The sequence below is a fragment of the Salminus brasiliensis genome, chromosome 14 (assembly GCF_030463535.1).
Source record: "Salminus brasiliensis chromosome 14, fSalBra1.hap2, whole genome shotgun sequence".
Classification (NCBI taxonomy): domain Eukaryota; kingdom Metazoa; phylum Chordata; class Actinopteri; order Characiformes; family Bryconidae; genus Salminus; species Salminus brasiliensis.
In genome coordinates, this window is record NC_132891.1 from 28168186 (window position 1) to 28240274 (window position 72089).

At 38.2% G+C, this 72089-nt stretch overlaps 2 protein-coding genes across 2 annotated transcripts; both read right to left on the bottom strand.

Annotated features, from left to right (window-relative positions):
• Positions 1-977: 977 nt before the first annotated feature.
• Positions 978-49890, bottom strand: atp9a (ATPase phospholipid transporting 9A). Its single transcript, XM_072696168.1, has 28 exons — positions 49714-49890; positions 48101-48245; positions 47363-47476; positions 46918-47026; positions 43694-43752; positions 41493-41544; positions 40024-40118; positions 39271-39351; positions 39093-39168; positions 38853-38929; positions 38337-38497; positions 37459-37601; positions 33850-33962; positions 32858-33067; positions 27879-28040; positions 26841-26933; positions 26596-26679; positions 21150-21320; positions 20617-20715; positions 16413-16502; positions 15229-15373; positions 14910-14974; positions 12227-12382; positions 11551-11615; positions 10544-10652; positions 10395-10452; positions 9062-9265; positions 978-3466 (listed from the first exon to the last, which is right to left on the bottom strand). Exons 1-28 carry the CDS (start codon positions 49788-49790, stop codon positions 3330-3332), a joined length of 3150 nt encoding a protein of 1049 aa, XP_072552269.1. The 5' UTR covers positions 49791-49890; the 3' UTR covers positions 978-3329.
• A 2087-nt stretch (positions 49891-51977) lies between these two features.
• sall4 (spalt-like transcription factor 4) lies at positions 51978-57526 on the bottom strand. The gene is made up of 4 exons (XM_072697081.1): positions 57460-57526; positions 52884-55379; positions 52499-52803; positions 51978-52403 (listed from the first exon to the last, which is right to left on the bottom strand). Exons 1-4 carry the CDS (start codon positions 57524-57526, stop codon positions 51978-51980), a joined length of 3294 nt encoding a protein of 1097 aa, XP_072553182.1.
• Between the last annotated feature and the right edge of the window lie 14563 nt (positions 57527-72089).

Sequence of the window (72089 nt, forward strand, 5' to 3'; positions counted from 1 at the left end):
AAAAGCTTCTCAATACTTTTTAACATTCTTTATTGTTTTCTTATTTAGGCCAGTCTTTTATACTGCATTTTACAGCTTATTATAAATAATGTGCAATAATATATATATATTTTTTACATTTTTCTATATTCAGTTAAATCAGTTCAGTGAAGAATGAAATGAATGAAAAACAGAATCAAACTACGAATTCAAACATTTTCAGTAGACAAGAGCTACATTTTCCTATTTCCAAACAATATTTTTGCTAGTGTGTCCCATGTGCAGACTGGAATGGCAAGGCAGATTACTTTCTGGGCTGGAGTTCGAAGTGATTTCTAGGTAGGTACGAGAAGCCAAAACCCCCTTGCAGAAGTTTGTTTTAATGCAACGATGAAGTGAGGATGAGGGTTTATATAGGGCTGAGTGGGAGGAGTTTGGGGCCAAAAATGTTATATGTCCACTTAAGAACAATCTCTACCTTTAAACTTGTGTAATTAGACTTTAAGTCCAATATTTCAGCTTTTTGAACTGACCATACCTTCTGAAGTCACAGAACTCACTGCTCATAAATTAACTTGCACTTAAATGTCAGTGGGTCCGGAGCCCACCTGGACCAGTGACCAGTCATTACAGGGAATCACTCACTCACACACACACACACACTATACTCTATTCACTTATACCTATGGGCAATTTAGACCTGACAATGGCAATGGCAATTTTGACCAATAAGCTTCTGAGACTCCCTCTCCTGGTGGAACACACACACACACACACACACACACACAAAATGCTGCACAAAATACAATAAAGAATTTTTTTTTTCTATTTGGCTAATATGAAAACTAAGCCTTGCTTTAACTAAATAAGATAAAACATCTTAAAACATCTGTTCAGTTTTTATTCTGAACTAAAAAATAGTGCATTTTAGACCCAGCCTGTTCCTCAGTCTCAGGAGCTGTAAAGTGAAGCACAAGACACCACAAGATGAAACCATGTTAGCAAAATTTTATGTTTATTTTAACACCACTGAGACTCATTGACAGGTTGTCCCTTTTTGTTCTGCAATTATTAGAGTGCAAATTCAAACACAAATATGAAAAGTTAATAAATAAACACCTTTTTTTGTTATTTACAGCAAGTTCAGCAAGTCACAATTTCTCAACAAATAAAAAGTAGTCCCGCTATTTATAAAACAACAATAACAGCAACAACAGAAAAGGTCACATGAAATATATGGCATTCCATCATAGTCTATGTCCACATTATTACGTCTGGAAAAAGTCATCATTTCAAACTCTAGTTCGTGCAAGAAAATTCTGAGCGACCCCAAAGGGATATTACTGATAATGGATTTCGTGGGTGCCTTATCTAATGCCCCACACCTACAAAATGTGTTGTTTGTTTTGAGTCATTGTTCATTTAGTGACTAATAACTATAACAGACACAGGCCTATTAGCCTTCATGGTTCCAGTCATGCAGTTTACTTTTTTTCAGAGAAATATTTGTGGAAACGTGATTCTGAAAAAGTCCTGATTTATTAGGTTTCCACTGCTATCTTAAATTTTCTGAGCTGTTTTCTTTCCCCTCCACTTTATTATATTGCACTTAAAGACAGATCTGATGCTAGTGGTTTACAAAGGTTTACGAAGGTCTTATGAGATGAAGAGATGTTCACCCCTGACCGTATTGATGAAGTTGGTAGATCAAACACAATGAGAAAACTGACAGTGAAAAAATGAGTCTATATGGCACCCTGTTAATGTACTCCTTCCACTACACATGACGAACTGTTACTCACTACTGTTACATATGAAGAAATCCACACACACAAACACAGTTAAGAAATGGTAAGTGCACACTTCAGATCACTTTCGATTATATACAAACCTGAAATCACTGTGCAAGGCTGAATACCAATTCAATGTAAGAAACCGTCAGGACGGTTGAGACGTGAAGCTATTTGGCCCTCCAGAAAAGTGAGTAGGTGTCTTCGGTTCTCTTTAAAGGCATAACTACTTAGTGTAGGAGTAGGTGTTTGTCAGGGGGGAAGTGGTCAAACTCCACATGTTCAAATGTCAGAACTCGCAGTGCAAGAAAGAGCCAGAAAGTGAGACAGAGAAAGAGAGCAAGAGAAACCTATGGCTATCATGACTACCATCCAAGGTCACCACAAGAGTGGACAGAGGACAGAGGAAAATGATCCAAAATGACATTTTGTTTGTGGCACTACACTCACCCTGCTCTTTAGACAGCTCCCTGCTACTCAGCAACCTGAATCACGCCCTGACCAAGACAACACTGTCTGAGGCTACCAACCTGCTAATAAAAGGAACTGAACTATACCAAGATCTGGAGGTTTAGTGTTTAGTGCACATTCAAAGCTCTGCCCACACACACACACACACACACACACACACACACACACACACACACACACACACACACACACACACACACACACATACACATCCGCCACCTTTTGGGTAAGAGCCTTACTGGTACATCCCTTTAAACCACACTGAAACATCAGTATAAGCAATACTTTTCAATTAATGAGATGTTTGAGAGAATGAGATGTTTTAGAAAGCTATCCATGTTCCTTAGAATAGAAATGAAAGGCATTATAAGTCCATACACACATATCTCCTCTTTTCCTTTTAGCTCTTTCTTTGCTTCTTGTTTGTCAAACAGCATAAACAGAAATGAAAAAACTACAGTACTTGCATTCAGAACTCACCAGGCCAGAAGAACTGTAAACTAAGGGGTGAACATTTCTTTCAGACATTTCCCCAAATGTTTTCCACGCTCTGTAGCTCATGGACCGACATGTGAGAAGCCCTAGTAACCAAAGTGTTTAGTTCTCCTCACCAGAAGTGACTCATTCAAGCAATTCACCATAAAAAAAAAATGATTCAGCTGAGACGGCCCTCTAGAAGTCCAGGTCTGCTACATAGCATCCCTGTGACTGCAAATAGGACAAATTAGCAGATTCATTCTTTATGTTTGAGATGCAAATAGAATGGTTTCCTGGTTTTCCCTGTTTTGAAAAGCTACACCCACACATAGTGAAACAAATGATGTATCCTGCCTTTGCAAGCAAATTTTGGGATCATCAGCCACACTGCATTACAATGCGCAGAACCAGGGCAGCTGATTTGAAAGCCACGCCGCTAACTTTTCTTTTCGGGTGCACAAACATCTCCGTAGCGGACCTATAAGGGGTTAGAGCTTTGTTAGAGGTGAAAGACGCAAGGGTCCAAGAGGAGCTGAAGCTGGCCTAGCAGAGTGATGGACCAGTGCAGTTGGCTTGTGGGGCTGAGCCAGGCCTTAGGCTGTCGAGGTGCCTTTAGGAGGTCAGCTTGGAGTAGCTTGGAGGAGAGAAGCGCCGGCGCAGGTACTTCAGGATGTACAGGGGGAGACAGCTGACTAGAGTGATGACCGTCACCTTCCACACGAATGAGAGAGTGGTGATGAAGTAGACATCTGTAGACAGGACAAGAGAAGATGTGTGGATAGTATGAGTGATGCATTACATAAAGCCCATTTTACAAATGTGGAAAAAAAACACCTGTGGAGAAACTGAACGGTAATGCAACAAGAAGTTAAAAATCTGATTCACTTACAGATTGTTACTTAATTAAAAGTAATAAAGTAATGTAAAGTGTAAAGTAATGGAAACAGTGGCAACCTGATTAGGTCCAGTGAAAGATGACCAGGCATGACCATTAAAAATCTCTTTTTTCGCAAAGTAAAAAAAAAACTGAGGAAGACTTGTTAATTGTTTAATGAGACTTGCATGGCATTAATCCCTCAGTAAAAATATGCTGGTAATGGTACTGTTTTTTAAAGCAACGTTATGCCAGCACTGGCATTTCTTGCTCCTGGGCTCCCCTTACAGTCAGGGAGTGTAACACACACTTCTAAAGGACACATTTTACACATGCATTTCTGGACAGCTGGGAAATACAGAACTGTCACTGAAAGTGATAGAAGCATGTGAACTGACATGTTTCCTAATATTACAGGATTTTACACAAATATGATGCAGGGGTGTTGTTCTGCCTGCTTCACCAAAGTTAAATAATGCAAAGTGTGTTCTCTCTAGTACAGCACATACACTACTAGACTTGCACAGTGAGAGGGAAACTTTGCTTCAAACTATTATTAAAACTGCATTATGGCATATGATTGAAAATTAGGACATGTATATAATAATTAGTGTTTATTACTGATATTTTAGATAAAGGTTGCAGATTCAGGGACTCAAGGACATGTCATCCCGTTGCTTGCACGCAATCATGCAGGGTTTGTGGACAGTAGCAGATGGTAGCACATCTCTCCTTTTAGTTAGGCTGACCTGCCGGAGTCATCAGTCACACTCTCTGTTCTCCATAAATCCATTCAACTAATTTTATCTCTTTACCTTCTCTGAGTTAATGACTACTCACTTATCCGGCCTGACAGATATGGAACACTGACCGCAAGGCTCCCCTGCTGCTCACGTCACACTAGCTGCTTACCCCCCAGCTACTCCTATCTGCCTACTAACTACGTTGAAGTATACATGAACTCGACTATTTCGACTATTATTATTATTGTTATTATTACCACCATAAATCAGCATAATTACTTTCAATATTATTCCCATCACTACTATAAATATAATATAGTTATATCATAATTATATCAGTACGATGATATTTTATCAATTAAAGGTAGTTTTGACCACAGGAGGATAGGTCCCCCCTTGTGAGTCTTGGTACCTTGGTCCTACGATTTCTCCAGCTGTGATGGAGTTTTTCCTTCCTACTTTCACCTTTGGCTTGGAGTCTTTTTTTTTAATGTTTTATGCATTGTTGGTCTCTTGTCCTATTAATGGATTCCAGTAAAGCTGCTTTGTGTGTAAAGTTGTAAAAAGTGCTATACAAATAAATTTGACTTCCAATGATCTAGAAAATCATACTGGAATCAGATTTTAGGTTAGATTGGCCAGACCTAATACCAAGGCAAAACATTGTCCGTGAACATAGCAAACTCTGTAAAATTTCATGCTTTGTAAAAATCACATCAGCCAGATGTTGTATAACAACATATCAATCTGGCTTGTGTCTGGAGACTGTGTCTAGACGTCTGCCCATGGCTGAAATTTCCTCACAGCCATCTCAATGAACATTTAAATTCTATTCTTGTGTGTTTTAAATTCCTGCTGAGTAAGCGGCCACTTTCTTTTTCTGAAACAGTTGCTTCCCACAGACACAGTGAAACAGTCTAAAATAGCATACGAGTAGTAAGCTCCTTTACCACAATCAGGCCAGGCGGCTGAGTGGTCTCAATCACAAAACATTCACAAAATGTCACACACACACACACACACACAAACATACTAAACCTGAAATGACAGTCAGGGTTAATGAGGTAAAAATCTACTTTGTGTGACAGATGGAAACTCACGTCACGCTGAAAAGAAGTCAAGCCTCCCTGCATGACCCACCACTCTTTATTTAATGTGGTCAGGTGCCACACACAGCCGGTGCTGGCCAGCACTCTGAGCGTTACCCAGATCTAATGCCTCATAGACACAGCTCAATGGCCACTCTTGTTCCTGTGCAGTGAATGAATGCCCAGACTGGACACAGTTACCGCCGCCATCATGAATCCATCATCTCCCCCTAGTTGTCTACACAGAAATTCAACAGCACATTCTTGACTACAAATGTCCAGACATAGCTTAAGCCTCGCTGGACTAAACTTAACTAGACTTTACTGTTGCTAGTTGATTGATTCTCTGTTATTACATCAAAACATACACTATATGAACAAAGTGTTGGGAAACACCTCTTAATCATTCAGGTGTTTCATTTAGTTCCATTGCCATTTGTGTATAAAATCCAGGACCTAGCCATGCAGTCGGTCTTTCAAACATTAGCAAAAGAATGTGGCATTCTTTTAAGAATGTACTAAATTCCAGCGTGGTACTATACTATGATGCCACTGTGGAAACAAGTCAGTTAAAATTTTCAACTGTCCTCCTACCCTCCAACATATTCCACAATCAGTTGTGAATGGTATTTTTGAAAAGTGAAAGCGTTAAGGAACTAAAGCAACTCGGCCACGAAGTGGCAAAACCATGTAAAGTTGCAGAGCAGGGTCGCCATATGCTGAGGCACATAGTGCATAAAAGTTGCCCACCTCCACTGGCATTAACATCAACACAATAACTGTGTGCCAGGAGCATGGCATGGATTTACATGATCGTGCACCTGCATGTGAGCATTGCGTCACCAAGCACAATGTCATGCGTTGGATGGAGTGATGTAAAAGACACCGCCACTGGACTCTGGAGAAATGAAAACATGTTCTGTGGAGTTACGCTTCCCTATCTTGCAGGGACAATTCTGTTCTGACTTGCATTATGCCAAATGTAAGTGTGTGATACTATGGGATAATGAGGAGGCAGGAGGGATAATTTGTGAGTCAGGCCCTCTCATCCAACATCAGTGTCTGACTTCACAAACGCTCCTGTGAATGAATGGGCACTGCCACAGACACATTGCAAAATCCTGTAAAAAGCTCTCCCAAAAGAGTGGAAGCTCCAAGCACGGAGCTGTGAAGCAGTGGAACTGTGTTCTCTGGAATGATGGTGCTTCATCCAGTACTTTTGGGATGAGCTGAGGAGTTGGGGATGAGGTGGGGTGGTAATCATCCAACATCCTGACCTCACAAACACTCATGCTGCTGAACGCAATCAAATCGTCATGGTAATGTGCCAAAATCTAGTAGAAAGCCTTTGTAATATCCCTTTCAGAAGAAACAATAAATTAGGAGGTGTCCCAGTACTGTTGTTTATATAGTATATTTCTTATTGCTTGATGCTTGTCTGAGCTTTTTAATAACATAATTGAGCACACATTTCTCACACTGTTAAGCTTTGGTTTCTGCTGTTTGTTGATGCATCATTTTCATTAAAATCAAGAGGTCATCAACCAATTATTTAGCTCTCACGAGTAGGCTATTTTATCACATAAAATAACATACAAGCTTCATCAGTGAGACAGAGCTTTCAGTCATAAATCCTATAGGCAGGTAGTGCGACAAACATTCAGACCTTGGCCAGAGTGCCTATCTAGCAGGAAATGACAGAAAGCCTGTGGCATTTCCCTTCCCGTGTGGTGTCCACTGCTCTGGCCACAGCATGCCTGGGTGGTGTGGGATACCGCTCTGCCTACACACTCCCTGACACCACCCCAGTGTGTCAGGCCACATTCCAGGATGAGCCGACAGGCAGGGGCTGAGAGCATGGGTACAGGGGCCTGGCAAGCTGATGCGCTGACATGGGGAAACAGTAAAGTGTTTGGGAAAGCCACTACTGATGAAGGGATCGCTGGGGAAAAGAGGAATGATGTGAAGGAATTTAAATGCATTCTTTCACCTGGATACCTTTAAAACAGTGACGTCAAAATGGTTTAATGGGAAGGTGGTGCTGTGATATGAGGTGTAATATGTGGCCTTGACTGCTGCCCTGGCATGCAGCTGGAAAAAAATACACCAAAATGGAAGGGGAAAAAAAAAAATACACAACTGGATTATGCAACAAGATTGACCGTAGGACTAGCTTTTTATGCTCTCTGAAAGTGGTAAATTGTTTAACATAGAGAATAAAATATTCTAAACTTACGAATACCAATTACCAAGCACGTTTTTGTGCAGGTTTTCATTCATTTTGCATTTTGCTTATTTGCCATTGCATATATTAAATATATTAAATTAAAAGAAAAAACAATGACAAAATATATATTTTTTAAATTTAATATCTAACAAGTGATAAATTAAACTCCAAGTGCTGTATCTCTCTGCAGATGTACCCCCTTTTGACATTTCAGTAGAACAGTGCCTGAAACAGTCATTTGTTCATTCTCTGACACTTTAAAATGCTTCCACACAGCCAACATGTTTGCAGCCTCACTAAGTGCGTCACTTCACATTGGGTACGATTTAATAGTGTTATCAAAAACCTAATCATTCAGTATGAATTATTCTGTCTTTTTACTTGCCAAACACAGAAAGTGTTTTTGTTTTTTGTTGTTGTTTTTTTTTTTTTTTTTTTTTTTGGCCAAATCATTTTGGCTGCTGCATATTTGGCGCATCCTTACTATTTGTATGTTCATGTCCAATAATTAGCTGGTTAGTCAAAATCTAAATCAAAAAACCTATTAAGATTTAAGTGATTTGTATTTATGATGTCAACTACTTTGAATTTCTGAATTAGGTATTGACACTTACTACTTAACTGCTAATCTTTACCATTTACCATGATTTAGATTTTGACTAACCAGCTAATTGTTGGGACATGAACATACACGTAGTAGGGATGCGCCAAATATGCAGCAGACAAAATTATTTGGCCAAAAAAACTTTCTGTGTTTGGCAAGTAAAAAGATAATTCATAATGAATGATCAGGTTTTTGATAACACTATTAAATCGTACCCAGTGTTGAGTGAGGCACTTAGTAAGGCTGCAAACATGTCGGCCGTGTGGAAGCATTTTAAAGCATCAGAGAATGAACAAATGACTGTTTCAGGCACTGTTCTACTGAAATGTCAAAAGGGGGTACATCTGCAGAGAGTTACAGAACTTGAAGTTTAATTTATCAGTTGTTAGATATTAAATAAAAATTGTTTTTTTCTTTGAATTTAATATATTTAATATATGCAATGGCAAAAAAAGCGAAATGCAAAATGAATTAAACCTGCACAAAAACATGCTTGGTATTTGGTATTCGTAAGTTTCAAGTATTTTATTCTCTATGTTAAATGTTCTATGTTTGGTTTTGGCCAAGAATATTAATATTACTGTATACACACTATACACTTCGTTTAAATTAAGCACATTTTAAAACATAAATGTAAGAAAAACATTCATAACCATGCTTTATTGTGTTCTTACCAGAACCTACACACTACTAAGGGGACAAAGAATATTTCCTTCTATAAAAAAGTGAAAAACTTATTTTCTAATCCTTGCTTTCAGTGAAATTAGGGTGGCACATCATATGACCTGTAAAAGTGTGCAGCTCTCACCTATGAACTCGTGTAAGAAGACAAGAGAGGCGATGTAGCAGGCGAGGCTGAGCAGCTCGGCCACAATCATGAGCCAGTGCCACGTCTGGATGGTCAGTGCCACCATCAGCAGCTCAGTCAGGATCAGCGAGGTGAATGAGATCGCCACAATGTGCACAAACTCTGACTCGAACAGCAGCAAAGCTCCATACATGATGATGCTGCCTGCAGAACAAAACACACAAAACAACAGTTCTAGCACTGAGAAACACTGATAAAAGTGCAGTGAATAATGAAGTAAACCCCAAATCCAGCAGTGAGTATCATCCTAGCAAGTTTACATTAGAAAGGGCATTACACAAGAAAATCTTTCCAACAAGGCTAAAACAGCTTTATGTTGTATTTAATTTAATTTAATTTTATTTTTACACTACTCAAATACAATCCTGTTTTTACAGAACTGGGAAAAAACGATTTTAGAAAAAGATTCAAAAACACCTTGCTGCAATATGGTGTTCAGTTTCCCATTGGTTACGGAAAAGAAGCCCGGGTGTTGGAGACACAGCAGATTTTTTGCTGTTTCAGGAAGAGGAAGAGCATGATTTTCCATGTTTTTACCCCCCCATCTTCCTCCCCAAAACTGTTATTGTGACCTTGAGATCACACATAAAAACACCAAACACCTTCAGTGAATTGTAAAATGTAACTAATACCAAGGAAGTTTAACTTAACAGCAAACAAATCAAAACACCTTACAAAGCAAGGAGAGCAAGAATAACTTGCTTTGGAGTAAAAATAGGTCAGAGATCAATTAAAGACGAGGGGAATTCCTTGGTAAATGAAGACTTGCCTGAGAGCAAAACTCATAGGCAAAGCCCTGTTAAAGCTAGAATAAACAAAACAAACACCAAACAAGCATTAAGAAAGGAGAACAGTGAGACGGGGGAGGAGAGGTTTTGGGTGTAGCTTTAGATTTGCCCAGCTACGCCTCGAAAGGGCACAAGAGGCAATAGTGGAAAACCACCTTAGGTTATTCAACATTTGCAACCTCAGACACAAATAAACTTTTCAAGCAAAGCAGGGAGAAAAACACGTGCGTGGGTTTTGTTTGGGTGAAACAACATTCCCCATGTGAGCGTGTCCGCTCCGTAACATTGTCTCTCGGCCTGGAGATTCTCTGTTTTTTTAGCAAGCCTCCACATTGCCTTTGGAAACAAAGTCACGCTTCATTCGGAGGTAGACGTAAATGGTGCACTCAATTTGAGCACTCAATTGCGTGTCAAGTGAAGGTTGCTAGTCTTACTACAGGTAAAACATGGCACCATGTAATAAAATAAACTTAAACTCAGCTTACCTTGGTAGATACTTATCAAGACCCATATTAGAAATGTTTTGAAGGAAAGTGGTCGGCCCTGTAAACAATAAAAGTTGGTTTCAGTGGGTATAGGATAAAAGGAAGCCTTTTCTTTTGTTCATTTGACCAGGAATACACAAGCCAAATACCTTTAGAAGGTCTTTGTAGAGTTCAGGATAGAGCATAGCCACCTCAGATTTGACATCCTTATCCAAAACCAAGGAGAAGACAGGGAACATGGTGTAGATCGTAGAGTAGCTACAAAATATTGGGTGATGGATTAGGATTCATTAGGAGTCAAATATTTACCATCAAATTCAAAGCCAATATATATATAAAGAGATGGATCTATTAAGTGATCTAACAAATTGTCTGTCTGTCATATGAAATGAACCAAAATCATTTTACATTTAAAGTGGTTATTTATGTAAAGAGCAACTGTTATTTTAAAACAATGTAAAACAAAATACAAAAAAAGAAACGAAAAAATTGTTGTGAAATTTTGATGGTGACAATAATAATTTAGGTGTTTAGATGTTTTCAAATTTGAAATTGGAAAAAACAACAAAAAAGCAAAAAAAGCTATAAGTTTAAATATTTAAATTTAAACATATATATTTAAATATATATATTTTTTAATGCAACAATTTTTCATTTGACTAAAACTGTATGTAACAGTTATGGAAATGTATTTTTTGTTCAATCACAGCAGAATGCACTTTCACCAGTGGTCTCAAACCTTGGGACTTTGCAGTCTCAGTTAGAAAACCTGTTTATCTCTGCTGTCATAAACTATGGCAACATTCTAAGTTCCAAAATGAGGTTTAAGCTCGATGCTTGACTCACGACTATAAAACTGTAAGTCAGATTTCTTTTTTTTGTCATATACTGCCTTAGAAACACTGAAATACACAAAACACTGTCCTACGCAATGAATACCTCAGCTCTAGTGCCTCATAATTTCTAGTTTTACAAAGGGGCCTTTGGTGCTCATGGACTTCTGTATAGTCAGCACTGCTCAAACTGCGACTTTCTTCACTGTAACAATACTGCAGCTCAAATCAAATGTCAGCGCTGTATGTTGCACATAATTCACATGCCATTGAGATTTCAGTGAGTGCAGATGAGTCACCGGCTGTGTGAGAAACCTACTTACCCGATGATGAGAAATCCCTGATAGAGAGGGACTGATGCAAAGTAGAAAACGGAGGAGAATACAGCCTAGAGAGAAGCCAAGCAGAAATTCATTAACATGCATCACAGTTAGAGTCATTTTGTAGCTACAAAAACCTTGCAAATCTAAAAGGCAAACTTCAGTATCCAATCCAATGTCTTGATTTATCGGAAAAAAAACTCTATAAAACTCTAAAATATATTCTGATACATTTTCTAAATCTGCAAATTAGTGCCGTAACACATCAACAAGGTTGAAAATTTGCAGTTTCAAAATAAATCCAGTGATTTACTATTGACAGAAGTGATCTAAGATAGAAGGTATAGAGCAAACCTACTTGTGCTACGATGTATGGTATGGAGCAGGTTTACTGAAAAGAACAATTTATCTATTTTGGAAGGACATTCATATTGATATTACTGATTCTCATTTACATGTCCTCAGGGTACAGCATGATCTCTGCCAACCCTTGGCTGTCTACAGAGTTTTTTCCTGTGTTTAACAAAGTTCAATGTAGTTTTCCTAACTGTCAGAGGCTGGAAACTGAAAGCAGTCTTCTTGAAAACAGGGACCTCTACAAAAGTGCTTTTTGCTGCTACCCTGAATGAGTCACAGACTGTCTAGGTAATGTATTTGCACAAGCAGACACACACACTACCTGCATGGTACTGATACAGAGGCTCCTGTGAATGACAAACTGGCTGAGGGCGGCGGACCTCTTGTAGCTGTTCCTGCCGTGCACCATGAGCAGTCTGCCCAAGTGCTTGAACTGAGTCACCGAGAAATCAGCGGCCAGTGAGGCCTGCTTGCCCTCCTGACAAAATAAACACACAATAACATTTAGGTCAGCTTTTCAGGGTATAAAACATATTTAGAAAATATACTGCTGGCAAAAAGATTTTTTAAGTTATTAAGCATTTTTAAGGATGTTCATTTTCTAAAAATGACAGGATATTTTTTGGTAATTTACGTAAACATTAATAAGGGTTTCCATTGGTTTGCAGCCAGATACTGTTGTATGTATTACACATAAAATTCCTTTGCAGTGTCTAGCGTTTTTGTTTTACCCCCAATTTAGCTGAGCCAATAAACCCACTTACTCACTAGCACTCTCCTAACACTTGCAATGTTCCCGACACTAAGAAAGTGACAACAAGCACATGCATGCCTCCTCTGATACATGTGAAATCAGCCTCTTTTTGAACTGCCGTCAATGTAGCATCACTGATACATCAACCACAATGTATTTAGCGAATCAACCTAAGAATAATTTTTTATAATAACTTTTTCAGCACGCTGGAACTTTGCTTTGTTACCACATGCTTCAAGTACTCAAACATCACCCCAGTCCAAAATTAACACTACAGGTTTATATTGGGCTAGTTGCCCTGACCACAATCACAAAGATCTTTGAACGCCTTGTCTTTTAACATAGTTAATATGGTCTTGACACTATGCAACTGTCAAGATGGCAGTTCAGACACCTACCCTAAAGTTTTGTTTGTGGACTTCAGCTTGGTTTAACACCAGTTGACCAACCTTCCTGCTGGTCAAACTGTATGAGATTTCAGTGCCAGATCCTATCTGCTTTAGGATCATGGTAATGGTAATGCACTGCATTTGCACCCCTCAACTTAACATCCATGGCTCTGGGGTTTCTATTGTGGAGTCTATTGTGGAGTCACCATATGCTGAGGAACTGGGAGTGAAACCCTGCCTCCAAAAAGAATACAGCAGAGAATGTTCTTCCTGAGGAAGCAAAAAAGGCTCCTCAAAACTGGACAGTTTAAGACTAAGAAAACTTAGCCTGGTCTGATGAATCTCAAATTCTGCTAAGGCACACAGAATGGCAGGATCATTATTTGGCACCAACATCACGAATCCATGGACCCAACCTGTCTAGTGGTATATTAGTGTGGGAAATGTTTTTTGCACACTTTGGACATAATCTATCAATTATTGTTTGATCGCAATTTACTCATCTTCTAAAGAAATCTTCCAGCATGATAATTGAGTTTAATACTCATCAACAGTTGATGTATTTATCTAGTTTGTTAATTAGGTTACATGGCATACATATATTGGCAAAACAAAGTGATTCTTGATGTGGTGGATAAGATCACTAGGAGCACATTAAATTAAGATCATGTCTGTACACAATAGCTGCAGCTATTTATTTAAGTTACTCTCTCTTTTCTCTCAACCTTTTCAAATGATAATAAACTATATAATACTTACAACTATGATAATACTTACTTAGAAATACTATTATACTAAATCACTTTTAAATTTTAGTCAACATTTTGATAAATTTACATTTTTGTTTCATCATGTTGGTGATAACACCTATACTGTTGTGTGACTGGCTTTTATATTAGACCAAGAACACATTAAAAAAAACATGTTTCTATGATGACAGATGCTGGATGTACTAAGATGTTCCAGTGTAGTGAGGTTATTCAGTATTTAAGCAGTTTATGACCTGCTTCTTTTGTACTTCTACTTAATTTACCCTTTGTTCTGTTACTTGAGTCAATACTTCAGAGGTAGCAAGACTTGTGTTTGGAAGAGTTTTACACTGTCTCCTAAATAAACTAAACTAAATTAAACTAAACAAAAAAAATATATATATATAATTTTCATGTTTTATGTTTATTTTGCAATGCTAGCTTTTTCAAAGCTTCCATTCTGTAGTGCATGCACAAATACAACATACTATAATAAGACTAAAATCTATAAAGTAGCTAAGAATACTTTTGGGGTGATCCAGTGCACTTGTTTGGCTTATGAGAACTACAGACTTGGAGGGAAAAACACAGTCCCACGTTAACCACGCCAATTTAACGCTGGGTTATGCCATCTTAGTCATGAGTGAGTCAATATCAATTAACCAGCTCATAATGTCTCATTTTCAGCTTCTGGAAAGAGTGCTTGGTCCACCACAAGTGGGTCAAAACCTGTCTCTGTACTGTTTGAAGTTGCTTTAGACTCAATATCGTAAAAACTGTTTATAGTCTAAAGCAAATTTCAAACTCCTCCACCAGCTAAACTCATGCACTGATCTTTCAGTAGTACAACACTTCCTACGTAGTGAGACAATGACAGATGAACTCCCCAAGAGATATACACAGATGCACGTCAAAACACATTCATGTACGTGGCCTTTAGTGTTGCCCAGTACTTCCACCAGTAATGTAAGAAAAGTGAGAACTCTCATTACAGATGTGCAAGTGTTTGTAGAGTATACTCTGGGTGACGCAATATCGACAGATGGAGGGATCATTCCGGAAGCGTATGACAGTTTGTGTGTGAGACTGTGATGGGGACACAGTGGCTCTTACTTTGCCCTCCACTCCCACGCCACAGTCGGCTTCCTGGATCATGCTGACATCATTTCCTCCGTCCCCTAAGAGAGAGCATGGTCAGAGGCATTTGTAGCTGCAATCATGATAAATGTCAAGACTGTGTGATCAGTGCTGCTCACACAGACAAATCTTTTTTCTTCTTTTTAAAACTTATGTTATACCAAATATGACCAAATCCTCTACAAGATTACTATGTTTTATTAACAAATTCTTTAAAAGAAATGTCTGCACCCAACATCAGGGCTTACTTTATTATCTAGCTCTTAAAAATCAAGAGGCATGTAAGTATACTCACCCACAGCGCAGGTGAGTTTTCCTGTGCGTTCCTGCAGCAGCCGGACAATCTGAGCTTTTTGAGTGGGGGCGCAGCGGCAGCACACCACAGCCGGACACTGGCAAGCCAGCTCCATAAACTCGTATTCGTAAAACTTTAGACACACCTGCAGGAAAGCATCAATTAGGGATCTTACTGGCACCAAGTTACTGACTGTTTACAGCACATGGACAAAACATAGTTACGCTGTATGCAAAGAAGCTGTATTATTTTCTCATATTAAGTGTCCTATATTCTTTTGGTCCAGCCTATTCTTTTGGTCGGGAACATTACATGTGATGGGGGCGAGTACTAATGAACGGGATGGGAAATTGGCTACCTAAAATTGGGGAGGAAAATTGGGTACCTTTTTTTCCCCGAGCACTAGCAATCCTCCAGACACTTGGAATGTAAGGAAGCTGACACACTTTCCCGGCTCCACCACACCAGCTATCAGACCCTTGTGCCAGCCAACATCACTTTTAGAGTGATGCGGGGAGAAACCGCCGTCTACCCACCAGGAGAAAGCATGGCCAATTGCTCTCTCAGACTCTGGCCACCGATGGCAAAGCTGCATGGCACAGGAATAAAACTTGCAACCCCTGGCCATAGTGGCAGCTATATTCTACCGATCCTTTGATACAATAGAAACAACATTTGCATTTGTTGTTGCATACAGGAGTGTGCAAACATTTGGGCACATAAAAAGTTATTTATCTGGACAGTACATATCCATTTGCTTGGAATAGCTGTAATATCACAGTACCAAAAAAAATGAATAAAAAAAATTTATTGGTGATTTCGTGTGTGCCAGTGTGTTTGCTTACCATTTTTCAAATTGTTGAGTTGTAGTTATTATTTATGACCTAGCTATATCTGGTGAGCTGCTTGTGTACTAAAACAAACAAATGTGAATTGTGGGGTCATCAAAAAAACTATGCTGTTCGAACCAGCTGATTTTCAAAACTACATTTTGAAAACAATAATTCTTCTTATGTTTTACTACAATAATGCTTGTTTTTATTTATTCTAAAGTTTTACATGCACAAATGCACTTTACATATTTATCACATGACCAGTCACAACTGGTTATAAGCGAAAGTAGTTTCACATAATGACTAGCTGTGGCGGGCACATGAATGTGGGGGTTTAGTGGTGAGGCTTACCTCAAGAGAGTCTCCTGATATCACTAAGGCGCAGTCGTGCTTCCGCCTGAAAGCGTTGAGCTCGAGGTGGGCCTCACTTCGTGTGGTCACCTGCAACATAGCGAAGAGTACACTGTCAGTCTTCTATTACACATGCTCACATGCACAAAAAGACACTCACGCACATGCTCACACTTAAGCGTGCACACACATAGCCCCCCACAGACATGCAGATAATAATCTAACCCAAATAAACTAGAGAGCTAAACCACACCAATAACAGGAGAGTACAGCTGCTTACTTCAACTGTCAGCTGTGTTTAAGACCATGGCTTAGGCCAACAGTTCAACTGTCGTGAGCTCGCGTTCGCCTGCTACTCGCGCATGGGAAAAAGTTTCATAAAGGAAGTGCAGTTTTAGGTCTGTCACCTTTGAAGTGAACTGCTTAGGTACATATAAGTAAGTCTGAGGCTAATTTTGCAGTACTGAAAACAAGGTCAATTAAAATCTGTTTAGAAATGTTCACTACAGGCCCTGCTTTCTTCTAAATGGTTTGCATCACTATTACATCACATTAAGCTTTCTTCATACTTGATGTCTGTTATGTGAAAATGGTAAGAACTCAAATCGCACAAGAAATACTTTGCTAGGACCATACAAATAACACAGATACAACAAATACAAATTTTATGCATGTCAGTGTGTTCCCTAAGGAGGTGAGCTTAACCCAGTGTTCTTCGAAGTACCAGTAATTAGGCCCCATCCACACATATTGTGTCACAGCATCATGGAAAGTAAACCCAGTTGGTACTCAGCCATAACCGTGACAAGTTAACACTGTGCATAGAGCTGGGCAACATGACGATATTTTATAGTATTGTGATCAATTTTGTTATCGTGCTACACTGTATGCTTTTCTAAGCATATTGAGAATATTGTTAGTGTTTCAAAAACAATGAACAACTGCACGTTTCATTACCAACAGTGTAATTATACTGACTTAATTAGACGACGTTCAGCAGATGATGTGAAAAATGTCTTTACATATCGTGATATAGTATTTTTCCTATATCATCCAGCCCTAACTGTGCGTAAGTAGGTGACTGCAAATGCTCTGAATCCCCAATTTCCATCAACCCCTGAACCTACTTCCATTGCTGATGTTTTAAAACTGCTACCAATATTTAAAAATATATATATCTCAACTTCATCATTTCATTTATTTAGCTTAGTACAAGCTATAACTTTGATGGACCTTGGGGAGTGGGAGAGCTCTAATGACCTTGATGTGCTGCTTACTGAGGACGAATGACAGCAAATATAATAAATGAATTGGTCCTCCATCTGTGTACGTTTTTCATCACGTATATGGGACAAAAGTCAAAGAAATTTGGGACAAAATTTTTCCAGAAACGGGCCCAATATGTGCCTCCCTAATACATATGTTTTTGTCATGCCCAGCACTATTCAGGTTTTGGACTGAAGTCTTTCTACAGTCATTGTCAGAATAGCTGGTTCACAATGTGTTGCTAATAACCTGTTATAGCTGTGTTTGGTACTATACTATTAGATTATGTCAGTCCCAAAGCATTGCTCTAATTACGTAGCTTTCGTAACATTGTTGCCAAGACACCTTACTCTGTTAAAGTGGAAACTTTCGATAGCCCCTACACATCTTGAGTGAATCAGAGACGACTTCCGATATAGCACTCTGGAGCGAATTCGGTGCAGTAGAAATAGTACTTCTTTCAAATAAACAAATAAAAAAGTTGGCAACTTGTTTTTTTGTCCTCTTTATAGAAAGGCTCTCACTTACATTTTCTTATAAAGCCCCCCCAACTCTGGAACAACCTTCCAGATAATGTTCGAGACTCAATCTTTAAATCTAAGCTGAAAACTTATCTGTTTAGTTTAGCTTTTGGTAATCAATGTTTCCCCTTAGATAAAGGTTGCAGGTCCAGGAGTTCGCGGGCACAGTGAATTGTAGTACACTGAGATGCTGGAGCTGTCTTCTTGCTGCTTACACGTGATTACTCAAGTTTGTGGACGGTGTAGCAGATAGATGCTGTCGTTTTCAGGGTGCTCCTGTGTCTGTGTTACCTTCTGGCTCTCTCCTTTTAATTAGGCTGTTATAGTCAGACCTGCTGGAGTCTGATACTGCTCAACATTCTCTGCCCTCCATAAAATCTTCTCAGTACTTTTTACCTTCTCCAAGTAAAACGGCCACCCAGCCCGACCTGCTGGAAGATTGCCCGCTGAGGTCCACTCTATCTGCGCCAGACCAGCAGCCACCTACCAATCCAACCATCAGACCCCCCTCCCACCACCACCCATAACAGACCAGCGGCACACCCTCCTACCACTGCTACCTGTTTAATGACCATGTTAAAACCTAAATGGACTCATAACTATCTGCCACTATTAATATCACCACTATTAACTATCTTTTTATCTATTGTATCTGGTTTGGGAATTTTTATCAATAATGTTTAAATAGTTCTGACCAAAGGAGGATGGGTCCCCCTTGTGAGTCTTGGTTCCTCCCAAGGTTTCTTCCTCCAGCTCTAAGGGAGTTTTTCCTTGCCACTGTCGCCGTTGGCTTGCTCACTGGGGGTCTTTGATCCTTCATGTTGTTATTTCATCTTTTTGTCTCTGTCTTTTATTAATTACTAATGACTAATTATGTAAAGCTGCTTTGTGACGACAACAGTTGTAAAAAGCGCTATACAAATAAATCTGACTTGACTTGACATTCATCCCAGAATGAACTTGGAATACCATCATTTGTCAGACTGGTATAGTGTAGGGTGCTAGGTGCTAAGCTTTTATGTGCTCTGTGCTTGAAGACATTATCTACCGGCTTTCTCTCTTTAGTCTCTTTCTCATGTATTGAAATGCCCAGTTCCAACGATTGCATCCTGGTTCCGCCTGACCTGGCTCTCCACTACCCTCCTGTCCGCTGTCCTGCACTGGGGCCTTGCATTGATTCATCACCTCACTGCATGACTATGCTTCTGACTGTTTATCTGCTTGGACTTCATTCTTACTCATGTTTTCATCTTGTATGGCTTGATGCCACATTTACCATGTTTTCTTAATTCAGTTTTGTTTTATTGTCTTTATTCCTGTTTTGCTTGTTATTATTATTATTATTATCCGGTGTCGACCTGAGGAGGATGGGTTCCCCTTTTCAGTCTTGGTTCCTTCAGTTTTTCCTTGCCACTGTTGCCGCTAGCTTCCTCAAAAGAGGCTCGGACCCGGATCTCTGTAAAGCTGCTTTGTGACAACATTTGTTTTGTGAATTTATAAATAAATTAAATTGGGGGGAAAAATCTAATGGCGTGACATTATTTGACTGCTTAGCATTTACTTATTTACTTAATGTTTTATATATATATATATATTATTATATATTATTATATTATCTTTTATTTTTTGCTTTAAATTACCTCATCTGTCTATTTATTTGTTTACTTAATCTGTTGTTTTGTATTGGTTGTTGGCAAACTGAAACACAGCATGATAGATATATTGTAATGAGATCTGTACTGTGTTATGGTTATTATGTTGAATTCAAGATGGCAAAAAAGGCAACAATGTCTCTTGAGAGCTGGACCCACACTCTAAATCTCAATCTGTCTTCAGCACTTGGCCATGGGAGGATGTTTTCTAATCAGTGGACGTACATACTTTAGCCTTCCATCTGTCACAGTCAAAAACATTTCAACTCTAATCCAGATGTCATTTGTTGTCCAGGAGGAAGTGGCTCCAGATGCTGGGTCTCTTGGGCGTCCTGGTCCTCAGGGAGTGGCGTGATTGTTTTCAAGCTGTGCCAGCCATTGTCTTCCTTTTCCAGGAACTGCTGCGCTGCCGCAGGCAGGCCATAACCTTCCTAAGGGCCGAACCTCCCTCCGCTTTGGCTACCTGCCACAGGGGAAGTCCAGCATGCAGGTATGGAAGGTTGTGGTAGGCTGCAGGAAAGTGCAAACCTCTATTCAACTCCCCAAAGGGAATGCTTTAGCTGTCTTTAGTGTTTTGGGGGTGCTTGGATGTGTCTGAATTACGCCTATATGAAGAGAGCCTTGAATTAACTGACTTTGCCAAAGAATGTTTAGTCAAAAATTCTCTAATTCAGGCACTGTTGCCTTGGATGACCTCTCTAATGATGTCTGCAGTTTTAGACACTCTTGAGCAGTGCTCTAAAAGAATGCAGTGAAGATACTTACAGGTCGAAAGACATGTATGTCCTGATTACGGGTCACAAGGTGGGCGTTCTTGGCAGTGCAAGTTGCAGTCTCCAGTTTGTCCCCGGTCAGCATCCATACCTTTTCACAGAGCAAAAAGGGATAATTTAATTATTACACTGACATCAAATACTTGCTGCATCGGTAGCAAGCCACGCATTCAGTCTTTTTAAAGGAATACGTTGTCATTCTTTAACTTCATCTCTATCTGCTGCAATGATTGCCATAAACTGTAGTTTTGATGCACTTCTCTGCACTTATCACACACTTATCATAGAAGACAATGGGCACTGCCTGAATTACATCAATAAATAAGGTGAGATTGTCCTTGGTAATCAAGGGTACAGTATAGAGTACAGAGTATAGAGGCAGATTGAAAAACAAACAAACAAACAAACAAACAAACAAAACACTGCAATTCTAGCAATTCTTGTATTTCTAAGTTCAAGCATGGTGTTATTAGACCCTTGATGAATGTAAGGTTTAAGAATGCTGTGCAATTTCAGACATCTCACTTTAATGCCAGCATTGCGCAAGATCTCCAGCGTTGGCCTGACGTCAGCCTGTAGTTGATCCTCCACCCCTGTCAGACACAACAACTCCATCTCCATCTCCAGACTCTCAATGACCGTTGCAACTTTCAAAGAGCGGTCATGTACGCTCAGCTTGGCCTGGACATAGCGAGCCTGCAGGAGACAAAACCATTCAGACATGTCACCTCAAAAACAATGTTGGGTTTATCTGACCGGCCACCACAACATTACTCAAGAAAGCTAGTTTCTGGTTCGAAATCTGGCTTGACTGGTGTGCCTCCTTGTGTGTTTGAAGAAGACAATTTCACAATACATGACAAAAAAGTGGGGAGCTGTTGACTACAGAGGTAACCCATTAGCTTTTAACAGCAGAAATTCCTGCTGTTTTGTGCATTTGTATTGAAATTGTTTTGAAATGTAATACTGTTTAAATGATGGTCCACTGTCAACACTGGAGGTCCCTTATTATATTTACAGTACTGTTAAAAAGTTTAGCCACCTAAGCACATTATTTAAAAGCAGTAAGTTTTTGCTTATAAAAATGCAATCTCTCATTAGAACAGCTGCAAGAAAATAAATACAGAAATTCTAATTTTGAAGAAAGTAGTTGAGATCTTGTGAGTTAGTTTGAAGAATTGAGCTTGGTTCTAGATTTCTCCTCGACACCTCCAGCAAGCGTGTGGATCTGTTCAATTCCATCACCAGCTCACCCAATTTAACACCATTAAGCACTGATTTATCAAACCAGGTGTTGGGTGATAACTAATAATACTCCCAGTCTTGGAATTGATTTTAAAGAACACAGTGATGCAAAACCACTACTTTTTGAATGAATGTAACTTGTATTTATTCTAATATTAATCAGATTTTATTGAGTCCAAGACAGATTTTCTGTCTTGTTTTTACAGGTGCCTAAAATGTTTACACAGTACTGTATATCCTGCATAGTAACCACTGCACACTGCACAAAACAGGGTAACTTGGCTGTATCCTAAAAGAGTGGATGCCTTATGTTATGTATACCCCTAAACTCATTGGGCTTATTGAGCTTTTTTCTGAAGTTGCTCATAAATTCTAGAGGTGATTTGGAGGAATAGGGCACCACAGAAGGCACTGAAATAGATCTTTGAAAACCTTTCTGAAATAGGTCTGCAAACTTTCTTAAAAGTCATAAGTTGGTCAATCATAAATGTATGTTTTTTACAAATACTGAAATGGCTATTCATGACATTGCACAAGAGTTTAGTAATGAAGCTTTATAAAATAAAAGTAGACTTAACACATCACACTGAATGGAAAGTCAAACTGAATATTGACCTCAGAAAATCATGTTGAATCTAAAAGTAATATGCATGTAGCATATTGGCAGTTCTTAACAATACAATACTAACAAGGGATCTTTTGCATGAAAAAAGTTAATGAAAAAAGCAGGTTAGGTACATACAACCCCAGATGAACAACACATGTCGACTTACACTGTCATTATTTTTTTTAACAAAAACTATGCTAAAATGGAAAAGTCATACGTGGAAACTTTATGATTCTTCATGATTCATTTCTTTTTCAGTCATTCTGTTGATGTGAGGGATCATTGTCCAGTTGCATGACCAAATTTTGGCCAAGCTTTAGCCACAAACTCCTGTGTATACCAATGAGTGCATGGTGCCAAGCTCAAATTATCACCACCATTGTGCTTGACAGTTGGAATGAGGTGTTTGTTATGATATGCTGTGTTTGGTTTTACCAAACGGGTAGCTGTGCAGTATAGCCAAACATCTCCACTTTGATCTCATCTGTCCAAAGGACATTGGTCCAGAAGTCTTTGTAGTTTGCTCAGGTACAAGTTTGCAAACATAATCTGTGCTGCCATGTTATTTTCAGGAAGAAGAGACTTTCTCCTTGCAACCCTTTCAAACAAGCCATGTCTTTCATTCTTGGAATTGTGTTAAAACGCACCTCAAAGCTCCAGACCAGCAAGCTGACAAAACTTGTGCTCTAAAAGAGGTGGTCACACTTGCTGTTGATCAATTAATCAAAGGCATTTGATTAGCAGCGCCTGGCTGCTACTTACCTCCTTACTTAACTCTTATGGAAGCAGTAAGGGTGTACTTAATTTTACACATTTTCCACTGCTTTGGAATTTAGTTTTATTCTTTGTAAAATGAACCTTCTAAGGGTCACAAAGAGTGTGTAGTTTGTTTTCACATGAGTCCAGGAGCTTTAATTGACAGTAACTATTCAAAAAAGTCCCTCAGAAAATCAGTGTGATGTGCTGGACATCACTAAAAAGTATTCAGACAGTGATATGGGATGAGAGTCTATGAGACGTCTCTGAGAATCCTGAGCTATAAATAAATTTGCCCACAACACAGAGATGACCAGATTGTTTGTTTTAAAGCAGACTAAGATCTAAAACTGCATCCACAAATACTCCTATAAATTAAGCAATGTCCAGGGCCATAATATGCAGCTGCCAAATGCCAAATTGCAGCTTGGAGGGCGCAGCCCTCGACCAGTGAATGAGATAAAGCCAGTACAATGTGCGCGTGAGTCACACAGGAACACACTCTCACTTGGTGAGTCATGCACACTCTGAGTCACTGCCGCCCACCAGCGCACACACAATTACACACTACAGCAGTGAGAAAGGGGCCACAACAAGAAGAAACAGTCTTGTGTGTGTGGGTGGGTGTCTCTCGATGCGGGTGTGTATGTGTGTGTACACATGTTCATAGACTGGATAACCAATACTCTGACATTTTGGGGCAATCCCTATGGAAAACGTGTTGCTGCATTTCTCTTGTTTTGAGATTACTGTTGATGTTGGATGGTTTCTCAGCAACTAGCGTAGATATCTAAAGCTAATTCAGCACCTGGACATTTTGGCTACGATAGCAACAAACAAGAAGGGCACGTCTGTTCCACTTTAAACACTCTGAAAGAGTGCTGAAAAGAACACAGGTCCTCTGCTTTTCCTTAAACGTTTCTCAGTATGTGGTCCTGTTTCTGTGTCCATAACTCGTGCTTTGATGTATTTTGAAGACATACAGTCAGGTCAAAAAGTATTTGGACAGTGACATTTCTGTTCACCGTCTCAGTGGATTTAAAGAATAGACTTTCAGCATTAACCTGAATGAATTGATTTAAATTTAAAATGGCTGATAACCAGTTTGATGGTCAGGTGTGACCTGATTCTTTGTTGTTTTGTACGAAATCAAGCAGATAAAGTTACTTCCAAGTGTAAAGTTTACATTTGTTAGCTGTTCATCAGTGTATAAAAAAATGTCGGTGAAGTGAAGGAGGCCCTCATTAGGCTGAAGAGAGCAGTAATTTTAGGAGTGGCCAAATCAACAACTTGGCAAATTCTTAAAATAGAAGGAATGCACTGGCAAGTAACACCAAACGGCATGGAAAACCACAGAAAACAGAAAAAATAGATCTCAGAATTCTTTCCTTGGTGAGGAAAAAACTCTTTACACCATCTAATCAAGCAAGGAATGTTGGCATATCATTGTCATATCATTGTCTAAAGTCTACAATCAAGAGAAGCCTTCATGAATTAAAATATGGAGGGTTTACTTCAAGATGCAAACCTTGTAACACTCGGGAATGGCAAGACCAAATATGTTGGGGGATGTCACGAGAACGAATACTTCCATATTAATACCATAATTCTGAAAACAATGGCGCTACATGTTTTATATGGTACCGAAACTATTGCAGCTTTGATAGACACACATTAGCTTGGCTGCTGATCTCTAGACGGGCGAGGGCAGCATAATGGGCCTTCACGTGTAGTAGAAATCAGATGCAAAGGGAAGAAGAATGCTGTAACAACATATGCATTGGTAAGGGTAGCTGAAACAACAGTTCCCCTCTAACTCATATATCTAAATATATATGCACCTCAAAGACAGCCATCCAGATCTGTACACAGGATTCAAGGTAAGCAAGGTTTCTCAATACGTGAAATTGTTAATATTCATATTCCTATGCATATGCATACGTATTGGCAGCCAATGGAACTGGATTACTGGTGTTTAGTGATATGATTGCTGATAGATGTAGCTGGATGAATACTAATGTGTACAGAGGTTTATGGTTGTCCAGAAAAACTGTTCTCATGGCAGGCCTATATCTGCAAAATTACAACAATTGTGTTGCAGTCCAAATACTTATGGACATGTTTGTGCATCAAAATTGTCTTCCTTCTTGATTCAACAGCCTGTGAAATTTCCTTTGGTCGTCACAGGGCAATGCTACTTCTCCTTGTGCACTCTTGATGTTCTACAATAGATTATTATGGTCACTGTAGCCCTTCAAAAAACACTTATAGCTTGATCTCCGATGCCATGTATTTCATACTAAAGGTTACATTCAAAGAATAGTCTTGATCACTGTCTTAAAAATAAAGGCACCTTCTGCGGAGGTTCTTTAATCTTCAACTCTGTCAGACCAAACATCTAAATAAAAAAAAATAAATGTTCTTAAATTGTTCTTGGTTATAATATCCGGGCCAAGGTCTAATGTACAGAACATTTGCCTCATGTAGAGATTCTTTCGTTTTTAAAGAACCTCAGAATAAGATAAAGGTTTTAAGCCCATTAAGGTTTTATCCTTGAATTGAACATCCAAGCCAAAAACTGTTTAGGTACCTTGATTTATAAGACTGTGAAACATTAGGTCTGATAGGGCTTTTTGACCTAAATGCTTTCTTGGGAGGTTCTTAATGAAACTGCTTAAGAGACTGCCAAAAGTGGGGCTACTGTGAGGAGTGTAAAAATTGCAGTGGTATGGAAATGTTTCTCTATGAGAATCAGTGTACATTTAAAATTATGATAAATTACCAAAACCTAATAAAAAAAAGACAAAAATAGAGGGGACAAACAACACTAGTGTGATAGAAATTTCATGTATGTATAAAGGGGAAAAAAACACCCAAATCATTCAGTATTAAAAAGTTATTGAACCCTTCATTCAATCCCCTTCCCCTCCACCTTAGCAGCAACAACAGTTCTAAGAAGTTTATAGTTGGTGCCTCACATCACTTTGGAAAAACTGGGAGGGGGGGAGAACATCTTTCTCACCTAATGTTTACATAACTGCTACCATTTACACCAAATACATGAAAGAAGTCAACTTTAGTGTCTTCCTGCTAGACTCTCTATATACTATTCGAATCCACTGTAAAATCAGACTAAATATATAAATTCAGATATTCAAAGGGAAAATATTTTTTGGGCGTTATTTGCCCATATGTTTGTTATACCCTTATTCATAGTAAATTCAGCTGCCACAAGTAATCAAATGTACAAACACACACCTTGCATAATCTTCATAGAAAAGTACTGAAAATAGAATGGCAGTCACTTTGCCAAGTATCACTTAAGGAATAGGTCATTTGAATAACAAACAAAAATGATCTCACCTCAAAGTCTTGATACTGCTCCTCTGTCAGAGACTTCTTGGCCACCACCAACACTCGCAACCCCTCACGGGCCATGTTTCCACACTGAGACAGAGACACAACACGTACATCACATTGTTCTCTCACTCTGTGTTATTACAATTAGATTAATATTATTCATATATATATATATAAGAAGGCCAAGAAGTCTCTGAATATATATATATTTTGTTAATACTGTATAATCCATTTAAATGTGAAAATACCTCCTCTTCAAGCCAATCATTGTACTGAACTATACCAGACATCACAACATCAGCGCCCTTCATATAAAAGGTGATCTCTCCTGTGGACTCATCCTAAAAGGAAAAGCAATATTTATATAAGTATGAGTGTATGTGTTTATGACATTGAGCAAAATCATAGTTGTTCATGTGTTAAGGCCTCTTTCAGCAGAATAAATGTGAACTGTACTGAATATACTTCCCATAGCTGGTACTGACCTATCAAACTGATACACAAACTGATTTTTGTGTCAAGTCTGACAAGTCTGTCACAAGTCTGACAAGTCTAAATTAGCTGTCTGCATTATCTGTCTGATACACATTCTGCATTATCTAATGTATGCAGCAAGACAAATTCCTCACACATTAAAGTGAACGTGTTCACATTTTATGATTAATAGAGCAATAGAAATGGTCTATGGTTTTGGAATGTTTTTGTCCATTGATTTCCTCTTAAAGTTAAGTAGGTTTTTCCTTCTCCTGCCAATTTGACAATATATGATTTATGCATGACAGCAGTGATACAAATTTTACAAATTTACTGTATTGTAACAATAACTTTGTGGAAGAAAGGTAAACCAAGAATCTTGTTTTTTGATCAGCAGCAAGAAAGCTTTTTTCTGGGTGTCCTCACGAGTCCTTGAAGGTGTTTGAAAGGATACAAAAAGGAAGCCCACATTAATTACTAGTTTCCTGAAATACACTAATACAGGCTTCTGTCCAAGCCAACAACAATAGTCAGCTATTTTCTCTTGGACAGAGTTAGTCATCAGGTTCAGAGGATGGGAACAGCTTCCCTGATGACCCCAGGCCTACGGAGATAACCTAATGTGGGATCTTTTGCAAAACTTTTGCAAGGAAACAAGGGCGAAGTTCTGGAATGTTCTGTGATGGAGCGACTCTTTAAACATCTCTAGATCTCATAGAGATCTCTAGAGATCATAGAGTCTTTAAACATCTTTATTTTGTAAACTGTGTTATTTATATCAGAAATGGCACCTTGTGAGAGGTCAAACTTACTCGCACTATGATTCCCATGCGCTTGCTCTCATAGGTAAAGGGGAAAATCTGCAGGATGGTGAAATTGAGAATTTGTCCACTAGGGGTCCTCAGTTGCATGGAGGACTGATCTCTTCCCACTAAGGTCAGCCCCACACTCTCTGTCCACTGTACCAGAGACACCTAACGCAGAAGGGAACAAACAAAGAGAGAACATCTCAATTACTGTATGTTGTTATCTGCATAGGACAAACAGTAACCAGCCAGGGCCATTCATTGTCTATGGAAACTGCATGACACAACAGCATAACCCAAAACTTGCAGTAGCAAGTCATCATGGAAATAAACCTTCCTGACATTACTGATGGAAAATGTTAGGAATACTTAAACTGAAATGAAAGTCAAAGTGAAAATCAGGGAATAAAAACTCTGCATAAGACAAACATAAATATGGCATGTTTCAGTGAATTATACTCTTATTAATTTGATAAAATATCATGTATAATAAAACAAAAACTGTGTAATTACCTTAAATTAGCCATTACTTTGCATTTTCTGTGTGGAGAAGGTATAAGTATTTTAACCTAGAAAATTAAGAAAACCAGGGGGGCCAAAATCTTTGCATACAACTGTAAGTGTAAGTATGCTAATTAATATGTTTGGGACAACTCAGACAGTACCATAAATGTCAAATGGACAGATTTGGATATAACTTGTTGAGATATCATCTGTACTACAAGGATTAAACATTTATTTTATCTGTAACAAGCTTAAAAAGTCGTTCTTTAGTAAAAGCAATGGTTCTATATATAGAATCACGACTCAAAGAACCGGAATGCTTCGAAGGTTATTTGCTGAGTAAAAGGCTTCATACGTCTTAATGATGGAAATCCTCTTGTAGAATATTTTATAGTTAATGGTTCTGCATAGCACAACTGTTGCAAATAAAAAAAACTCTTTTCTGAACCCTTTTTGTCTGAGAAATGCAAAACACACACACACAAACACACATACACGCATATGTGCATAAGTGCATTTGAACTAAACTACAAACTACGCTCTTTTCAATGGGCACATGAAGATAAGGCAAACCAGATGATATCCATTAGTGTAATGCTAAAAAGGGGGGGGGGGTATTTCTGGGAGGCAGAAGTTATTGCCCAATAACTTCCAGACCAGAGGTTAGAGACAGATCAAAAACCCTACTTCTTATGCCCTTTGCAACTAGCTGCTAATGACATATCTCACAGCGTCCAGATGGGCAGAGAAAGGCCACAAGCTCTGCTGCTTGTCCACAAGCTCTGCTGCTTGTCCACAACCACCATAGTCAGCAAATTAACCCTGGGCCTGATGTGTACTTCTGTTTGGTCTTATATGTATGTAACGCTGCCCCTTCTTATTTACACCAGAAATGTTTTCACAAATCAGACATTACTTCAAAGTTGGGCTGCATGATAGGGACATAATACCAACATTGTGATGATATCGCTACGTGTTGCAGCTGCTATATATTTTGCAACATAATAACAATGTATTGGTGAATCAATAAATCAACAATGTGACAAAAATGGCCTGTATTATTTTAGTACCTTGACAAAATGATTGATTTGTTTTTTACTTTTACTAGTTTACTTTAATTACCTCTTACTGCTATCACATCACACGCACAAACATTGCTGATCTGGTAAAGATGCTAACTTGATACTATGATACAGGAAACGTCTGTAATATCAGTACTGCAAAAAACAATATCATGAAACCAATTTACAAATGATATATTGTTCATCTCTTCTTCAAAGAGAGGCGACTATAAAGCTTGAGGATTCAGGTTTTGGTAATATGACACCCCTGTCTTTACAGCCAACCTGTGGCCACACTTCGCACATCCTCTTTTTCAAGTCTTTCAAGTATCATGTGTAGTGTTCAACAATGCACATTTTAGGCTAGGGAGTTTCAAGACTTTCTAAAGCCATAACTTAGTATCTACAGTCCAAGCTGGGGGTGGATATATGGCCATATATCGTTATTGTGACAACAAATCACACATTACTTTTCTAAGCATATCGTAGATACAGTTGAAACCAGAAGTTTACATACACTATCTAAAAAGGCACATATGCATTTTTTCTTACTGTCTGACATGAAATCAGAATAAACTTTTTTATTTCAATTTGCTAAAAGCTAGAATAATAAGAAAGGGAATTTGTTATGGCAAATTTTATTACTTTCTTCAAAGTCAAAAGTTTAAATACATTTCATTAGTACTTGGTACCATTGCCCTTAAACTGTATGACTTGGGTCAAACGTCCTTCCATATATCCTTCCACAAGCTTCTCACAATAGAATTTTGGCCCATTCCTCCTGACAAAACTGGTGTAACTGAGCCATGTTTGTAGGCCGCCTTGTTCGCACATGCGTTTTCAGCTTTACCCTTAAATTTTCAATAGGACTGAGATCAGGCCTTTGTGATGGCCACTCCAAAACATCGACTTAAGCCACTTTGTAACCAGTTTGGCAGTATGCTTCGAGTCACTGTACATTTGGAAGACCCATATGCGGCCAAGCTTTAACTTCCTGACTGATGTCTTGATATGTTGCTTCAGTATTTCCACATAATGTTCTTTCCTCATGACGCCATCTATTTTTTGAAGTGCACCAGACCCTCCAGCAGCAAAACAACCCCATATGATGCTGCCACCCCCGTGTTTCACAGTTGGGATGGTGTTTTCAGGCTTTCAAGCCTGCCCCTTTTCCCTCCAAACGTAACAATGGTCATTATGGCCAAACAGTTAAATTTTAGTTTCGTCAGACCACAGAACGTCTCCATAAATTAGGATCTTTGACCCTGTGTGCATTTGCAAACATTAATCTGGCTTTTTTATGTTTCTTTTCACTGTGGATAATGACTCACTAGCTTCAGTCAGCATCTTCACAAGATCTTGTGCAGACAGAACCTGTCTCCTTAATAAGGGGTATGATGGCTGGACATTCCCATCTTGTTTGTACTTGCGCATAATTGTTTGTACAGATGAATGCTGGAAATTGCACCCAAGGGTGAGCCTTGATGTTACATGGAGAAGCAGTGTGTTTCAGGTGTGCCTTAAAATACATCCACAGGTGTGTCTCTAATTAACTCAGATGTTGCCAATAAACCTGAAATCAGAAGCTTCCAAAGACATGACAAATTGGCTGTCCAAAATTGTTTAAAGGCATAGCAATCTTAGCATATTTAAACGTTTGATTGAAGAAAGTAATAAAAATTGACTTAAAAATGCCCTCTCATAATTCTGGCATTTAGCAAATAGAAATAATTTTGGTAATTCTAATTGACCTAAAACAGGAAAAGTTTAATCTAAATTCATGTCAGACAGTGAGAAAAAAAAATCTTTTAATATAGTGTATGTAAATGTCTGGTTTCAACTGTATCAACAGCAGGCCTGGCTAAGCTGATTTAGTGAAATAGTAAGTGAAATATGTATATTGTGACACATCGTGCACCAAGCAAATGTATCATCATGAAGTATATGATATTCTTGCCCCTACGAAATTTCCTTCTTGTGAATCAAGAAATGGGGTAAGCAGAAACAAGTATACCTATCTGTGTTTAGTCACCGTCTCGCTACATGCGCACACACTCACTCAGAAGGCATGTAGGGTTATGGCTACCACCGCAAACGGCCCCGCTGGTATTAGGAGTGAGTGTATTTGCGTAGGCCCTGTACAGGCCTGGCGGGGGCCCGTCTGCGTCACCGCCAAACCACACTCCACTGCTGACCTTGACTTAATCCCAGTGCCCAGAAATGAGTGTATGCACAGGAGCCCATATGTTGAAGAAATCAGGACTCCAAACCACACTCCACCTTCTGGGATTATTTTTAGTCTGAGAAAATGTTAATGGGCTAATCTACCTAGCAGACTGCATTCATGGACAAGGCTAAGGGTATATGAAGAAGACACAAGAACAAGGTTTGAGAAAGCAAGTCAAAATATGGAACATGTGTTAAACAAAGTCAAATAAGGCAGTCTATGTCTTTTCAGGTATGACACATCCATGAGATATTTCGAAGACTCACCCTGGTAATCACTGCCAGCTCAAGAAACAGAGAAAATCTTACTAACAGATCTAAACTGAGAGAAATAACTCCAGAAACAAGGGACTCAGAGCTAAACCAGTAAAAGCCAGAACAGTTTCCATTGCTCACAAGTTTCAGATATCCCTGGGAAATACTGCACAAATCAAAGACACCCTGGTCGTTTAAATAGCCAGTGGTTTCAGATTATCTACCTTTTGCATTATTAAAGTCATTAAACTACATCACAAAGACAAAACATATATTAAACTATTCTTAAGAGGGAACTTTGAAATTTGATACAGTGGCATGAAGCAACAGAGCTGTAACCTCATAAGTACCTCAACAAAGGACAAACATATGTTCAAGTCACTTCTACCCTTCTTCATTCAGTTACAGTGCTGATCACATCTCTTGAAAACACAGCTGACCTACTCTGTGAACATAATTTTAAAGGATTATCAGTGAATTTACTCAAGTGAATTTTACACTTCTTTACCTGTACAAATAACTAGCTAGTGCACAATCAAAAACAGACATGATTAGAATTGACTGATACCTGATGTAACATTTAAATATACATTTGGAAGGATTTGAAAATTTTCATTTTCAAGCATTTTTTAGCCAAACTCTACAAACTACTTATAAAGTTTTGTAAATTTTTAATCAGTGATCTAAAATATGTGTCTTAAACGGTAATCTGGCCTTCGATTTCCAGTCCTCTCTCCATTAACAGAGCTAGAAGCCTGGTCTCATATGACTGGAAATACCTGCCGACGGCATTGCAAAGATAGCCGCAAGTGAACAGACTCGCCTGTAAGAACCTTGTTTTTGATTGGTACACCCCATAGCTCTACAATAACTCTCAAAGGCATAAGTGTCATAACACCTGCTCATATTGGCAAACCATGTCATTGTTAACAGTGTTACCTCGTCAGGGCTGGAGGCTTGGTAGACCCTGCATGTGTCCTCATAGTGTTGCTCAGCCTCTGCCTGGTCAGTCACTCCATTTGCTTCGTACACAGGAGTCACATTGTGTACCAGTGCAATGGCCTTTACTGCCTCATGCACTCTGCTGCTGATAGTCTTCCTCACCTTAGTGGCAGCTGGTGCTCTGGAGGCTGGCACATCATGAGGAGGCTACATAGAAAAGAAAAAAAATACTCCCAAGTTTATTATATTAGATTTTAGAATTGTGGATAGTAGACAATAAGTATTATTTAATCAATATCTGTTAACAGTTTGATGTTGATGTTTGATGTGTGATGGGTCACAAAGAGGGGGAAAAATACACCCCCATTTTGGGTATTTTCTGATGTTAGATTAGACCCACCTGATGTTATGTGAATACCATGGTACTTGGAGAATCATTACAACCATAATGGTACTGCTTCAAAGTGTCTTAATGAAACTATAAACTCTCTGAAACTAAACCACACTGACAAAATGATAAACTGTCTGTCGACCAAACATTTTCCTGGATGGCTTTGCCAATGTCCTCAGCAAGAAGATGTAACCACTTCCAGATGTATTGGAGAAATATGGACAATAAGCTTTAGCATTTTGTTGAGGCTATTTTTGGGCCATATGTTTCAGGGGTTAATTGGTAGAGTTATTAAATTAGCCACCAACAGGCAGGGTACTAGTAAATCCTGTTTCCTGCTCTAATGACCTCTGATGTCAAAGGGACAAAACATGTCCGTAAGGGTCATAAGGCAATGACTGAAGGCTGAGCTATGTGAAATAAACACTGTTCTAGTGTAGTTTGAATAATTTCACAATTATATATAATTATACATTCTTTTCACTCTACCAACATTTAGGTTTGATACAGATGTTTCATTAAATATATATCTTCTTCAATATGGGCCAACTCAAAACAAAACCAAACAGACAGGGTTCACACAGATGTGGTTAGTTACCTGAGTGTAGGCACTGAATACATGACTTTGCACCTCATCCATGGAGTCCATTCCATAGGCCACAGTACCAAGATGAAGGCGTCTGAAGACCATTTCATTCTGAGTAAGAGTTCCTGCAATAAAACAACATTCAATACATACTAAACTTTTCACTAGATACACAGAGGTCTATCAAGCCTAGCTGAATTTCAACAACAGCAAACTGGACACACGTGGCAGTTTAAAAGACTGGTAATTAAGCCACTGTATGTAAACAGTAACATTCTAGGCTAAAAATACTAATTATATCAAAATTAGTTCCAAACTCGCAATGTGACTGGCTGAGAGGCATTGTATGACACATTTCAATTACAAACAACAAAGCTCTCTATAGTGCTAATGTTCCACCCCACAAAAAACAATGCAGAAGTTACCTAACAGAAGAAAATTAACTAATGCATACAACAGAGAATGAGAGCGTTTCCTCAATGGTTTAAGTGCAGCAGGGCACACCTATAGATTAGGACCTTTTCTATTTGTGGACCTTTTCTCTTCCATATTAATCAGTTATTGTTTCTTAACTGTTGCAAAGTCTAAATATCAGCAATAATATGCTTAAGGCATCAGTGTGCTATGGATATAGGCACTTGGCCGAAGATCTCCATCTTGTGTGTTATTGCTCTATTAAACAAGACACTAAATAAAGACACAGAACAAACATTTGTGGTACAAACCTTAAAACAAATTAATGCAATCACTTCTCCATCTGGAACACATTTCTTGAGAGCTTCACAGTCAAAGATCTGAGTAAACATTAGGGCCCGAATGACTTAAAAAATAGCCAAGATATCAGGGAGCTAAAATCTATAACTAACAATTTCAGCTGAAATTAAATATTGTTGTTTAGTTTTAATTTTAGTTTTTTGTCAAACAGTGCTTTACAACTGGCTACAATTTTCAAGCTTAAATTACCAACATAAATTTTGCCTTGGGCTAGCATTTGAGCTACCTGTAATACTTTTTAGTTTCTGTTTGATATGATTACTTTTCTTCATATCTCTTTATGTAAAAATATTTTTTATGTTAGAACATGTTATCCTCATTAGTTTATTTTACATTTGGTAGGTGTAACATTAATGTTTGTTTTGTTATAAATGTTTCTAGTTCTAGGCTAATTGCTGGGAGACGCTAGATTCACATCCTGTTATGGCAGAAAAAAAAAAAAGAAATTCGCTAATGCTGATAAAACTGCAGAGATCTACAACAGCACCCCCCATATTAATTGCCAAACAATAGATTACTTGAGCCAAGTAAACATGTTTGAAACCTGCTTTTATAATAATTATCAATGGCAAAACAAAATAAACCTGCCCATAATGTATTAGTATTTTATTAGATGAAGTGTTTTAATGCAGCCACTTCTTATAAAAAGTAAGTATCGGTGGCATTTTAGTCTGAAACCTAAGTCAGGTAAATGTTACAGTGGAAGGTCATTTTCTACTGAAATTATTAGATAAAAGCCTTTTTGAACTTTGCAAACTGTGAAGAAGAACAGAAAAAGAAAAACAGAAAAAGAACAGAAAAAACAGAATTTGGTTTCCACCAAATGTGCTCAAATTAGGACCAGGGGTGTACTGAGTGGGGAAACGTCTAAGCAGATGTCTAATAACGGCTATAACAGTTTCTGGATGGTAATCCAAAAATATACATAAAATTACCTTTATCCATCCAAAGAAAAGGACAGTAAGAAGGACATTACAGAGTAACAGAAATGTTGGTGGGCCTAGACTGCCCTCAGTCAGAGAATCTAGGTGGCTACACAGAAAGAGTGTAAAAGTTAATGGCTTATTAATGACAAAAAGCTTAGAGTGTGTTTCCTGACACCTCAGCAGGACCCATTCTGCTTAACAGAGTGTTTCAACCGTGTCTGAAACAGGCCTTCAGTGTCCACCATTTACATTACAGCTCTCTCTGACAGCCTCTCTCTCTCTTTCATCAGTGCATATGTGGGAAAGCATCCATCATTTTATAGGAGGTCAGAGTTATAAATCTGGAAAGGAGATTCTAACGAGAGCGACTGGGACGAGAGCCTTCGGGTTACAGTTGATTTACAGTTCTAATAAGTGGCATGTCTTTGCTAAGAGCACACAGCCTAAGCCTCATGGGAAAGGTCTGAACTAGCCTTGCGCTACTGTCCACGGCGCTTAAAAACACTTCAACACTATCACCTCTCACCCTAAAACCGCACACTGCTTTCATTTTAGACTCTCAAATGCTCTGTGGATCACAGAGCGTAAATCTATCAGCAAAACCAACTGCTCCCTGCTCCTCCAACGTGTTTTTGAAGGAATATTCAGTTCTAGGGCTGTCACAATTAGTTGATTCGAATTCATTTAAATTTCTCTCTTCAAAAATATGGCCATTTTATGATGAGAAGACATATATGAAAGTACCTATTGACCAGCATGTAGAACAATACCTCATGGACACACTTCTCGATAGACAATTTGTGCAATTTATAGTCTTAAAAATAAAAATGCTACAAAGGGTCCTTGGAGCAATGTCATAGAAGAATTTCTGGTTCACAAGAAATACTTGTGAGTAATGTAAAGCTTCTTTATGAATTTTAAGGTTTTTCACACTCAAAGCTCCTTTATAAAATGGTTATTTATGGAAACAAAAGCGGATCTTCTCTGGCATTGCACTGAAATAATGATCAACATCTTTTTGATGCATATATTTATTTTTTTAAGCAATTATCTTTTCAGAACAATATATCATATTGCAATGGTCATTGCATTTTCTGATAGAACAGCTATGGGAACGAAATAACCATCTCTTGTTAAACCGCAGTGTAGAACCCCCACCATTACCCTAGACTGTTTTATCTTCTAGAGCAGGATAATTTGATGACAAAACGCTGTTCACGCTGTTTAAAACAAAAATTCTATACACACTGGTGTGCTTTTTATGCAGAAGTGGTAAAATCTGATCTCATCTGGTCACACTGGAGATGTGTAAACAGAATCCGGTCAAAGTAGGACCAGATACTATCCAGTATCTGGATATGCCCCTAGTTCCAAAAGTGTCAACTGTAGAGTCACAAGACACTAGGTAGATAGCAAATTACATTACAAACACTATCTCACTAAAATGAGAGCCACCTGAAAGCACAATAGTGTTTAAACATCAACAGTAATATTTAAGAGTAAAGCAGTGGTCATTCATTCTCCGTCATGGAACAACAAACTGTTTTAGTCAGGCATTCCTGCAGCATGGTATGTTGAGCATTTAGTACTGTCCTTCCAGCACACTGAAATATTTGGCAATGCCGAAAGGATGGTGACATGAAAATATGTAGCGGCAGATTGGCATACCTTCACCATATCAGAGTTTTTGGACATGCAATATATTACACAACTGGTGACAGAAATTCATTTATATACATAAAAAAGAAATAAATAAATATCTGGCAACAATGCAATAGTTATTTTGTTTCTAAGACTTCAGTTTTGCAAAAGCCAATACTGCAATAAAGATAAACAAACTACATAATAGGCAGCCTTACCTTATGGTTCGCAAAACTACATAAAATAATAGAATCTGGTTAGAAACAAATAGGCCACTGACCTGTTTTATCAGTCAGGAGATAAGAAATTCGCCCAAGCTGCTCTGGGATGGTACTGGCTCGAACCACAGTGCCAGGGATTTTAGAATCTTTCTTAATCATCCAGCTGAACACCATCTTGCCCATGTCCAGGTTCACACGCAAACTAACAGTGTATTAGAACATTGTGCATTAGTCTTAGGATTGGGTAATACGATACAAATATTATATACAGACATTTAAGGTACAGAATATTTTTGATGATATTTTGACACAAAATGCACCATAACAAAATGGGTGTCAGATTTTAAAAAACTTTCCAAAAACTATTATCGAACTACACAATGATTATTATTTATACAGACTTTTCTTCTGTCCTCGCGCCTAAGTAGTGAACAAACTTTCCCTGGGTGTACGAACGACAGAGTCGCTTGCTATCTTCAAACACTGACGAAGACGCATCTCTTGCAAGAGTACCTAGTCAAAGTGTAGTGTTCTAGCTTGGGGCATCTTTTGGATTCTAGTCTATACAAACTAGCTAGTTTAGCTAAAAACTAGAGTATTTAGCACTTTTGTAAGTCGCTCTGGATAAGAGCATCTGATAAAAGCCTATGTAAACATATTCAAAATTTGCTACATCCATCCAACAGGACTACGTTTGCTTTTTTTTGAGAATGTTCAGCTGCTCAGTGTTCTTTGAATACTGACAAAAGGCATATTATGTACCACAAAACTTTATCACAATACAATTTTGTCACATTGCCAACCTCTATATTGCTTTAAATGCAATTTAATTTCTCTTTTTGTCCAAAATGTAACTTTATATAGAAAACATTTATTAAAATACAAAGTACACAACAAATAATTAATAACAGAAGGCTTGAACAATGTAAAGACTGACCTGATGGGCACTATGTTGGAAAAGAGCAACAGGAAGCGGAAGATCTGGAGGTACCAGCGACCAGCGAAATGCTGCAGAGCCACCATGACCAGAGACACCACTACCAGGGCTCCAAACAGAATCTTAGTCAGGCAGTTTACTTCCAGGTCAAAAAGACCAATCTGCAACACCAAACCAAAATAACTTTTGCAAATTCTTACTTTCCTTACATTTATCTAATTAAATAGAGTAGTGCATCTCAACCCAACACACAACAGACAAGACACAACAGTATACTTTACATATTTTACTATAAATTAGCTCTCTGCACTTTTATCAAGTATTTAGGGTTTTTAATGACATAGATCAATCCAGCTAGAATACAGAAAAACATGTGGTATCAATCCATTTCTTCATCAACTTGTGGACCTTCTGATGCCCCAAAAGGCATGGGGTGAGGAACATTGGTGTATACTATTTAGATACAGTACCATTTATTTTTGTAATTTGTGTGGTTATATGCACTGTAAATTGTACCTTATGCCTTGGATTGGAGGTGTTCATGACGCTACGCAGCTCTTTGCCAGTGTAAATCACCACCCCTATGACTGTACCTATAGTTGCAAGTGCAGGGTCAGTCAGTGCAACAGGGTATCAGAAAAGATAAACAAGTGGCTTTCAAAATAGCAAACATTAACAAATCAAGGCATGGCAACAAAGTTGTGGACAGTTGATGTGTTTACATAAAGTCAATGGAAATTTAGAGAGTTTGTTTACCAGAGGCAATGACAGTGCTGGCCCACAGTGTATTCTCAATACTCAGGCTTTCATTGACTGGAGGGTCTCCATCCTCCTAGCAGTAACAATGCAACGCAAATAATGTTTCAATTCAAGATACTGCATTTCTATCACTCTGTTTTTTATATATATACAATCTAATCAGAAATGTACTCACTCTGGTGAAAGTACCAATAAAGTTATGGATGTCAATATTAGGTTCCTCAGCATACACATATGACCTGATCTGCAGTAGATCCTAAAAATTGAGCACAAGAGTGAAACTCTTCAAAACACCTTGCATCTTTATCTTTTTGTCTCTAAAATATGTAAAATAACCAATGTTGCTACTGGAGATTATCATCGCAGTCACACAAAAAAATACATTTTTCCTGTTTTAAACTTGTTGTCATAGCCTATATTTGGCAGTTGTTCTTTACCTTAATGAATGGACCAATAGAAATGATTAAATTTGACTTGAAATAAAATCTTCCATTAAAAGTTAAGAAAGTTTCTTTCTCCTCTTATGAAGTTGTGGCAAGGAGTGACAGCACTGATAAGTTTGTTGTCTTGCATTTGCTTTTCTGTTTAGTATTTAAAGGCTTAGTTGTATGTTAACACTACAATAAATTTAACCAGCAATATCCTTTAGTTAGAATCAATATTATTTTATATGGAAAATGTTCATGAAAATCAATTAGTTATAGTTGGTTTATTGCATTAATCATGTCATGTCAAGTCATCACAAATCACACCAGGCAATCATCTAATCTCAGAGCACAAATACCAACAATGATTTTAACATGGTCATTTGAGCGAAACATTGCAAAGATGATTACATTTTAATTCATTTTTGAGAAGGAATATTTGGCACATGTGTGAAAATGTATATAATATAAAAGTGCCAAATAGTGTGATTGTGGTAACTCACTGCTGCAGTGGGGAGTCTTTGAGTGCATGCCACTGGGAGGCGCAGTTTCCAATCTGTTTCTCCATCCAACTGATCAGTCCGTAGGAAGCACGAGCCTTGAGAGCAACAGGTGTATTAAAAGTGCCTTAAATAAAGGATGAGATTCTATACACCACATAATTTAATATTTCTGAGCAGATAATGAAGTGTCTTTAATTAACAAAAAAAGAGACGAAGCACCAAATTATGGTACATTGTTGACCTTTAGGGGGCAGTGTGCAGCAATTTATTTGACCCACAAGACCAGTCTACTTTCTGGCATACACTTTTTGCCAAAAAAATAAAAATGAAGTTGCCTATATGTTTAAAAAAATTACAGTTCATGTAACACTACATTAAATGAAAATCTAACTTTAAAGCTTTAAAAACAAAATCATGTTCTGCTGCACTGTTTATTTGTTTATATACCATGCGTATATTTAATTAAGCAATGGTTAATTAAAAAAAAGAAGAAGAAAATGGACAGTTTTTTTTTTTTTTTATTTCTCTATCTGAAAGTGGAGTTTGCTTTGTGCGGTAGGTTGGTACAACCCTGCCCCCCGTTTTTAAAGATGTGTCATCCTGCCTGGGCTGTGGAACCCTAGGCTCTTCATAATTGACCTAATGGCCTCCATCTGTAGGGCAGATAACAATGCTCCCCTTCCCGTAAAACCAACACATCAAGCAGGCCCATTCCTCCCCCAACTAAAAGGAAATTTCAGTCAGGCGGAATCCCAACAAGACTATTCATGCAAAAAAAAAAAATTTAGATGGTTTGTGGTTGCATGCGCACTGAATGTGTGGCACCCAAGCCTAGTTTGAAAGATAAAAGAAACTGCTGTGCTTTTATAATTCAGACAATTTCCTCAAAAGACTTCTTAACCAAGTCAGATTCCTTTTTTTAAAAAAAAAAACAAAAACAAAACAATTTCCTGTATTTGGGCTGGCTTCACTTCACTCTTTAGGTGAGCTTCTTAGACCACTGTGGTGCACATAACATCTCAATCATTTCTTCATTTGTTTATTCAGATGATACTACATCCTTCTGGCCCGGCACAACCTTTTGCATTTGTGTTTTTTTGGGTATTCTTTCGATTTTCTCTGTGCTGCTTTACATGTCTTGATTTTCCTCCCCACTGCCTTGCCATTTGAAAGACAAAAAGAGATCTCAGTCAAAAAGAGATTTGATTATTCAACGCCATAACAAGTCAAGCGGACCATGCTTTGTATTAAAAGGAGATTCAAAAACCATGACGCCACACTGCACGCCATCTCTCTGGACAGGGTAACAATTTAGGCGGGGATTCACATCCTGTTCTAGCTTTAAGGTAATCCTTCCACCTAAATGTAGTTACCTCGTACAATTCCTCGTACAACCCCCCGCAAAAAACATGCTACTTCCCTTCTGTTTCTTTAGGGAAGATGGGGATGAATGACCAACAGATGTTTACCATTTCTTTCAGAGGTTCTTAGGAAGATCATGTCAGCAGGAACACGTTGATTCTAGCATGTAAAGAGAGGATAAGAGAGTTAAAAAATAATAATAATAATAATGAATAAATAAATAAAAAATACATGTCTATGCTGGGCATTATAAAATGGATCAGCATGGGGTACTGAACATTTTTCAGTGTGCTACCAGGTTTTTAATCACTATATAAAAACTCACCATGCTTTCTTTACTGTTGGATGCACTGTAATACTTTTTGAATTAGCGTACGGACAAAAAAAACTGAAGTGTGACATAAGGCAGGGCAATCAAGGAATATTAATCGAAACCTACATTTAAAACATATTGCCCGTGTCAATTATGTCAATTTTTAAAAAGTACCTTCTCCATTGCGTGTTTATGTACTGTCCCCTTAAAAACATACTAGCACATGTTTAGTCAAGGGCCCTGTCCAGTCTGCAACATGGATGCACTCAAACACAGAGCCAACTGAGCAACTTAAGCAGCTTATGTAATCATTCATTAATCATAATCGAGGCACAATTAATCGTGATATTTATTTGAGGTGATATCGCCTAGCACTAGTATGAAGTATATTCCTGTTCATACATTCACTGATTAGACTGATTACGAAAGCTTGAGTATTGGCAGATACTAATACCTGATCCCATATATTTCCTTTAAAATCTATCATACATATATATATATATATATATATGTTTTTAATAGAAGCATTTCAGTATTTATCACCAGATGAGCATATAAATATAGGCTATCATGCTTAAACTACTCACACTCAAGCTACACCACAGAAAGAAAAATACAGCTAACAAGATGACACATTGTGAGTGTGAGGTATTAAAGATTTGATTTGTTACAGGATTAGATTTTTCCCAGCATTTCCTGCTGATAGAGCATGATACAGATACACCATCTCTGTTAAACCATGTTCTTTACATATCAAAAACAAAGCTACTATGGCATTAACAAATTACACTATTAAACAAGAAGAGTAGATTGCAAGGCAGTGGTGATTTTTTTGCCTTTAAGGGTTAACCTCCTCTCCTGGGTACGGAATAAGTTCTATTTGTCTTTAATTACATCCAAGATCTGCCCCGTTTATAGAGTACGCCCTGCAGCTAATGACCGCATAGTGCCTCATTTGCTGCCTTCACTTCCCTGATTTCACTCCTACACCCATGTTTGGTGTTGAAGAGGAATTTGTCATGCTGCTCAGATCTATCGATGACCTAAAACACTGGATGACTTGAGTACCCAAACATGTTAATGTTGAAGGTTTTAATTAATTATGTTATGGTTTTATTAAAGGTTGTTACTGTATGCAAGCCATGTCAGAGCCCCTGGCTCTGAATAATCAGACACAATTGGATTTTCTTCAAAAGAGAAAAGGGATCAGCTGAACAAAGCCAAAGTTGCAGCTTTCACCAGGAATCAATTTCCTTCATATTTACTACTGAGGGACATAATCGTCTAAGGGAGTCAGGTTAAATTTGAGGATTAGGATCTAGGAACCTTACAGTTTGCGCCTTGGTGCAAACTTTAGAGTGTGCCGTGTGTGAGCGCTCTTTCAATGTAAAAACTGAAGCTATCGGAGGAAAACTGGATGGTGAGGCAACTGGAGCCTCAGGACTGCTCTCACGTTGCATGTGTTCTGACTTTGCAGAGAGATTCCCAACGAGCCAATCTTCTTACAATAAGCTGCAGATTGCAATGCAAAAAAACAAGTGCTGAACAAAAGGCAGCTCTAAATGCCATGGAGGAATTACACAGGATTACTAATAACCGGCCCCGGGCCACATAGTTTGGACCATCTAGACAACAGGCAGCTTAATTAAAATAATTATGGGTAATCATGCCAAATTAAAAATAAATATATAAATAAGTAAACAAACAGTATGCATTGTCTCGGACACTGAGCTAAGAGTTGCTGTTGTGAACATGAAGGACTTGAAAAGTGGCTCTGAAGAGCTTTTTATTTATATCAGATGGGAAGTTAACGAAGCCTTGTGCCGAAACTACAAACACTGAAACTGGACAGTCTGTTATGCCTTACTGGTTGGCTTTGGAATCAGATTACAAATCTCTAAAGCAGGTAAACAGCTAAAGCATTCATGAGGATAAGATGCCATTTGTCACAAGATCTTAAACCTGCACAAAGACAGAGCTGATTAACACACTAACCTTTTCAACAATGATAAGATCTCCAACCTGGATGCCACTGCTTTTCACCTTCACGGTTCCTGTGGGAAGACAAAAAGGGTGATTACTAACATAATTGTTTTTTTGTTTTGTTTTTACCATTTTTATGGGATTCATGTTATCTTAAAGTTTTTTCAATATTCTAAACATTTCATCCCCAAAATTATTGCTGCAACAGTTACCTTCTAGGAGAATCCTCACATTAAATGTTTTCACAAAAAAAAAAGAATATATAGATAGGTAACAGATATTACAATAAAATATATTTTTTTAGATTATATTCATATTTCTATCTATATTCATGTTTTGCAACTGATGATCTGCTAATTTTTTAAATTATGGATTTAGATTTTCAATCCCACTTTAAAAGCTTCCACTGAGATATGCCAGGTCTTGGGTGCATGAGTTCTCCATTTGTGTTTGAACAATACTCTCCTATGAGCTTTTACATGAGTGCTGGGATCTGGGAGAGGGCAGAATGCCTTCTCATTCCACTGAGAATGAACGACTAAAATTGTTTGGAAAAGGTCAGTGACCTATAACCTGTGTAGGGACCTGCATATGCAAAGCATTAGCATATATGCACACACTGTGCACTCTGGGTATCCTAGAGGTCATAGTACATTTATTCCGAAGATTAGACAATTATATGAAGAAATTTAATTTTACTTCAAGACAAGTTACAGAAAATTAATAATAACACATTTTTGAGTAATTTCATTATGTTTCATTATGGCTTAGTTTCTAAATGAATACACGTCTATTGAATGCATAAGCTTATTTTCAGTGCAAGTTAGCTAACATAAATTTTACCGTCACCTCATGGCATGCCACAATAAAACAGGTAAGTAAGGGGGCACTTTAAATATGACAAACTTTGATGTTTTCCATTCCTGTTGGCCTAGGCCAATCAATCAGTAGCCCTCCCAGGTAGATAGCCATGGCAAAACGCCACTGGTCGCCTTTTTAAGCCATCTATATGGGGACAGTTACTGCAGGGCTACAATGCTTGGGTTTAAGAGGAAGAGAGTCTGCCAGATCAAAGGAAAGAATGTGATAGAAACCACAGGGGGTTCTCTGATTTTTGCTGTCAGACGTAATACTTCCTCCCCCTCGGTTTATGATGCACTTTTACATCCTTGCCTCAAATTGAACACAATCCTTCACACATCTCTAAGCCACTCATTTTGTCGACAACTTCTCAGCCAAATCCAATATGGCAAATGTAGTTTAACTAAAACAACTGTTTGGCAAGAATTGTTAAAAACATATCCACATTAAAGACTGGCCTAAAGACTGGCCTAAAGCCTTTTACAGCCGTAGTTTAGGCCACTTGGGGTTAAAGTTTGTTTCTTTAGTTTAGCACTGGAGGTAGAAGGCTGGTGTGGCTATCAAGTAATGATACATGCACACTTAACCGCATTGTGAAAACTGCAACAGCATTTACACCTGGTCACTTCATGCTACTAGCATCTGGATTGTATCCTTATAAGATTTTAGCCACCCATGTATTTACATTTGGTAGTCAAATTATGCATATAAAATGCAGCTTAATTCGTTGTGCAGATATTATTATTGGTGTTACAGTACTGGGAGGGGTTTCGGTTGTCGAATGTGTCTTAGAGAGATGGATACGTTTACCCCCCTGTGTTTAACATGTGGCTCAAATGTGGCTCAGACCACCTCCTGAAGTGGTTTGAATGATCAGATTTGTATGTTCTGGTTTAAGTGGGTGTTTGTTTATACACCTGCATTTTTATGCAGGCTTGGCCTTTTCCAGATATAATCTTGGAACTTAAGACGCATGAAGTGACCAGGTGTAATCAAGGCCTGCATTTCTAAATCGTCATACACTCATTCAGTTGTGGCTGAACATTTACGTACATTCTTTATTCATATGACTGTCAATGAGATATTGACAAAAAGAATTTGTCAACCACAGATTATTCATTCAGTGATGCTGAAAGTTCCAAAATCTTTTTCACTTGCCAAGGCCTCTTAAAGTCTGGTTAGTGATCATTAATGACAACAGCTGGTTGCTTCTCTGTCCTTTGACAGCACTCATTTGACTGACCAACACACAGTACAGTGGTCCAGTGGTAGTACAGTCCAAGCAGCTCAGTGCAGGACTGAGAAGGATGATCATGGATTTACACAATCCAGGAAGGTCTCAGGAATTCTAAACAACTGCAGATTCCATAATCATGGTCAAGCAAAAGTTGCTGCAAACATAAATACAAGTTATTGGGAGATGTAGTCACTTATTTCAGATGGTCAGGAACAACCCAACAATCACCAATACACAGTCTTGCCATGATCTGGAAACTACTGTAACACCAGTGTCACTTTGTTTAGTCAAGTGAGTTTTTTGCCATGGACGGAGATGCTGCTGTGCATGAAATAAACCCCTGGTTTAAAATCAACACCATCAAGCTCTACTAAAATGATGGTGCTCCATCCAATACTTTTGGCATGAGCAGGGAAGTTGAGGATGAGGTGGGGTGGTCCAATATCCTCCAACAAAAGAACAAAAGAATGACCCCAAACAGACATCAAAGGTGTTGTGGAATCAATAAAGATGGCCAATATGACGATTTTGGAATAAAGTCCTGACCTCAATGTCCATATATGGACTGTGCTTAAAAGTTGGGTCCATGCTGGGAAACCAACCAATTTAATTAAACTCTACCAAAATTGCCAGTAACTACTCAACCAGGATTATACCGTAAGTGTACTGATGGCTACCAAAGTGTCAGTTCACAGTGCAACTTTCTAAAGAATATTTAGCCACATTTTTGCTGTGAATGTATAATTGTGACCCTGTGTTGATTTTAGAAACCTCCCTTGAAATAAAACTTGGTGCAGTTGTTGCACTCTTTCTGCTCCAGAAAAAAACAGCTCAAAGAAATCTTTAAAAGCCCAATATTGCCATCACATTCATGTGCATGATGACCACAACTGTTCACAATCTAAGTACGTTTCTGACACTTCATAAGAAATACTGTACATTTAACACACATACATTTATATACATATAAATATATAAAGTTCTGACATTGCGTCACTTTTGCTGTTTTTCTGGGAAACTGTGTATTTACTAAGCACACACACATACTCCCAAATACCCAATGCATGTGACCGAAACATTCAATGTGAGAATATGTGCATATCAGCTGCATAGTCTTCCAGTGAAAACAAAAGCTCACCTCTTGTGGAGAGCTTGCTATAGATCTGTGAATTGACTTCTTTGTCTCGCAGAAAACATCGCATTTCTTCAACTGCTTCTCTCACTATGGTAATAATCAACACAAAACCCTGTACAAAAAAGCAGAACATCGTCTGAGTGTAGAATATACATTGCAAGACTAACTGTAGAGATTTGTAAAGATATTAGCAAGCAATCAATCAATCTTACAATGGTCTATTTACAGGGAATCTCTGTCAAGACAAAACTTTGTATGTCCTTTTTTTCATTTTGATATTTATGAAACATTTTGTTTATGTTCTGTTAACTAGAAATGGTTCAAAATATGCTAGAATGCTATAATGACTTTATATTAACCTGCAACAAACATTAAACATTTTGCTTTCTCCTGCAAAATTACCATTTGGAGATTCAAGGTTTTGCTCTCACATTACAGCACAACTCACCAGTGGAACCCAGTAAGTGTACAGGGCTCCTAGTCTGAGTTCATTCACAAACTGAGAGCAGGCCAGGAGCAGAAAGTATAGATTGAAGAAGTACTTGAACTGGTTGAACAGCACCTACAAACACAGAGACTCATTTATTTGGTGACATTTAGTGGTATAGCAGCTTTTGACATGTTTTTTGTTTTTTTGCATTCACAATATTTTGTATCATTTGTTTTATAGACCAGCACAATGTACTCTGATATACATAATTTGTATTAAAATAAAAATTGGTGGAATTACAATAAGTATGCACTGCATTTATGCTACGGACTGTACCAATATCATAAACGTAGCATGCAATACTTCACAAAAATATAACAAGTAATTATATTGTACATTATTATCTCCAAGTGTTATAGGGATCTTATATTTACAGCACTTATTTTAGTCCATACTGTGACATGTTTAATAGCGTTTACCATCTCAGTGACCAATTTGTCCTTCCATACAGAAGTAAAACAGGCAATCGTTATTTGCAATGCAAATGTTTTGTTTTAAACAAAAAACTCGTAAACAATGTTTTTAGGAGAGGCGTTGCCATTGCTTAAGGAAATCACTCTGAAGATTAGCCCGATTTAGGAAAATATGGAAAACAAAGTAACATATCAAGTGTCCAAGTCTTAATCACCTGCAGACCAATCTGGAGCAAAGAATATTTGTCATAGTCATAGAAGGTTAATAGTTACAGTGCTTTACCCCAGGTAAGAAGGTGAAGAAGTTGTATTTCTGGTTGTTTATGACATTACGGGGGTATCTTTGTTCCCTCTTTTCTGGGTGGCCTAACCATACGGTCCGAGGACGAAAGTCTCCCATCCCACAGCAGCTCGACCATGGGCAGCACCTGCAAGCAACCAGATTAAAGTTATCTCTTACCTCAAAAAACAACAAGTAATCATTCCAAAGAGCACACCAACACTGGAATCATACTTTTTCGACCTCATGGTGCTTCAAGCTGAGCTCTTAACACATATACTATAAATTCTTTCCACTGGTGACTCTGAACGAAGGTTTTTTTAGCCATGCTGCGTCAGTGTGCAACACCGAGCCCACCTTATCTAGCAACCACCTCCTTACTCAAACAAATCTTATCAACAAGACAAAGGGGCTTGGCATAGAGTTCTGTGTCAACTCATTTTTTTTATATAATATTGCCTTTAGCATCTAAGAATTTGGCATGTAACCATCCAATCTATTCTCAGTTGTGAATATAATTTTTCTAGAACCAAAACCTTTATGTGACTGATTTGGTGGCTCAGTGAAGTTCACAATCCTGTTCAAGTTCTGTTCAGGGATCAATAGGGTTCCCTAGCTTGTCCAAGGGCTATTAATAAAAAGCTTCAGAAAAGCTTTGACAATAAAAACAAACCAACCAAAATGTTTCATCTGGTTAAAATATTGACTATAACAGGTGTAAACATAATGTGAACAAGCATATTCAGTAACGTTATACTGGAGCATACAATGCTTTGGCACACACTTAAACATAAGAGGTATTTGGGGCTGAAGTCCAGTCCAATAAAACTGATTTCTCCTCCTGTCTGGTCAACAAGAGAAGGAGGTGCCACTGAAAAACGTCTATTACTGCAGACAGGTAATGTGTCATTTGATGCCTTTAGGTTTTAAATGTGAGCTCGATTGTTCATTAGACAAAACAGCATGTAAAACAGCACGAGAGGAAGACATTTGTTGCTGCCTATTCATCTTCCCTTGCGCCCACATTAAACGTTACACCTTCAAACATAGGCCTGCCTATAGTTCAGAGAAACGTACAGCGTTAGCTGGTTAAAACTAGCTATGCAGACAGTAGCAGACCGTTTGGCTCGAAGGCACTAGCTAGGTTATCGAGGGAAACATAGCACTGTTCCTTTCTTTACGTTCATTTTCTCACATTCGGTGTTTTCAACAAATACTGGTCTGAAATATCCGCTGACTATCCACCTGATAACACCCGGAACAAGGACGTTCCGGAGTCATCCTCCTCCTCCTACACTTGCACAGGCTTGCCCCGGACTCCATTCACCAATAAACAATTACCGTCAATAGCCAGTATAGCATACAGTACAGCATTTGTTTTTTTATTAAATGCATTCCATATATTTCCTTAATTAAAGCAATTTTACATTTTCTGTAAGACAAGATAAAGGAGCGTCTCGGTTTCACAAAAAAAATAATGAGCGTAGAACAGAGAGGCGTCTGCGTTCTTCTGCCCCGGTTAGCAGCCAAGCTAGCTAGCTAACCTAGCAACCACGAACAAGTTCGTCGGGCCGATGTCTTCATAAACGTAGATGACTCCCATTCTGCTCTCTTACCCATTTCTGTTCTTGTTGTCGTGTCGTTTTTTGTGCCGCACCGGCTGCAGAGGGATATTGTCCGGAATGCCTGCCATTCTGGACGGGCTGACACTTTGCGAAATCGCCCCAGCCGTTTGTCGGAGCTGGGCGGAGGCTAGTGGGAGCTGTCAGAGCAGCAGGGTTGATCTGCTCAGTGCTCTTTGGGGCGAGTGTGAGAAGGATGAGAGAAAGGGGGTGTAAAAAAATAAAAAAATAATAATAATCGTTCGTCGTTGGCTCAGATTGTCCTGGTCCCTTTCGAAAGCATCATATTTTAATACGTTTGATGTTTGTTCGGAAACTCGAGGAGTTTGAGGGGGAGAACGGTTTAATGTTTAAGAGTTTAAGGTGCATCTTTAAGAATCAGACACACAGAGAGCCAAACTACTAATCCAGTAAATTAATGTCTTACCATACCTGCTCCTAGACACTTGAAACACGTGGGCCCTGGTGAGTGTTGAAGTGTTTTAATGGTCAACGCGTGTTCAACAATTAGAAAGACAATGAGAAATCCTGGGTTTTATTAAAAAAAAAAAAAAAAAAAAAAAAAAAAGTCTGGAGAAGAAAAATGGCAAACATTTACAAAACATCTACACTGTAAACAAGCCTAAAACAGACTCAACATTTGAAGAACCATACAAGACCCCTTGAGCTGATGCCGTCTTACATAATGAAAAGGCACTTGGCAAATGCATAAAGATAATGTACAGGAGTCTTTGTTTATTCTGAGCAAGTGTTGTGCAAAGTGTCCAGCAATACATTCATTACATTACTAAAATCAGCAGGTTATGGAATGGAACGATTGTAACCATAACATCACTTACTCAGAGCACATGGCAGAAAGGGGGAGTAAAGAAAAGAAAAAAGAAAAAAAAAAAAAAAGTTGTGAAAAAGTCTAAATGAGGTAGAAGTTTGACCCAAGTCAACATTTTGGAGCAAAAAAAAAAATCTACTGAAGAGGGTACAAAAGAGCAGTTACTAGGCTTAACAGGGGGTGGATTTAGGACTGCGTTTCTTTGGTACAACTGCAGCAATACACCATGTTGCCCAAAACAAGCACAAAACTGCACATTCTGACCAGACAGACAATGCACAGCTCACCTTAAAAGATTAAGGAAAACATTGGGGCAGTGGGGGCAGGTAATGACAAACAGCTGTCTGTGTCAACAGATGATCCAGTTCATCTACTAGATTTTTTTTGCAGAACATAAGAAATAAAGTATTAAAGTGCAGGGGTGTGTTTCAGCGTCACGCTGGCCCTTGGAAAACCTCACAAAAAAGGCTTTGAATGAAAGCTGTCCAGTCTCACTGATGACAAGAGATGACTAAACTAAGGGCCAAATGCCAATTATAAAAAAAAATAAAATGTAAAAATAATGCTGACATGGGGGGGTGAATTAAATGTTTATGCATTTCTCAAACAATACTCTAAGGCTACATGCAAAAATATAGTACATTTTGGTCATAAAGAACCTTCATTAATCATGTGGTGCTTTTTCCTTCAACAATAAAAAAAGGAAAAAGAAAAACTGCACCACGTAAACAGGCACTTAAGTTTCATTTTTGGTTGAGCAGATCAAAACTGCAAGAGAAAAAAAAACAAAACAAAAAAAAACAAACAAAAAAACACAAACAATAATTTAACACGAAACCTAGTTTCCACACAACAAATGCCAAGTTTTCCAGGCACTTTAACAGGCAAGCCTGGGAACAGGAACTTTAACAAGCTGTTCTACAACTATGCCACACAAGATTAGCTCCAAAATAATGTGCATGGGAAGTCATGACAGCATAACTTTACCTAAAGTAAATGTCACAACAGGAGCATGAGATGATGCCATGTAGCAGAGACAAGCGGCCAATTGTTAAAATACGGGAAAGACCACACTCCACAACCAAGTACCTTGTGAGAGGTGATAATTGTGTTCAGCAGACTGCATCACACAGCAAGTTCTTACTACTAGACAGTTCTGGAATAAAGAGATTTCAAGTAAAACTTACATTCAACTTCTAGAAACATTACTGACAAATACCCGCATATATTAGAGAGAGCAGTAATAACTACAGTAGTTACATCTGGGTTAGCTAATGCATCTAAGATTTAGCTGCCCCTTTCAGGACATGGGAACATGAGGTCAAACCAACTGAAAAACTGATGCAGAGGGCTGGATGTGATCGTACCCACTGAGAATTTGGCAGAGGAGCAGGGTTAACCAAATTGCTGAGCAAAGTCTTGTGTGGTCTTAATTTACTTTGCCCTCCTCCATAAAATGTGGAAATTGAGATTTTACTACACTCTCTGAGCCACTCTTTTCCATTTCAGCAACAGCAGCTGGAATGCCAGAGTGGGAAGAGTCCATCTTTAGTCCTCCTGTGGAGGCGACCAAAGGGCCCCCAGCAAGACTTCCAGGGAGTGGGATGCCTCCATTTTGGATGACCGAAATCTCATTGGTTTTCATAGTCAGCCCATTTGTAAAAGCAGCAGCATACTGATTCCATACCGATGGGTCGAAGTTCATTGGGGAGGGGATCAAGTCTTTCGGGGGCTGCAGCATTTCTGGGATTATCTTGGATTCAGCACCCATGGCCATCAGTGCCATGGGGTTATCCAAGGACAGGCGCTGGCCACGCCTTGTTGAATTATTCCACATATGTGTTCCAACATGTACCTGCAAGACAGATCAATTTGTTTAGACAAGCTATTAACTTCATAAAATCATAGCAAAATGAACATGTTCCCTTCCACCTCAAATTCAAAAGATACCTTGAGATTTCCTTTCGTTGTAAAAGCTCTGCCACAGATGGTGCAAGCAAAGGGCTTCTCGCCAGTGTGTGTACGTTCGTGGATCTGCAACGCACTGGCAGAGGAGAAGTTCTTGCCACACACATTACACAGATGTTGCTTGGCAGAGCGACGAGGGGCATTAGAGCTGGGAGGTGGCGTAGCGGTCCCCTGGGGCAGCTGGGAACCATACTGGTTGTGGGCACCTATTGGATTCTCAGGAGGAATCTGCATTTCTAGTTTAACCAAACTTGGAGGCACCCTCAAGAATGGCACATGACCCGCAGCTGTAGAACAGAAAAGACATGCTTAACAAAAGGTCACAGAGTATGGCTGATCTGACAAAAACAGTTAAATGCCAACTTACAGTATTCTCCATTTGAGAACGGCAGACCAGGTTCTTCTTTAATGATTTTTGCAGTGAAACTAGAAGTCAAGTCCAGCGCTCCATTTGTTTCACTAAAATCTTGTGCTCCACCATCAGAGTCTGTTCTAGGTGTAACCCCAGATCCACCGTCAGTTTTTGCAGATTCCGGAGATTTTACCGGTCCATTGTCCAACTGTCCATCTACTGGTGACGAAGAGTGAAAGGAGACAGAATCTGAAACCGCTGGACTGCGTCCATTTTTGTATTCCAGCTCGCCAGTAGTCGTTGGGGACTCTTTGGGAGCGCAATCACTCTCAGATGCAGTGCTGCTCTGTCTCTGCAAGTTCAGGGCTGATGTGAGGCTTTTCATGTGATTTTCTAGAGCAGTGATGCCTGAAAACATGGCAGGCGAGCCACTGAAAGGCTGATCCCCTTTTGTAACATGAACAGGACTCATTTCAGATGCATTCTGCTTCTCCTGATTGTCCAAATCCATCTCTTGTTCCTCCATGCTCTCCTCTAGCCCACTGGCATCCATGTTCTTGTCCTCCAACAAACTGGAATCCATTGTTTCTGGGCTCTCATACTGGCTATCTGGCAGTGGCGTGTTAGGAATCTGGCCACCCATATGCATTCGAATGTGCTGCTGCAGTACAACAGCATTGGTGAACTTCTTTTGACAAATTGGACAGGAGTGTTGCATCTTTAGTGGTGTATTGGCCCTATGGACACCATAGTGGGCCTTAAGGTTGCCCTTGGTAGAAAAGGCCCTTCCACATATCTTGCACTTGTAGGGCCGCTCACCAGTGTGTGTACGGTAATGCATCTTGAGGGAACTTTGGCAGCTTAAGACCCTGTGGCAGATCACACATTCATTGGGATCATTGGTCTTCTTCTCCAGGCCATCCACCATCTGCTGAAGTTTGGCTGTGCCAGATCCATTTTCTCCAGAGAGGCCATTGCCATTCACATGTTGCAAGCCAGCTAGAGCATCTGAGGCTTCCTTGCCTTGATCCAGTCCTACCTCATGATTGAGGACACCTGAGGAAATGGATGCACCATCACTACCAGATGAGGAGGGTCTTTGTGCATAGAGATCACCAGTACCTGGAATGTCAAATGAAGACTTGAACCCCTGAAGCACGGATGGGTGGAGACCAGTAGATGGTAGGCCAAGCACTGGTTTACTATCCACAATATTTGATTCCTCAATAGGCACAGACATGCCATAGGGAATGCCATTGTTTGTGGGAATGTTGTCCAGGTGCTCCGGTACAGGATGTGGATTCATCTTGATGTGTGGATATTTGTCTTTGTGCCTCTGGAAATGCACTTTGAGGTTCCCCTTAGTTGTAAAACGGTTTCCACAGATGTTACATTTAAATGGCCTTTCACCAGTGTGTGAGCGCAAATGAATCTGGAGGGCACTATCATTCCCAAAGGTCTTCCCACAGAACTTACATTTGTGCTTAAACATCTGTTCACCAGCACCGTTCTTCAACTCTGTTAGACCAGGCACCTTGTTTTTCCCTTTTTTGGAGGGGTCAATACCTGCTGCAAGGGCACTGAAGGGACTCTGGAATGCCATAACTGCAGGCGACTGAGGAAGTAAAGCTGGAAGTCGGCTGGCCAAATCTGGGAGCCCTTTTATCATTTCCGTCTTCAAGGGTACAGAGCCAGCACCTCCAGCAAGTGATGTGGGAACACTACTGGACTGAGGTAGTTTACCTTGCTTGAGAGCTTCCAAAGACAAACTCTGGGAGCCTGTTCGCTTTCCAATTAGGGCAGCAGCTGCTGAGAGCTGCTGGGAAAGATGTGCACCAAGTGCCTTGAGGGGATCCATGGCAGCTCCCACTGCAGAATGCAGGCTCTGAGGTGCCATCATAGCCACTTGAATGCGAATCTGCTCAGTCAGCTGGATCTGCTGTAGCTGCTGTTGTTGAAGGCTAACCAGCTGCTCAAGAATCATAGGTATGGTTTGGAGGGTGTCTTGCTGTGGGGAGGGTGGTGGAGACTTCTGACTAGAAGAATTAGATGAATGCTGAGTCACAGCAACGGTTGTGCCAGGCATGGTTTTAAGAGTTACATTAGAGTCTTGCAATTTAGAACTGGGTAAGTAGCTTGTGTCAGGGCTGCTGGATGGATCATCTTGACCATGTTTCAAATCACCATCTCCATTGAGTTTTGGCTCATCCTCCATAGCATCGACTGACTCCATGCTGTGCTTTGACTGGGAATTCCTGCTGGACTGGCCATCGCTATGATCACTTTGGAAGTCTCCAGGGGAGCACTGGGAGAACTCCGGAGGTATTTCACCCCCATCACAGTCCTTCATAATGACAACCTGTTGACTTTTAGTGCAGTTTCTCTCATGCTCAAGAAACTCTGCTTCATCAAAGAACTCAGCACAGCATTTCTCACAAACTCTGGTCTCCTCCATTCGACACCTCTTGATCTCATTTCCATCCTCCTCAGTTTGGACATCTTGAAGAACCCCTGCAACAAGATGGACAATACAAAAATTTAATGGCATTGTCAACATTGCATTGTTGACAGACCAAAAGTTACATAAGTATATTTTATTTAATATATTTTATTAATACCCAATACAGACCAGAAATGTTAATTGCAGAACAAGTTCTTACATTTTAATCTAATCCATTATCCTATCCTATGTGCACATCATTTTCTAGCATACTCAGAAGGCAGGAGTGTACAGTGAACAGAACACAACCTTCTGCAACCATTCACCAGCTGGGGGCGTTGTTTACCAAGTGACATCAAAGTATCAGTGAGCTTCTCTCCTTAAACTATACTCGGACGTATAACATTCATCAAGATGAAAATTATAGTGCAGTTTTAATTTTAGGGGATCTTTAACTAAATTGCACAGTTAATTATTTAATCCGATGTGCTTCATGAATCCCACATTAGAAAGATTGGTTTTTGTTGCCTTCAGCCTCGACCCAAAATAAACCGATAAATTATAAAAAGGTGCAATCAACATACGACGCTGGGAAGCTGTCCAGACGGAATCAACTGTCCACTTATTTATCGAGCAGGCCTTTTTAGCACATCTTTTGTTTGCTACAAATGTCTCCCCTTTGGGGGGAGATCACCTGTTAACATTCCACCAATTAAACCGGGGGGTTTCTTAATCGCCCTCGCCACGATGAAGTTGCGAATAGTTTTAAATTGCTCAGATCACAAGGCTGCAGCTTGTGTTACCAAAAAAAAAAAAAAAAAAAAAAAAAAAAAAAAAAAAAAAAACAGGAGGCTACACCTACAATGTCTCAATGTGGTAAAAGTACATATAATTACCTAAAGATAACAATTAATTACGTGGACACCATCTGACAATGGTGAATCAAGACTAAGACCCAATGTGCCATTAGGTGGCGCGCTGACTAAGAAAAAGGGCAACATGACCCCAGCGTGACACGAGGTGATTTTACATTTCTTTAAAAAAAAAAAAAAAAGTAACAAAAAAAACCCCACACCTCATTTGATAAGGTTAAGGGGTTCCAGGTGACAAATATATTTTAAAAAATATCTTTAAAAAATTATTTTTTTTTAAAGATGTTTTTGGGTACCGAATCTACATCGACCATAGGGGGTCAAACAGACTGGGTACAGCTAAAGATCATGCAGAGTTACTACAGTTTACATATGTGAACAGCAATCGACCCCCCACCTCCACGACTACCCTAGTTTTCCATCCCCCACGTCGCTATCTCCATATGAAGCCCAAAGAAAGTCATACGTTTTAACGGGGGGTGGGGGGGAGGTGTTCGTGCTTTTGGGGACGGTTTGTTGCCTATAGTCACGGACCTGTTGAACGCCTTTTAGACCTCGCTACTAATATTAATATCCACATAAACCTCTGGCCCACAGGTCCCGTTCAACCACGACCACTTGGGAAAATGGCCAACTAAAAGCTGAAGCAGCTACACATCATCCAGGTCAGGTTTGTGTCAGTAAATTCACTGTAGCATGAACTTCATTGCAGTGACCGCTGGCAAAAAGTTAGTGGCATGAATCATTCATTCAAACAACCAAACACGAGCCAAACAACTGGACACAATGCTGCACACAGAACGCGAGCTCAGCCTATTCAGAGAAGTGCTCATAGAAAACTCGCACAATTACGTTAACGTCAGACACGTAAAACAGTTCCACGAGACCACTGAGGAGTTTAGGGGGTTATTGGGAGATTAGTGTTGTTGAGAGGTGAAAAAAACCCTTAACTCCACAAGTTTCAGAAAGTTGACTATATTTAACTGAAGTAAATGTAACAGCCATCTACAGCATAAAAAGGGAGTCGGAAAAATATGCTATACTAAACGTCTTTTAACCAAAACACTTGGGCTAAACTTTCTTCACAGAACACCACGAACTCAACCTGCACCGTCTCCTAATTATAGTGAAGAATAAAATCAAATATATAAAGAACCTAGTCAACTCCACGAATCACGATGCGGACCAGAGTGTGAGGTGTTAATCCAGAGCAGCAAACGGAACGAAAATTCAACTTCTTAAAAACATTAATATAATATCTGCGTTTCTGTTGCCTTACCGTTCTCTACCGAAGTGGGTTCCTCTGAATTGATGTGCTGCGGCTTAGACTGCTTGCGTCGCGACATGGCAGACTCCAACCAACCATCTGTAGGGGCAAATAGTAACGCTATTTTACCCCTCTCCTTCCCAAACTCTGCAACCTGGGAAATTAGCCCTTCAAGTAGAAATGCGCATGTCAAAGTAATTATTATTATCAATAACGCGTTGCGATTTATCACGGCCCTCTGACAGCTGATTGGCTCCGGGCCAAGTGCTTACACATTATTCAAATAGGGCTTCATTGATGAGAAAAGCAGAGAGCGAGAAGGGGGCGGGCCTTGTGGAGGAGACAGCCAACCAGAGCAGGAGGGAGGAGAGCAAGTGAGAGGGCGGGAGGAGATGGAGAGAGATAGAGAGAGTCCCACATGCACAGAGAAGTAAAGAGAAAGACGTATTTATAATATTGTCACGGTTCTAGATGTTTGCGAATAAAATGGCCCAGTACAGGATAATTCAAATCATCTCACCAAGTACAAACACCTACACACTCTCAATAGATAAGTATATGTGTGAGATATTGAATTAAAATAATTTAATTTAATTTAATAAAAAGAATGTATCATCAAAATCTGTTGATGTTATAGATGCAATTTAACAAATTAACTAAATATTATAATACATTAACTTATATTATAATATTAAAGAAAAAAAGATAATACTATAATTTTCATATTTACCATGTAGTTATTATATATGTCATTTGACTCAGAATACAATGTGTTCATGTAGTCACTTAGGTCAAAAACTCAATCATTCATAAAAATAAAAAAAAAACTTTCATAGACTCTTATTCACATTTATTTAAATATGAAAATATGGCTGGACTGATTATCATCACCAAAACGCATTCATAGAATTACATAAAAGCATAAGAGCCAGTAGAGCGATATTTAACTGTAGTCTTTTCTAATGTTGCCATTCCCAAAGGCATCCTTTTCACAGAATGTTTGCATATGTTTCATATTTTAGATAGATAGTTACACAGATATACAGAAAAGCAGACAGAAACCTAGACGGAAATCTAAACGTAGTTTCAAACGACTTTAAATAATCTACAGCTGGTGTATTGATCAGCAATAAAGAACATAGTTTCCTTATCATATCTCCCAGAAAGATCAAATATGTAGGCTGATGTTTAGTTCACAGTTAGGCTCAATATCAAAGACAGCAACGGACTTTGGCCATTTTAGGCTGATCATCTCTAGGGCTTTAGGTAGAACATGTCCAAAGACTGAGTGCATAACGCATTGTTATGTTCCGAGTACATAGAGTGTTACAATGAAATCTGAGCAAGACGTCATTGAAATCTCAGCAGGCCACGACAAATGATTGTGACGGCTCGCTAATTGTGCAGCAGCAGTGTGTCCTGTTTCAGGATGGACAGCTGTGGTTTTAAAAATTTCACACCTCAGACCAGACATATTGTCAAAGAATCTTAATCTTCGAACCCCCATTCTTCTGTTTGCATAATGCAAGAGTGGTAATTGCTCAGGGAGTGAGAAGGAATTTACTGCCCTCCTCAATAGAAGGCTCAGCCACCTCCAATACATCTCTCCCTCTTTCTCCCTGTCAGCTGTTTATGTCTTACACTACCGCAAAAGGAGATTGATAGCCCTAAAATCTAATTGAGTTAGGAAGGCAGGAAGTAAGAACATTGCCAGGCACTTTGCCAGACATTAAAAGTTTGCATCTGTTAAAGGCAATAAATAGATTTGAAGATTGTATACACGTACTGTTTTGAAGGCTGAACATTGTGAGAATAGCTCCTGATAAACCTCAATGTTTCAATGCACAAATACATTTTAACCCACACTCTGATTGGATGAATATCAAACACTTTACAAAAGAGGTTAATAGTATGGGCAGAGGCAACATAGGATATAGATCTCACATTTCTGCACAGTTTGTCAAGAAACATAATATGTTTATATAAATAAAGTCAAATACAAAAAATACAAGAATGTGCTACATAACAAAACGCTTCTTTAACAACGTGGTAACCCTTTCTTTATCTTTTATACCATAGTAACTGTTTCTCCACCATGGGGAAAAACCATGTAAACATTCAAATGTTTCTTTGAGTTGTCATGGTTCTAGATATGCACACTGCCTTTAATAAAGAATAATTGAAGAACCCCTTTCTCAGAAAGGTGTAGAATAAATGTTCCTACATGGGCCTTGACTTGTCACCTTTCCCCCAAAAATGGTTCCTTAAAGATCCATCCATGAAGGGTTCTTTATGAAACCTGAAGGTGTTGGTCATCATTCCAAAACTTTATATGGCAACTTTATATTTTTAAGAGTGTCAAAAATGACCAAGGGATCTATAAATCATCAGCATTTCTCAGCTTATTTAGGTCTACACAAATACTTTCCAACTGCAATGTCATCTAGACCAATGGTACTGGTCGGATAAAGGAGAACCCACAAAAATGTCCCTGCTGTCCTTCGAGACACAAAGAGGACTCTATATATCTTATAAAAACAAATGTCTATCACCCTGAGACTGACTGAAGGTGGAAAAGGAGGGGAGTGCAGTCTAGACAGTTTATGGCCCCAATAACAACCTGCGCTTGAATTCAGTGTTTCTGTTGCGCTCAAGCTAAACAATTCTCACTGCGGAGCAGCCAAGTAATAAATCCGCTGCGGTGGGAACGAGAGGTTTCATCTCTTTCAAGATGGACAGATGCCTTCTTTAACGTTTTCCTGGAGATGAGGTCATCCTGAGAGGTTTGAAACCTAGAGGAAACCTCATTAGCTTTGTTCTTTCCTCAAGCTCAAGAACATTCCTTAAATGCATTGTTTAAGAAAAAGGTTTAAAAAAGTTATGTGCTGGATTGTTAGAAAATGTTATTTTGCTTCATTTGACATTAATCAAATAGAAAACAATATTGAGGCTTTTACAGTGAATGCTATCTTCCTACATATAAGAGAAAAAGCCACATTTTTCTCAGAAATGGACAATATCTCAGATTTGGCATTCTTTCAAAAGGCAATCAGTCATTGTTTTGCTATTTAAAAAATCTCATTAGAAGTAAAAAATATTTTGTAGGTTTTTAGGAGGACACATTACTGATGATTTAAAGGAGTGAAAATACCTGAATGATTGGGCTTCATTATTATTTTTATGCTTAAGTGTTACTTACCTAACTTACATTTTTTATTTCATTATATTTGTTTAATGTAATCTTCAATTTACTTTGATATGAACATCAAAGGCCATACAACATTTCCCTTTTCATTATTTTGATATGTAAATCCAAATAAAAAGATACAATTATGCTGCCAAAAAGTATGCCAACTCTAAAAAAAAATCTATATGTTGGGACCAGAACTGGCCACTGGTCACTGGATCACACACCACCATACAATCACATTTTCATATATATTTACTTTATTTATTACTTTCTTACACTCTTACCAAATGGTAAATCATTTGTTATTTGTTCTATAGTAAAGGCAATGGTTCTGTATAGATGTTTAAATAGTTCTTTGCCTGGTTAAATCATATATATATTGCCTGGTTAAATATATAAATATATATATATATATATATATATATATATATATATATATATATATATATATATATATATATATATATATAAATGTTTTTTTTTTTTTCCCATGTTGTCAGCTGAGTTTGTGTTTTTGAGTCTCCACTCTGAATTAAAGTTAGCAGCATATTTTCTCTAAGAAATGGGTCAAATTAGTTGTAAACTTACAACAATAAAAGATTTGAAAAAGAAAAGTTGGGACACAGGCGAAATGTAAACATCTTCATCACCTTCTTCAGAAAAGCAACAAATAAGCCAATGAGCAAACATTTCTTTTAAAGCAGCTTCATGGAGCTGCATACTCGCAGTGACCACAGCAGATATGTTTAAAAAGAAGGGCGAGGGCTGTTCAATTTTCACTTACATACCAGTCCATTGTTGTGTGCTTGGGTTAACAGAAAGAAAAATTGATGACCTTTCTTTGTCCTTTATCTGGGCGACGATTGGATATTTGTTGGCTGTTTGTTCACGGTGATGTTGTGATGTTTACATTCAATGGGCTTAGAAGGCTTCACAAAAGGAAGGGTTGCTCAATAAACTGGAATTATAGCTAACGTGACGGCTAGAATGGAAAACCTTGACCAGTAGTTATTATAGAGGCGTTGTGACCTTTGCTTGTCAATATTCAAAATGTCAATCTTAGATCTGATTTGAGAAGATCCTCATATATGGATTGAATAGATTAGTGTGTGGACAGTCAGTTTTCATTTTAGTAATGGACAGACTAAGCTGTTGATGAGATATGAGTAAGAGTAAAAATGTATGCAAACAGCATGCAAAAATTAAGCTTTTGATTCCTTCTTCAGAAAGACTATGACAATAATGAACAGTGTATTGATTTCAATAATTTCATGTAAATTCATGAGTCAGGTTATAATGTTATATATTATAATATTTAAAATATTATATTATATTATATTTAAGAAATTATAATATTATAGTATGTTATAATCAGTCTAGCTAAAAATGCATTGCCATTCAAAAAATCATAAAAAAACTTTATTATACGCACATTAAAATATGCTAGTAGAATATGATAACAAAAAGAGTTCTACATAATACTAAAAGGGGTTTGGGGCTTTTTGGAACAATACATTTTTTTTAAAGAACCTTCTGCAAGAACTTCTCAAATATCAAAAATAAATTTACAATAAAAGTCATTCCCAGAAATAATGTTTTAAGAGTCAAGATCAAGTCATGAGGCAGACAACTTGACCAAAATTGATTTAAAATATTTGATTACATTATAATTTTTTGTTGTTTCCACAGTTATAATACCTTTTGGTGTTCTGTTTTTAAATCTACAGTGTATAAGATGATAAAGAATATAAAATAGCAGTAATATGATTCCAGACTCTTGAATGATCAACAGAAGTTTATTTGGGTTAGTTACTTTAGGCTGGCTAAAAACCTGACTAACTATTTTTTTTTTCTTTGGCACGCTTTGCTTTTTTCAAGGCCTTAAAAAGGTTATGACAATGGCAGCAGGACCAATAGCGAGTGACACTTGGAGTGCACTTGTAAATTGAACATGTGTTCTCTGAGTCTGTGTAAAACATGAAAGGCAGAGAGCAATCTAAAGGTCGCTGGGATTTTTCACATCACCATGTTACAGTGGATTCTCAGAGCTTTCCGGCACAGTTTCCACTTTGTTCCGCTGCATGTTCAGCAGTGAGCAAAGTCTCTTTACATTTACACTTCTACTTCGCTATAATACCCGCAAATGCATTCTGCTGTAATGGCAGACAGTAGCGCTCCTTCATTTGTTTGGGGCAAGTAAGCTCAAAATGAAGATTAAAGGAATAATTTGCTGGAAATTGAGGTTATACAATTCCACCCTTCTTCTGAATGTATCTAAACAGCCTTGACATGATTGGTGTCTGAAGTTTGCCTCTTTAGTTTCGCACAGTTGCTACAAAGCTAGCTAATGTAGCTAACAAGTAAGAGAACATTTTGATTTAGCTTTGATCTAGCTATGATTTAGCACTGTTGCCGCTCCAATGGTAATAAAACAAATCTGGAAATTCTAATGCTAATAAATACCACCCTCAAAATGCTCATTTTAATGTTTTACTGTTTTTTTTGGAGCTATGGCTAATTTAGCTTCAAAGTAAGCTGGTATTCAAATAATTAGCACATGTAAATATCACATAAAACTGCATGCCTAAATGATAACATACTTGCCTTAAAAGTATGATATTAAAATGGACTTCAGGACTTTAGGATGGCTATTTCTAATGCTGTTTCTAGGCATACAAAGTATGTTTGTGTATTCTTATAGTACAAACCTTTAGACACAAAACAGAAATGTTGTAGCTAATTGATTAAAGTTGAGATAAGAGGAATTTGAGTGGCTAAACAATCTCTTTTTGCCAGCCATGACAACATATCATTGCTATTGTTGCTTTGTGACATAATTGGAAATGGACACTTCTTCTATTGCATCATAAATGTACCATTAATGGACAGAACACACATGCTCCACTGACTTTGATTCAAATCTTTTTGCATTGCCTTCCATTAAGAGTTAAAATTTACCTTTTTCTTTTCTCCTTCTCCTGTAAAGTTGCCATTTTGGAGAGATGAGGTTTTTGAATGACAGAGACAAATACAGATTTTGGTCTTTGGAGGAATCTGTGTCTGTAAATATTTATCACACCACAATTTAAAACTGTATGTAAGCTTTGCCAGTCTGTTTTAACCTCACATCAACATGAAATTATATTAACCCCAAAAAAGCCATGCATATGATTCACCAGATTGTAATGGATTGCTATATATCAAGCCTCTATTGGGCAGCACTTGATTTGTGCAACAATTTGCGCAACCTATGAAGAATGGCTTCTAAAATAATCTGTTTAGGTCAACAAGTGGTTTCCTTGCATGATTAAAACATACAAATAGAAAACAAGAAAGAATGATTTGAATAAATGGCTTGTCTGGTAATTTGTTGATCTCGCAGAGAACCCGGTTCTGTTCCCTCTAAACAATCCCATCGTTGGATGAACCCTGTTTCTTTATGTTGAGTCCTGTGGCACGAATCAGCACCTGACTTCATTTGTTTTGTAATTAAAGTCTCTTTGTAATAGACCATTTCAGAAGCACCAGCCAAACCCCATATTTATATGTTTATATAACAAGATGACAAGATGTTTAATAATGGTGATGAAGATGTATCATGTGGACAGAGTTTGTAGATTAGCTCAGCCAGAAAGTGTGTACATGATATAATAGGCAACTAATGTTTAACTGCTTTCTTTAACCACACTGCTGACATGCATTCTCCAGTGATTACTGACTGATCGCAAAGAGAGAAAGATGTGGAAAGGTACTGTAAAGAAAGGTACTGTTAAGCTATTTGTCTGAATTATTTATATTGTCTATATTTTCCAATAGACTAAAGCTTTACAGCTTACACTTAAAAACATAACTTGACAATAAAACATGAACAGTCAATATCTGTACTTCTAGGATGCCATACACAATCATGCCTTTTTGTTTGTAGCTTCCAGAAATATAAATAAGAGTAGAGTAAATATATCCAAACAACATACACACATGGACAAAATTGTTGGTACCCCTCGGTTAATGAAAGAAAAACCCACAATGATCACAGAAATAACTTCTGTGACAAAAGTGACAGATAGAATCTGACAAAAGTAATAATAAATTAAAATTATTTTATTTAAAAGAATTATTTTAAAAAGTAAACTCATGGCCTGGATAAAAATGATGGTACCCCTGAAAATAATGTGACCAAAGGAACATGTTAAATCAAGATGTGTCCACTAATTAGCATCACAGGTGTCTACAATCTTGTAATCAGTCAGTGGGCCTATATATAGGGCTACAGGTAGTCACTATGTTGTTTGGTGACATGGTGTGTACCACACTCAACATGGACCAGAGGAAGTGAAGGAAAGAGTTGTCTCAGGAGATTACAAAGAAAATTATAGACAAGCATGTTAAAGGTAAAGATTATAAGGCCATCTCCAAGCAGCTTGATGTTCCTGTGACTACAGTTGCACATATTATTCAGAAATGTATGATCATTTGACTGTAGCCAACCTCCCTGGATGTGGCGCAGGAGGAAAATTGATGACAAATCAAAGAGATGGATAATACAAATAGTAACAAAAGAGTCCAGAAAAACCTTTAAAGAGATTAAAGGTGAACTTTAAGCTCAAGAAACATCAGTGTCAGATCGCACCATCCGTCGTTGTTTGAGCCAAAGTGGACTTCATGGGAGACGACCAAGGAGGACACCATTGTCGAAAACAAATAATAAAACAGCCAAACTAGAATTTACCAAACTACATGTTGACAAGCCCCAAAGCTTCTGGGAGAATGTCCTATGGACAGATGAGACAAAAATTAAACTTTTTGCCAAGGCACATCAGCTCTGTGTTCACAGATGGAAAAATGAAGCATATCAAGAAAAGAATACTACTGTGAAACATGAAGAAGGCTCTGTTATGTTTTGGGGCTGCTTTGCTGCATCTGGCACAGGGCGTCTTGAATCTGTGCAGGGTACAATGAAATCTCAAGACTATCAAGGGATTCTAGAGAAAAATGTGCTGCCCAGTGTCAGAAAGCTTGGTCTCAGTCGCAGGTCATGTGTCTTGCTACAGGATAATGACCCAAAACATACAGCTAAAAACACCTAAGAATGGCTAAGAGGAAAACATTGGACTATTCTGAAGTGGTCTTCTATGAGCCCTAACCTAAATCCTATTGAGCATCTTTGGAAGGAGCTGAAACATGCCATCTGGAAAAGGCACCCTTAAAACCTGAGAAAACTGGAGCAGTTTGCTCATGAGAAGTGGGCCAAAATACCTGCTGAGAGGTGCAGAAGTTGACATTGACAGTTACAGGAATCATTTGAATTCAGTGATTGCCTCAAAAGGTTGTGCAACAAAATGAGTTTCATGAGTTTATTTTTTGAGAATTCTGTTGAGGCATGGTTGAAAAGCAATGTCTGACTTTCATTGGTTAATTTTCATAGCATTTTTATTTATTATTACTTTTGCCAGATTCAAGTTATTTCTGTGACCACTGTCTCAACAAAACACTCTATCTCCAAAATGGCAACTTTACAAGAAATGGAAAAAAGGTCTGTGTAAAAATTTTATCCCAACTTATTTAGAACATTTCTATTGGTCAGTTTCTCATGAAATATATAGAATGTAAAGGACATCAGAAAGTAGTGCTTTTATGTCAGAGTCCATTAAAACATCCTAAAAGCTCTTCTGTGGGAGTGTTATCATTAAATACTTGGCGCCATTTTTTTACTGTGTTAAATCAGGTGCACTGGAGATGGAATTAAACATGCAAAAGAAATCAACTACTTTGTTCAAAATGAAAATCTTGTTACCTTTTACTGTGTTCATGTTTACTTGAGTCTGTTCTAAAGTGGCCCAGTGTTCTTGCCAGCAAAAACCTTCTGATTGCAGAGATAAAGGGTATCAATATAAATAAAAAAGTGCTTAGGTGCATATTGTGCCATCTTCCAATGTGTGTTTGGAGTTGTCTCTGCATGAAGATCATATTTTTGTATAATTCATAAACAGACACATAAACCACTTTAATTAAATTCAAGATTGTTCTTGTCACTATTCACATACACAAGTGCACAATACAATGGAATATATTCAGTCTTTGCACAGTAGTATTAACATAACATTCATGCTGATTTAATTAATAAGCAGTATTGAAGTGAATCAAGTCTTCTAGCTCATTGCTACATAGATGGAAATGTTTGTATGCATCAAAGGTCATATAGTAATTTAGTAAAAGCAGTATTATTTTACTACGTCTGAGCCTGGAGCAACTGTGACACCTGGGTGATAGCATTAAATTAGATGGATGTGACACAGGAAGCTCAAATCATTCAATAGCCAGACAAATGTGAACTTCAAGATCGTTCAAGATAACAAGGTTGCTTATTTGTCCTAGGCTATTACACATGGCTGAGGAAGTCATGCTCAACAGTGTTTCACAGACTATGCCCTTTTTGTCTTCAAGTTAGCCCAAACACTTTATGCGGATGCTTCTCAAATGCATTGAGATGTTTCAACTTGTTTTTAACATCTTTTATTAGTTTAACTCAATTTTAATCTCGATCCAAAGCCTAAACCTGCCCTTAACTCTAGTCATAATCTCAACCCATATGTAGATAATATAGACCTAAAAATAAAGGTAACAGGCTAAAGAGCTAAAAGGTTCCCTGGCTTGGATGTACAGTTCTAGGCGGGGAAACGAGTTTAACAGTAAATATAGAACCATAAAAAAGTTTATAGAGAACCAAAAGTCATTCTTCAGTGGCCTTCAAACCCCTTTGGGTAATTTGGAGTTTTTGGCAAACCAATGCAACCATTTAAATATTTCCTCTAGTTGGTTTTCTCAGTATTCTCAGACGTTCTGGGCAATCTGTAGAGATGTGCCACTGCAGTTGAGGAAATGAAAAGAGCAAAAAAAGGAAGAAAGACTATGGAATAAACGTAAAACTGAGCGAGAGATAAAGATTCCACACATGGCTGTAATTTAAAAGGGTGAATTGCCCATTGGTTCCTGTGCTGAGGCAAACATGGCAATAGTGCTTCTTTTGTTATTGCTTCAGTATGACAACTGCTTCCATCAACAAACAATAAAAGTGTGAGGGCTCTGTGAGCAGCCCCCGCCACCCGGAGAGAGGGGGGGGGGCTTTCTCACCATAAACATACACACCACAGCATTATCATACACAGCACAGCATTATGAAAGCAAAAGCTGCCTATGAGCGTATGTGGATCAAAGATATTTCTAATAAATAAATAAGAAAGAAACATAAGAAAGAAAGCATGCCATTTATGAGCATTATCACAAAGTTAACACATGTGTAAATTCTCTGATAACCCCTAAATTATACAGGACCATGACTAGACCAAAAAAGCCAAAAAGGAGTCAACACAGCATGGAGTATTGCTCCTTATCAGCACCTTAACAATAGGCCCAGTTTCCTAGATTGGAACAATGGATTGAGCTTGGCCATTAAGGATGCTTGGTGCTGGTTTATGTTTTGGAGAGCAGGCAGAGTAGGGGGAAATAATGAGAAATTGAGACACACAGCACACGCCGAGCAAGTCAGTTACCGTCAAGCTGTGAGACGACAGGGGGGCCTATCCTTCAAATCTGAGCCACAATCTCAAGAGTGGGCCGTAAACATTTACTGGGTGAGAAGCACTTGATAGAAAGGCCTGCGGTTGAGAGCCAAACATACTCCCTTCATTTATAAAAAGCTGCCCATATACACTAAGGTGAACAAATAGGTCCCATACCATACTGCATTCAGAGAAAATACAGTGTGTAGGCTACTGTACAATAGAGCACTACTCTATCATGAGTTGTCTCTATTTATACTTTTAATAATACATATTGAAATTCATCAGGCTTTAACAGAGGTGATATCAAATAGGTGAATTGACTCCAAAATGTGTTGTAAATGCTCTGTTTCTGAGAGTAAATGAAAGTAACTGGACTTTGAGGTGTTATTATGGTGTGCGAAAATCTATTGCGAAAGACTATTAATTAGCACATCATCTTTAAAAAATGTTTATTGCAGCTTGCATTTGATCCTGGAGAAGTCTAGAAGTTCATATGATTTAATTAACCCTTCTTTTCTTTTGTTTACCGTCTTTCTGAAGATGACACACAATTGTTTTCATGTTTTTCAAAGTGAAATAATAACTGAAGGGCCATAACTTGGATTTCTTTGATCCAGACGGATCTTAGCATGGTCATTATTAATCCACTGGTTGATATGGGTCTCCATGTGGAGGAGCATTTTATTGATGAGCTGAGATGGTTTGCAAAGGCAATTTACATATAATGCAGCTATAAACAATACTGATTAGGTCTGTCAGAAAAGGGCTCTTGAGCTGGATGTACAGTTCTATTAAAAAATCACTTTCCTTGGTACACTGTATACACTGTAATAAATAGTCACTATTCAATTTTAAAAATATGGTTGCAGTCATTCTTTAGCTATAATTTTATCAATTGCAGTCAGAGGTATGTTTAGCAATAGATTTATTTTACTATTGGGGTACCTTCCACAATAGCTTTAGCAATAACCATCAACAATACATTTAACAATTAAAATTTAATGAAAGATTAAAGATTTAACAATTTAAAAAATAATTAAAGATTTAGCCAAACAGTATTTTCAGTAAACTCAGCAATACCTTTAGCCGTTAGCAAGGATATCATGATAATAGTTTTTGCTTTTGCAGTGCAAGATACATTTAGCAACAGAGTAGCTTTTAGCAGTCAGGGATATATTTAGAATTATGGTTAGCTATTTCTGTGAGCAATAGATACCTGCTCATAGCAGATGTTGTTTTTATTTAGTTTTTTTTTTTTTTTTTTGGAGTCTACCGAACCATCTATTTAATGTTTTTTTTTTAAAGAAAGCCAAAATAGTTTAGTCTTCATTGGCCTTCAGACGTGTTTTTGAATTTATATTTTGTAAAGGATTATCTAACTATGATGTCTTTAGTCAGTTTAGTAATGCACTGGTTGATATGGATCTCCAACTGAAGGGTGCTTTTATTTTCTGAGATGGTTTGCAAGGACAGTTTACACATAATGCAGCTGTAAAATCTTCATTAGGGCTGTCCTGTGTGCAGTTAAGACTGTAGCAATATGTTTTGCTCTTTTACAGTGAGTGGGATCATTAACAATGACTAGCCTATATTTCTTAGGGATACCTTTAGCAATAGTGTTTCACTATTTTACTGCCTGGGATGTATAGCAGTATATTTAGCTAATCAGCAGATATACATTTAGTAATTGATTCAAGTGTTAGAAGTGTTAGAAGGTATATTTAGCAATAGTTTTAGCCTTTTAGTCTGGGATATTCTAGCAATAGTTTTAGCTATTTCATTCTGAAGTATGTTTAGCAACAGTTTAGCTTTTTTAGTCAGAGAAATACTTAGAAGCAGAAATTTAGCTATTTCTATAAAACCTAGAACCTATTAGCAATGCACCCTTTTAAAAACAGATTATATCAATGTGAAATGCATTCACATTGAAAAGTTAAAGCTTACAGTGGTTTGCAAACATACATTTAATTTACCTTCTACAACATTTAATACTTTATTATATATATGGGCATATGGCAGTAAAACTATAATATTCATGTACATACATTTCATTAAAGTTTACTGAAAGTTTATTTCAAACTGCAGCCTGTTGTGAAAGAACAAACATTGCATAATTGCAAACACACACACACAATTCCTTTGTGTGATTTCTATGGGATGGCTGTTAAAAAAGGGTATTTGAGAATGGCAGTGATATATTAGCCAATGGTATACATTATGATGCTGTAAAAATATTCTTGATAACAAATGATACTAATTTATAGTCCAATTTTCCTCAATTATCTGGTGTTGCCAGATGTTTAATTTTGAAGCACTTTGTCAGTTCTAGCACTTCAAACACGGCAACAAAATCCTTAAAACAAATAATCATCAAAATGTTTCCCGGATTTCAGCTGTGCAGACATGCAAACACACACACAAAGATACATATGCATTAACACACAAAACAATTTACATTTAAATTACACAGATTTACTGAAAAAAAATCCATCTCTTCATCAAGATGAGTCCATATGCAGTGCTTGGAAACGATTGTGACTCATATGATAGCTGCAGTTGTTTATAACAAATTAAAACAAAAATCGCTCCAAGCTACTCCTTAATCCCAGCACTAAATCTTTTCTTTAGCTTTGAGAAGACGACAAAGAAGTATTTTTTATTTGTGCATTGACACTGCTTTTCCGGAGCTACCAACCATATGCAAACACACTCAGCTCATTGAATCCGACAGTTTTCCCATCAAAGGGCGGTTTCTGTCCTGATTATTGAGCCTCCTCACGTAATCACTGCTGTTTAAAACACTGGAGACAAGCAGCCTTTTGTAGTGTATCTTTGAAGAGGAACGTGAGGTAATAAATACAGTTTGCAAAGAAAGTCAGCTGACCAGTGTGTTAAGGCTAGGGCAAAGCTATAGCTAATAGACTTTTAAATATGTATTGCAGCTATGAATATTACACACGAGCATGGCCTGGCCTGGCTGGATGGTATAATGACAATTGAGCTAGATTAATGAACTTGAGGCAAATGACAATGAATTCAACCATAGTCATTTAAAGACGGAGTGACACCTGCCCATTGTCTCGTTGCTACAGGCCTTGAGGTGGATAGAACTTAGATACATATACTCAATACCGAGTTATTCTATATATTATATTATATTATATTATATATATATATATATATTCTAAAAAAAAAAAATATATATATATATATATATATATATATATATATTAATCTCTTAATGTTTTACAAGTAACAGACGCAGTCTTTTACAACATCTGAAGCTGTCCTTTTAGTCAAATTGATTAGAAATAAATAAAGGGGTTATTTTTTCACAAACCTTCTCAAAATGAGTCTTTGCTTACAAAATTATATTTTTATGTTTCTGTAACACCACTGACAAAGAAATCCCAGAACAAAAAATACAACTTTTATTCAAACTTTGTACTCTTTACCTTTTTATTTAGACTTCATATTACAAATTAATTGGACTAGTTTTGTCAACAAATCACCACAAAAATGTTGTAAACACATTTACCATTTAGTTTATTATATACTATCAAAAAAGGGCTCCAAGTGGTCCTGTGGACTTAGGCACTGCCACTATGATCCAATGATCGCTGGTTCAAATTGGCTTTGCTCTCTCAAGGTTGGTTTACTCCTAGTGAGATGTACAGACAGTTGTGCAGGTGTCTGTAAGCTGCATAGCTGTAAGGTGTCTGTAATGCTTTCCTCTGAGCGTGCTGGCTATCTAGCAATGCTACATCAGCGGCAGTTCGAAAGGAGGCGGTGGCTGGCATTGCATATGTCGGATGAGACATGTGCAAGTACTAGTGTTGGGGCATTGCTAGTGATAGGGCTTTGCTAGTGATATTTCCAAATTGGGCAGA

Coding starts and splice junctions, on each gene's coding strand:
- atp9a (XM_072696168.1), bottom strand. CDS start 49,790: ATGGCAGGCATTCCGGACAATATCCCTCTGCAGCCGGTGCGGCACAAA. Junction 38,930..39,092: donor CAGCACTGTCATTGCCTCTG/GTAAACAAACTC, acceptor TTGCAACTATAG/GTACAGTCATAGGGGTGGTG. Junction 16,503..20,616: donor ACATACATGTCTTTCGACCT/GTAAGTATCTTC, acceptor GCTATGTTGCAG/GTGACCACACGAAGTGAGGC.
- sall4 (XM_072697081.1), bottom strand. CDS start 57,526: ATGTCGCGACGCAAGCAGTCTAAGCCGCAGCACATCAATTCAGAGGAA. Junction 55,380..57,459: donor ACCCACTTCGGTAGAGAACG/GTAAGGCAACAG, acceptor ATCTTGTTGCAG/GGGTTCTTCAAGATGTCCAA. Junction 52,804..52,883: donor GTTCTCAAATGGAGAATACT/GTAAGTTGGCAT, acceptor TCTGTTCTACAG/CTGCGGGTCATGTGCCATTC.